Source organism: Apodemus sylvaticus, chromosome 4, assembly GCF_947179515.1.
Source record: "Apodemus sylvaticus chromosome 4, mApoSyl1.1, whole genome shotgun sequence".
Taxonomy (NCBI): domain Eukaryota; kingdom Metazoa; phylum Chordata; class Mammalia; order Rodentia; family Muridae; genus Apodemus; species Apodemus sylvaticus.
In genome coordinates this window covers 77,786,834-77,858,529 of record NC_067475.1, presented here as the reverse complement: position 1 = coordinate 77,858,529, position 71,696 = coordinate 77,786,834, and the positions used below count along the sequence as shown (strand labels likewise).

General features: G+C 47.8%; 1 protein-coding gene and 1 pseudogene across 1 annotated transcript; both read left to right on the top strand.

Moving 5' to 3' along the window:
* Nucleotides 1–35,475: 35,475 nt before the first annotated feature.
* Nucleotides 35,476–36,027, top strand: LOC127683091 (ferritin light chain 1-like; annotated as a pseudogene).
* Nucleotides 36,028–45,248: 9,221 nt separating this feature from the next.
* She (Src homology 2 domain containing E) lies at nucleotides 45,249–70,236 on the top strand. The gene is made up of 6 exons (XM_052180002.1): nucleotides 45,249–46,046; nucleotides 47,864–47,990; nucleotides 63,179–63,484; nucleotides 65,746–65,887; nucleotides 66,493–66,612; nucleotides 69,038–70,236. The coding sequence occupies exons 1-6, from the start codon at nucleotides 45,432–45,434 to the stop codon at nucleotides 69,219–69,221; spliced, it is 1,494 nt and encodes a 497-aa protein (XP_052035962.1). The 5' UTR covers nucleotides 45,249–45,431; the 3' UTR covers nucleotides 69,222–70,236.
* Nucleotides 70,237–71,696: the final 1,460 nt, after the last annotated feature.

Below are 71,696 nucleotides of genomic sequence, written 5' to 3'. Positions count from 1 at the left end.
AAAATATATTTACAAATACCTTGGCCGTGTAGCTAGACTCTTTCCTGACTAGGTACAACTTAAAATATCCCATTTATTTTAATCTGTGCTTAGGTACAGATGTCTGTCTTGTTACATCTTCCCCAGGCAAATCTGCGCACACCAGGCTCTATCCCAGAATTCTGCCTCCCAGATGTTCCATTTCCTATTTCCTGCCTACGCCATAGGCCTTAGGCTTTTTAGTTGAAGGGTGGTACAAACATACAATACACAAGATATTCTTTCTGCATCCCACCATGATGACAATGGTCTGAACCTCTGAAACTGTAAGCCATCCCCAATCAAATATTTTCTTTTATAGAGTTACCATGATCATGGTGTCTGTTTACAGCAATAGAGCAGTGACTAAGACACCAGTTAAAAACCTAGAAGACAATGAAGAATCCCAGGCAGGTGTGATCTGCCTGAAGTGGGTGCTGTCTTGGGCAGTCCTGAAGAAATCATATTTGAACAGAGACCTGAAGAAAGCGAGAAGACATATCTGGGAGCCATGAGAACACTGTATGGAGGACCTACAGTGGGGTGGGTATTCCAGGCATGTTAGGAACAACCATGACTGAGAGGCAAAAACACTATCGTCTCATACGGGGTCTACTGAGGCGTCTTCCTGCTTCCCGCCTGGTTTTAGAGGGTTTCTTCAAAACTTAAATCTGAAGCAGTGCATTTTTAAGTGGTGGCACATTCATGCGACAGAATACAGCAGAACAATAAAAAATAAAATAAAATAAACGCTAGTTGGGCATAGGATAGGAACTCAGGCCTTTAATCCCAGCACTTGGGGGGCAGAGGCAGGTATATCACTGTGAGTTCTAGGACAGCCAGGGCTGCATAGAGGGATCTGTCTCAAACAAACAAACAAACAAACAAACAAACAAACAAGCAAAGGGAACCGACAACAACAAGCCCTGCTGGTGGACCTGGGTGGTGCTGCTGACCCTGAGGCCTGCGCAGCCCCGGCCCCTCAGGGACTCAGGGAGGCCGAGCTCACTCACACTCAGGACTCGCCCACCCACAAGGTGCTGGCTGGCAAGAGAAAACTCAAATCTCTGGGGTGGCCATGTGAATGTATACCTTTGCCAAGAATTATCTAACTGTATGGTTTAAATGTGCTCACTTTAAGCAAACTATATTTTGAGAGCCTATTTAATACTTTAAAGTATTTTTTAAATATTCCTAAATATTCTCCTTTTTAGATTTATTTTTTATTATTTTCTGTGTGTATGTATGTGTGTGTGTGTCTGTCTGTCTGTCTGTCCGTGTTGTGTAGGTATGTGCACATATCTGTAGATGCTCACAGAGGCCAAAAGGGCCATAGCCCCCCCAGATTTCCAGATGCTGTGAGCTGACTGACCTGGGGCTGGGGAACAAACTCCAGCCCCCTGAAAGAGCCCATGCAGTTTCAGCCACCACGCTCCTCTCTCTGGACCCAGTAAAGTCTACTTTATCAAAAATAAAAAATAAAAAAAATGCAGATCGGTTAAATTCCTCCCTCCTCAAATCCTTCAGTGTTCTCAAGTGACTATAAAAAGTCATTACTGCAGAATCAAGTTGTGTGTTGCTTTTTGCTCTTTTATAACCCTTGTTCCCCACACACTTCTCTTTGACTAAAATTTCTGACATCAGTGTCCTCTTCGTTTGTTTGTTGAGACTCTGTGGCCCAGGCTGGCTTCAAGCTCCGTGTGTAGCCAGGGAAGGCACTCACCTCTGACCCCACCCTACCCCCATCCCCGCTCCACTGGGCCGCAGACGTGCACGCTCACACACACACACACACACACACACACACGCATGCACACACACATGCACATACACACACACACACACACACACGCACGCACACACACGCACACACACACACACACACACACACACACACACACACACACGGCTCTCCAACGGCTCTTCACAGCATTTATCCATTTATTTTGCTCAGCGTTCCACTTCTCTTCCTTCCAGCATCAACCTTGGCGCCTCCGACCTCCCACTGGGTCCTGACTGCTTAGCCCTGCAGCAAGGCACCAGGACGTCCCTGCTGCTGGCTTGCGGATCATCTTTTGAGAGCAGCCATCCCTAGCTTTCTGTGAACAAGTGCAGGAGCTGTACATTTCTTATAGATGTACCATCTGAAAGGGGATTTATTTAAGACCACCTAACTCTGTATGCTCAAGTGTGCATTTTCTTCCTGAAGCTGTACCATGCATCTACCTGGCATCTTGGAACTCATGATCCCCCTGCCTCAGTCCTCCAAGTTCTGAATTACAGACAGGCACCACCATGTCTGCCTTGACAATGTACCAGAAAATCTTTTCCTTTGATTTTTCACAACCATTTAAAACTGTACACTCCATTTTAAGGACCTCCGCCCTGGAATGGGATTGGCATGGGCCTTCCTGTTTTATGAGCTCAGTGAAGTAAATCCAGACTTCTGCATATGAAACGCATCTAAGATGACTCAGAAGTGACGAGAAGATGACAGCCCTTGGCACCCAGTGTACATTGTGATGGATTCTCTGGGATTTCTTTGTGCTGAGTGTATTCCAGACTCACAGACTGCAACCCCAGAATTCCAGCAGACATAGACAAACCTTCCTCCAGCCATGCCTGCTTCCTCCAGACAACGCACCAGAATGCAGCCTGGCAAGAGAGAAAACCTCCAGAGGACACAACACACACACACACACACACACACACACACACAAACACACCAACCAAAGTAGTGAACATAGCTCATACTTCCAGGTAAGTTGCCTCAATACCCTCCCTTGTTGATGGTATCACAGAGGTGTAAGCAGGCAGGCAGATGGTTCATCCTCCAGGAAGTTAAGAAGCCACTCGCACCTGTGCCCAGCCTGGACATCAATGGAGATCAATTGAGAAGTTCAGACATCAAGGCTTGCCCAGCAGGAATAAGCCCTCTCCCACCCGCCCCGCCTCTCTACCTACTGGTGTAGGTCAGAAGAAGCTGATGGAAGAGTCGCACTTCTGGAGAGGGGGATTGGCCATCCATGGGGCTCTTGGGAGTAGGGGAGAAGCAGCAGTAAGAGGAGCCATTGTCACCTTGAGACACTGGCCTTGTAATTCACCTTCTTCCCCTGTCACAGCAGTGTTGACAAGGGCAGGAACCACAAAGCCAGTCACAAGGCCAGAGAGCTGGCTCAGCATGGAAGAGCACTGGCTGTTCCTGCAGAGGACTCAGGTTCAGTTCCCAGCACCACATGACCATTCTCAGCTGTTCTTAACTCCAGTTCCAGGGGCTCTGACGCCCTCTCCAGCCTCTGCAGCTGCCAGTGCTGCAGGTGATGCCCAAACACTCATATGCAAAAACCAAATAACAACAAACAATTTCAAATCCAGTCACATAACTATAAGAAAGAAGAAAATATCCAGGTGTCCAAAATTCATCAAACCCAGAACCAAAAAAAAAAAAAATCTTAAAAAGAATAATAATTTTTAAAAAAATGACAGCCGTGCTCTGCCAACAGTAAGATGCCACCACAGACGTCACACTAGCTGACAAACATTTACAGCAGACATGAAAGAATGTGTCAGCACAAATTGCAAACATCCTTAAAGTGAATAAGAAATAGGAGTTCTTGTTAGAGGCAAGCCAAACTGCAGGGAAGTCGTACTTTAAATGAACATTTTAAAATAGAAAAAAATAATAATCAAAATCTCAGCAGATAAACTCAGCCACAGGATGGAGGGAAGACAGAAAGGATTTGAAAAGTAGAAGGTGGAATAATGGAAGTTAGACACAGAGAGAGAGGGGGAGAGGGAGAGGAAGAGGGACGGGGAGAGGGACAGGGACAGGGAGAGGGAGAGGGAGAGGGACAGGGAGAGGGACAGGGAGAGGGAGAGGGAGAGGGAAAGGGACAGGGAGAAGGAGAGGGAGAGGACAGGGACAGGGACAGGGAGAGGGAGAGGGACAGGGAGAGGGAGAGAGAGGGGGACAGGGAGAGGGACAGGGAGAGGGAGAGAGAGGGGGACAGGGAGAGGGAGGAGAGGAACAGGTATAGGGACAGGGAGAGGGAGAGGGACAGGGAGAGGGAGAGGGAAAGGGACAGGGAGAGGGACAGGGAGAGGGAGAGGGACAGGGAGAGGGACAGGGACAGGTAGAGGGACAGGGACAGGGACAGGGAGAGGGACAGGGACAGGGACAGGGAGAGGGACAGGGAGAGGGACAGGGAGAGGGACAGGGACAGGGAGAGGGACAGGGACAGGGACAAGGACAGGGACAGGGAGAGGGACAGGGAGAGGGACAGGGACAGGGAGAGGGACAGGGACAGGGACAGGGACAAGGACAGGGACAGGGACAGGGAGAGGGACAGGGACAGGGACAGCGAGAGGGACAGGGACAGGGAGAGGGACAGGGACAGGGACAGGGACAAGGAGAGGGACAGGGACAGGGACAGGGACAGGGAGAGGGACAGGGACAGGGAGAGGGACAGGGACAGGGAGAGGGACAGGGACAGGGAGAGGGACAGGGAGAGGAAGAGGGACAGGGAGAGGGACAGGGAGAGGGACAGGGACAGGGAGAGGGAGAGGGACAGGGACAGGGAGAGGAAGAGGGACAGGGAGAGGGACAGGGAGAGGGACAGGGACAGGGACAGGGACAGGGAGAGGGACAGGGAGAGGGAGAAGGACAGGGACAGGGAGAGGGACAGGGACAGGGAGAGGGACAGGGAGAGGGACAGGGACAGGGAGAGGGACAGGGAGAGGGACAGGGACAGGGACAGGGAGAGGGACAGGGAGAGGGACAGGGACAGGGAGAGGGACAGGGACAGGGAGAGGGACAGGGACAGGGACAGGGAGAGGGACAGGGACAGGGAGAGGGACAAGGAGAGGGACAGGGACAGGGAGAGGGACAGGGACAGGGAGAGGGACAGGGACAGGGAGAGGGACAGGGACAGGGACAGGGAGAGGGACAGGGGCAGGGAGAGAGAAGGCTGGCTGAAAAACTTGGGTTCAGAGCCCTGGCTGTGCCGGCCAGCAGAGGACCTGGGTTTGGTTCTAGCACCCATGGCATGGCTTATAACCCTCTGTAACTCCAGTTCCAGGGAACTCAGTGACCTTCTCTGACTTCCATGGGCACCAGGAATACATGTGGTGCACACACATACATGCAGGCAAAACACCCATACACAGAGAATTACATAAGGAAACCCTTAAAACTACAGGGCCAGGTATGGTGGCACATGCCTTCAATCCCAGCCCTCATGAGGCAGAGTCAGGTGGAGCTCTGGGAATTTGAGGGCAGCTTGGTCTATGTAGTGTGTTCCAGGCCTGCCAGGAGAGATCCTATCATCCATATATATGATATATGTATGTATATATATGTAAATGTATACATATATGTGTATATATACACACATATTATGATACTTATGTGTGTGGATGTATGTGTGGATATATATATATATGTGATATGTATATGTATATATATGTTTTTATGTATATATACATCTATTATGATATATGTGTGTAGATGTATGTGTGTATGTATATATATGTGTATGTGTGTATATATGTGTATGTATATATAAATATGTACATACACACATATATATGTGTGTGTGTATATATATGATATATGATATGATATGATATGATATGACAGTTGAAGGACTTTGTGGGGGAAGACCTAAAAGGCAGGATGGGGAGCAGAAAGGGGTAATGAAGAGAAAAAGATAAATGTCACATTTTCTCTCTAGAGAAATCTAGCAAAATCTAGATTTAACTACGTACACATTGCGATGTGTATATGCAACTACATACATGGTTAGTTTTATCAACTTGATACAAACTAGAGTCATTTGAGAAAAGGAGCCTTAAGTGAGAAAAGGCCCCCGTCAGACTGGCCAGGAGGGCATTTTCTTAGTGGTTGATCTGGGAGGGTCCAGCTCACAGTGGTCAGTGCCACTCGTGGGCAGGTGTCCTGTGTTGTGTAAAAAGCAAGCTGAATAGGCCATGGAGGGTGTGGTGGGTTGAATAAGAGAGGCCCCCACAGGTCATGGACTTGGGCCCCTGTGGAACAATGGTTTGGGAAGGATTAGGAGGTCTGGCCTTGTTGGAGGAGGTGTGGCTCCGGAGTAGGCTTTGAGGTTCAAAGCTCCCACATCATTCCCAGTTAGCTCTCTCTGCTTTCTGTTTGTGAGTCAAGACGTAAGCTCTCACTCAGCCACTGCCACAGTACCCATGCCTTCCTGCCTGCTGTCTTCCTGCCTGCCATGGCGGTCACGGCCCACCATCTAAACTGTAAGCCCCAATAGACTCTGTCTTCTGTAAGTTGCCTTGGTCCTGGTGTCTTTAGGGCACTAGAATAGTAGCTAAGACAGAGCGCAAGCCAGTAAGCATTCCTCCATGGCCTGTGCTTCAGTTCCCGACTCAGGTTCCTGCCCTGGCTGCCCTCAGAGATGGAGCACGGCCTGAGAGTTGAAGATGAAACGACCCCCTTACCTCCCCAAGCTGCTTTTGGGCATGCTTTACCTCAGCAATAGAAAACAAAGACAGAGAGTGTATGTGTGTGTGTGTGAGAGAGAGAGAGACAGACAGACAGACAGACAGACAGACAGAGAGAGAGCCTAGCAGTTCCTGGTATCTAGCTGCTGGCAGTGACCTATGGGTCTCTCTCCAGAGCCCGGGGATTGCAGGAGGCTCCTACTCATGCCAGGCTTCTGCATGGGTGCTAAGGATCTGAACCCCAGTGTCACACAGCAAACACTTCACTCGGCAAGCTCTCCCCTTGTCACAGGCCCTTCTATTAGCGTACAGATCGTTTCTTTTTCTTCTTTCTACATAAAGAAGCATCGGCTGGCGGGATGTCTTAGTGGGTAAGCGCATTTCACGCCCAGCCTGATGACCTGGGCTTGATTCCACAATTCAAATGGTAAAAGGAAAGAACTGCCTGTGCGTGCTATCCGTGACTCAGCATCAGCCTGGCACACACACCCTCACACCCTCTACTAGATAGTTCTGCCAACTTGACACAAGCTAACGTCATCTGAGAGCAGAGAACCGCAGTTAAGAAGCTGTGTCTATAAGGGCAACCAGTCAGGCAGTTTCTTTGGTTTTTTTGTTGGTTTGTTGGTTTGTTGGTTGGTTGGTTGGTTTTGTTTTGAGACTGTATCTCTCTGTGTAGCCCTGGCTGGCCTCAAACTCACAGAGATCCACCTGCCTCTGCCTTCCTAGTGCCGGGATTAAAGACATGTGCCACTACCACCCTAGCCAATAAGGCATTTCCTTAATAGTAATTGATGGGGAGGGCCCAGCCCATTGTGCCATCACTGGGCTGGTGATCCTGGGTGTTATAGGAAAGCAGCTCCCCTCCACAGCCTCTGCATCAGCTGCTGCCTCCAGGTTCCTGCCCTGTTGAGTTCCTGTCCTGCCTTTCCTCAATGGTGGACTATGATATAGAAGTCGAGGCCAAATAAACCATTTCCTCCCCAACTTGCTTTTTTGGTCATGGTGTTTCACCACAGCAATAGGTATCCTAAGACACACCCCATACACACACGATAAATAACGCAAAAAGAAGAAACATGATTACCCACAAACCTTTCCCTTCTAATAACATATGTCTTTTGTTTTGTTTTGTTTTGTTTTGTTTCTCGAGACAGGGTTTCTCTGTGTAGCCCTGGCTGTCCTGGAACTCCCTCTGTAGACCAGGCTGGCCTCGAACTCAGAAATCCGCCTGCCTCTGCCTCCCAAGTGCTGGGATTAAAGGCATGCGCCACCACTTCCCAGCTAACATATTGCTTTTATTTTTCATGTCTGACTGTACAAGCTGAAACCTCAAGAGTGCATTGAACAGAAATGGTGTCAGTGGACATTGTCGCTGCCGTAATCACACAGACAAGAATGCTTCGGGCTCTGGAATGTAGCTGGGTGACACTTTCTCCCCATGTGCTCGCTCATGGCCTGGGCTCCATCACCAGCACTGTCAAAATAAGGTGCTGTTCTAGAAATCAAGGAAGAGAATTCTAGAAGCACAGCCATGCCACCCAAGTTTCCAACACCATCCCCGTATTAGCCTCTGTCTTAATCTCCCTGGATTTTTAGAAGTGGCCTTTTTCATTGATGATAATCTGCGCCATTGCCCCCTCTTTCCTGAGATTTATCAGTTTTCTATTTTGTTTTGAGGCGAGGTCTTTCTCTTTGGCCCAGGCTGGCTGCAGAACTGTGACCCACCTATCTCATCCTTGTAAATGCTAAGAGTTCGGCATGTGCTGCCACACCCAGATCCAGAGATTTTTGTTTTATTAATTTTTTAAGAATAAAATTTTGGAGAAATGGCCTAGTGGTGAAGGGCATTTGCCACTCTTCCAGAGAACCTGGCTTTGGTTCCAGCACACACATCAGGTGGCTCACAACCACTTCTAAGTCCAGCTCCAGGGGATCTGACGCCCTCCTACCTCAGCAGTACACATGTGGCGGACACAGATAGCCAGGCAGGCCCACACACATACACATAAGTAAAAATGTTTTATTAAAAAAAATAGAACTTTGGCTCTAACAGTGTCTTTGACTATAGCATTAGTGTGTATGCATGTGCATGCATGCTTGTGTGTGTATGTGTGTGTGTGTAGCCCAGGGACTTCCCAGAACATTCCAAGGCAAAACTCAACCCCTGAGAGACACCCTCAGCCTTTTCCCGTGTTGAGATGAGATCTTACCAAGTGGTGCAGACTGACCTTGAACTCCTTCTGCAGCTAAAGCCACCCTTGAACTCGTGGTTCTCTTACCATAGCCTCTCAGGTAGCTAGTATTACAGTCCTACACCCAAGCTCAGCTTATAACACAATTTTTAAAAATTTTTCAACAAAACCATTTTCAATAGCATCATTTCTCTCTTTGGATTTATATTTTATTTGTTAACCTACTTTTCAATCAGCTCATTAACTTTCAAGCTTCCGTTGTTAAAACTGGACCTTGCCCCTCACGTCGGCTTTCATTATGTGTCAAAACTTCTCATAAGCTAGAGCCTTTTGTTGATCTGTTTTAAGGATTTTAACGGTTTTTGTTACATTTCCTTTTTAGCCCAGGAGTTGTTGCTCTAGGAATGTTAGATTCCCAAATGGGAGGTGGGATTCTGCACTCTTCTTCTGACCACTTGTTCCTAATTTAAAAGCATTAGGAACTCACATCTGACCAAGAGAAATCAAGGGGCGATCCGGGGCAGTTTCTGGACCCACTTGACAGACAGACTTTAGCTCCTCCCCCACACCACGCCGAAGGTTGTTGTCCAGATGGCAGAGGGCAGTTTCCACAGGAAAAGAAGGTTCTCCAGCCCCACCCTCATACTGACTTCTAGCCTGGGGACTTTCCAATCCATAGCACAGGCTGGTGGAGCCTATATCGACAACAGAGACTCTCGCAGGACAGCAAACACAGGTTCAGAAAAAAGGAATTTGTGGGGTAGTGTCCCAGAGAGGAGTGCCCCAGAGAGGTCCCAAGCATCTAGAAATGACCTCTGCTCGGGCCGCATTCTAAGCAATCCAAATACAGGACTCGTTCAAGAAGAACTTTATGCAGGAGGGACAAAGAGCCTGAGGCAGTGGGCAGCGCTGAGGAGTCTGTGTGTCCTGGGCTGTCCAGAGGAAACAGCACCCTGAGCTCCTCAGAGACGCCGGAGAAACCACGCTACGTGCTCAGACTGACCACAGGCATCCTAACAGCATGCGAGCCACCCAAACGGATGGAAAAGTCCGTCACTCAGTTTTCCCTTTTTCTTTTTCTTCCTTGCCTTTTTGGGGGCGTGGGCATGGGACGTGGGAGACAGGGTCTCACTATGTAGCTCTGGTTGGTCTGGAACTCACTTTGGTGGACCAGACTGGCCTTGAACCTCATAGAAAACCCCTGCCCCTGCCCCTGACCCTGCCCCTGACCACGCCCATGCCCCCTCAGCACTGAGATCCAAGGTGTGTGCCACCATTCCTGAGTTTGCTTTTCAGTCCTGGGAAATTAAACCCAGGGCATGCACAGCCAGGCAACTGTTCTACTGCTCCTCCGAATCCCCAACTGTTCTTTCACTTATTATATTGAAAGCAGCCTTCAGTGAGATGCCCAAGCTTCTGGTCTCGAACTCATTCTGTAATCCAGGTATTCTTTTAAAGAAACCCTTATATTAACATAATTATATAAAGTCTCGTCTATATAATCTAACATAAAAAATTTTATTACATTTGAGAACATTTTGAATTTTTTACCTATAATTTCAGGGTAAATAGCAATAAAATCAGATTCACAGATGACCAGATGTTGGTATTAACAAGAAATTGTTTCATAATCACTACCATCACTATGCTAAGAGGAAGCGAAGAGACATAGTGAACAGCAAGCTAGGATGAGCACCAGCTTAGCATACATGACCCCGCGTGCAAGTCATGCTCTAGCATTTAAGAAGGGGTGTGGGGGGCTGGAGAGATGGCTCAGGGGTTAAGAGCACTGGCTGCTCTTCTAGAGGTCCTGAGTTCAATTTCAGCAAACTTGGTGGCTCTGAACCATCTGTAATGGGGTCTGATGCCCTCTTCTGGTGTGCAGGTGTATGTGAAGACAGAGCACTAATACATAAAATAAATACGTCTTTAAAAGAAAAAATAGGGAGGTGGTGCACGGAGACGTGGCTCAGCAGCTAAGAGCCCCCTAATTCTGGTCCCGGCACCCACGCTACGCAGGCACCTCACAACCACCCATAGCTCCAGCTCCAAGAAAACACGCATCCAACACACACAGCCAACACACACATGTAATTGGCTTCCAGGTGCATCTGTACACACATGCACACACCCCACCACACACACAAACATACTACAGACCTAAACATAATAAAATAATACTTTATTAAAGGATAAAGGATGAAAGATTTTAGAAAGAAATGGGGAGGGGATAAGTACATCGAATTTGGAAAGCACATTATCTTAAAATGCAAATACCCATGCACGTGCTTAAGAGCGGATGGCACAAAGCCACGGGAAGTACAGAGGTGGAGTCAACCTGCAACCCCGAGGCCGGACACCTGCCTCACCACAGTATACCCACCATACTGTGGATTTCCATGTCGTTTTGAAATGTCAAAAGGTTACACACCCTGAAAATGTCAGTCTGGAAGTGTGGGAGCGCTTGTGGCTGCACGGACACTGCGCAGGCTGCCAGGTTGTGTGGATATTGCTATAACTCAGAGAACAGATGCTGAATGGGCTGGACTCGGTCCAACCAACACTGGGGTTTCACAAGACAGGATCCAGTGAGAACAGTGTGTTTTCGTCTAAGGTAACTTACAAACCATGGGATTTACGCTAAGGAGGAAAATGAAGGGACAAGGAGGATTGATTCGTTTTAGATTTTAAGACAACAGCTCTGTGCAGCCTTGACTGGACTAGAACTTGAAAGTCCGTGGAGGATGGTAGGCTCAGCGGACCAGTCATTATCAGGAACTCACCCAGGCAATGAGCAACCAGATGAAGCAATTTGTAATGAGCAAGCAACAGGCTGAAAGAAGACAGGGTGCCAACGAAGGGGCTGCAGAGATCAGCAATCAAGAAGGCAGCCCACAGTAGCAGAGCCGGCAGAGAACGGATGAGAAGCGGCCAGAGCCACCCTTGCGATGTAGACCTGGTCCATCCTGTAGGTCCACCCCACCTCCCTTCTCTCCAGCTTGTAGAGACTTCGGGAGCTGTCTGCAGACCTGCAGTCTCTCCTCCTTTGCTGACAGAACTGTAAGTGTAGCAACAACGTGCTCGTCTCTAAGGGCCACACCTCTGGCCTGTCTGCACAGAGAGGCCAGGTGCCACAGGACTTCCCCCTGAAGTGTCAGCAAAAGGAGTTTGGGGTTTTGGAAATGCAGCTATGAAGAGGACAAGGGTGTGAAGTAGAGGTTTCTGGATATGTCAGGTGATACGGAGTCACTCGGGGGTTTGCTGAGAGGACGTGATGTTTGGAGAGAGTGTAGCTAGGACTCAGTGGTCAGTGACAGCGTGCTTGCATAGCTAGCTTTGCAATGGCTCATCAGTCTCGAGTCTTCATCTTCAGTGGTCCTCACTTCATTGAGAGAGATGTGGCAGAGAACTTCTGGCGTCTCAGCTGGTCCCGTTCCCAAGGAACTACTTCTAAGCAGGTCCACGTCCCCTTGTCCTATTTACTATCTTTTCTCCCCTACCTGTGGATGGTGGGCTAGAAGTGAGGTCGAAGCATTTGAGAACCCTTATTAAAAGTAGATTTTTTTTTTTAAAAAAATCTAAGCCTACAAGGGACCTTTGCCCTTGCTTCATGCATGGAACCTTGTAGGCATAAATTTTTCTAAACCTGTTTTAATTAGGGCTCAACCTCTCCTTTAGCCCACCACCCACCAGAGGTATCAGAAAAGAAAATTAGGACACCGGCAAAGTGGACATTTTTAGAAATAGTTCTTTGGGGGTGATTCTAATCTTCATTGTCAGGATATCAGCAGTCCACTCCAGTAGCAAATACCATACACGAGTCATCAGCAACAGACCAGTCCACTCAGAAGACACCATCCAGGAATCAGCAACTGCAGTTCAATCCAGAAGACACCAGGAAGCTCGCCAACCAGTTCATAGAATCATCAAGAAGCCGCACGAGAAGTTCTTTGGTGAGTTTCTATGATGTCACCACAAGTGAAGCTCAGCAAGGCAGCGTAAGGCGAACCAAAACATGCATGCTGTTAGTGAAGAATGACGAGGCAGAGCAAAGTGAACCATTGCTTGAGCTCCCACTGTCGGTAGGGTCATATTTATTATAATCCTTTTAAACATCATTCCCTTTCACATGTCTGCTATAGCAAAATATCCTTTCACTCCGGTCTGCTTCAGAAAAGCATTCTTTCATGTGTCTGTTTTAGCAAAACATTTTTTTCACCTGTGTGCCCCAGCAAAACATTATTGACATAAGTGACTTTTCAAAGAAACCAGAAGTGTCCACTTCAGAACACTGATAAGCAAGATGGACTTCCAGAGAAGCCTTTGACAACCTATGGAGACAGGGAACTGACAGGTGTAAGCCACTGAGTGCATACTTCAATGCGTGCAGCCAACCCTGACATTCAGGCTCAAAAACAGGATTCACCCTTCTACACTAAGCATGTTCCCCCAACAGAGGCAACCTCCTGGGACCTCCTCCTCTGCCCACAGAGGCACTGCTGCGGATCAGCCTCTTCCCATACCTCAGATTGGCAATGTTTGCCATCCTGCCAAGAGGACCCAAATTTCAATCACCACACACCAGCAGCCAGAGCCAGGCTGTGCGGATAACAAGCAACTAATGTTTGCCACAGTAAACAAATAGAAACAGGAATTTCAGTATTCCAAGTGGGAAAGAGCTAGCTGGACTGTCACATGACTCCTGCCCCTGCCAAGAAACAGAGTCACCTATATTTAAAAACACATATTTTCTGTGCCTGGACAGTCTGCTGACGGTCAAAGGTAGGTAGAGGTTACGAAGGTTCCTAAGTTCATATGGTCCGGACTCACTGGGTAGGCAACCCTAAAGCAACCCTAAAGCCTCCCACTGGGGGAGTAACCAGAACAGAGGCCTTAAGATTTACCAGAAGCCTCTGGGTAGCTGGGCCATTGTCTTAGTCAGGGTTTCTATTCCTGCACAAACATCATGACCAAGAAGCAAGTTGGGGAGGAAAGGGTTTATTCTGCTTACACTTCCACACAGCTGTTCATCACCAAAGAAGTCAGGACTGGAACTCAAGCAGGTCAGGAAGCAGGAGCTGATGCAGAGGCCATGGAGGGATGTTTCTTACTGGCTTGCTTCCCCTGGCTTGCTCAGCCTGCTCTCTTATAGAACCCAAGAATACCAGCCCAGGGATGGCACCACCCACAAGGGGCCCTCCCCACTTGATCACTAATTGAGAAAATGCCTCACAGTTGAATCTCATGGAGGCACTTCCCCAACTGAAACTCCTTTCTCTGTGATAACTCCAGTCTGTGTCAAGTTGACACACAAAACCAGCCAGTACAATTAACCCCTTGTCAACTTGACACACAAACATCACTATTAAGCCTCAACCCTTACTTTCTTAGTCATCCCCAAGATCTAAATTACTTTAAAAGTCCCACAGTCTTTACACATTAAAAGTTCAATCACTTCAAAATGTCCAATATTTTTAAAATTCAAAGTCTTTTAAAAATTCAAAGTCTCTCAACTCTGGGCTCCACTAAAATGCTTTCTTCCTTCAAGAGGGAAACATATCAGGGCACAGTCACAACCAAAAGCAAAACTCAAACTCCAATGGTTCAATGTCTGGGATCCAACTCACGATCTTCTGGGTTCCTCCAAGGGCTTGGGTCACTTCTGCAGCTCTGCCCTTTGTAGCACACAGCTTGTCTTCTAGGCACCAGCTGCCTGTACTCCACTGCTGCTGCTGTTCTTGGTGGTCATCTCATGGCACCGGCATCTCCAAAACGCTGCTATCTTCCACTGTAATTAGGCTTCACCAATAGCCTCTCATAGGCTCTCTTCATGGTGACAAGCCTCTGCTCCCATGCATGACCCCTTCAAGTCCTGGGCCATCAATTGCAACTGAGGCTGCACCTTCACCAATGGCTTTCCGTGGCCTCTCACTGTGCCAAGAGCCTCAGCTGCTCTTCATGACCCCTTCATGCCTTCAAAACCAGTACCATCTGGGTGACTCTTACACAGTACCAAGTCCAGCCACAGCACAAAATACAACTGTGGCTATCTCTGGAACACACTCTCTGTGCGCTCAGAAAACACTTCAAAGAAGATTTCATCTCAGTGATGTTGGTCTCTTCTTAATCACCACTAATTTCTTAGCTCCAGCTAACCAGTATCAATAGTCCCAGTAACACAAAGGTTTGCTTTAGTGGTTCTGGTATCTTGTTACTCACAGCTGATTCTTCAGCCCCAGCTAACCAAAACCACAGAATCTTCACAATCAAAACATGGCCACTGTAAGAGTCTTTAATCTTCCCTCTGAAATTTCAGAAGCCAGGCCTCCATCTTTTGCACTGTTCTTAACATTGTCTTCCAAGCTCCTACAGAACTTTCAACCAAGCTCTTAATATTCTAATGGCTTTTCTAGCTCAAAGTTCCAAAGTCCTTCCACAGTCCTCCCCAAAACATGGTCAGGTTGACACAGGAATACCCCCTACGTTGGTACCAATTTGTCTTAGTCAGGGTTTCTATTCCTGCACAAACATGACCAAGAAACAAGTTGGGGAGGAAAGGGTTTATTCTGCTTACACTTCCACACAGCTGTTCATCACCAAAGAAGTCAGGATTGGAGCTCAAGCAGGTCAGGAAGCAGGAGCTGATGCAGAGGCCATGGAGGGATGTTTCTTACTGGCTTGCTTCCCCTGGCTTGCTCAGCCTGCTTTCTTATAGAACCCAAGAATACCAGCCCAGGGATGGTACCACCCACAAGGGGCCCTCCCCCTTGATCACTAATTGAGAAAATGCCTCACAGTTGGATCTCATGGAGGCACTTCCCCAACTGAAACTCCTTTCTCTGTGATAACTCCAGCCTGTGTCAAGTTGACACACGAAACCAGCCAGTACAGCCACCTAGGTGTGCTCCAGAGCCTTCTGTCTGCAATCACAAATTCTGCTCTTACAAAACTTGCCATTCGATTGGTCCACAAGTGCCACCTGCTTCAGGGAGCCCAGATCTGCCATCACAGAGCTGAGAAGGAAGGCAAGAAAGCAGGTGTAAGCCAGTGACAGCCACACTGAGCTGGTCCTGGTAGCGCAGGCCTGTGAGTTTCACTCCTGAGGGGCCTGGAGTAAGCTCACGGCTAGTCTGGGTAACTTAGTGAGACCCTGCCTCAAAGCATACAAAGAAGGATGAAGATATTACTCGGAAGTAGAGAGCACGCTGAAAGACCTGATAAACATGACCCCGGGTTCCACGCCCAGGACTGAGTAAAGAAAACGCAGACCAGGCTGCCATGTGGCACCAGATCTGTAGAGCCGGCTCCGGTCCCTTTTCGGGCGCCATAGGAGAGAGATCACAGGCTCCAGGCAGGTCAGGCTCAGGAGGGGCTGTGCCTCAGGAACTAGAAGTAAATATTTTTTCACCATAAATAGCATATTTGTGACTTTGTGTTCCTTAAATACACACCACTCTCAAAACTCAAAGAACGTTTATGACTTAGAAATAAAAATGAGGCTAGGTGTAGTGGTGTGTGTGAAATTCCAGCAGTGGGGAGACTGAAATAGGAGGACCCTGAGTCCAGGGCCAGTTTGGATTATACAGTGAGTCCCTGTCCCAGGGGCAGCTAAGGCTGAGAATGGTCCATCACCTATCTCAGGTTAGAAAACAGCACAAGAACAGATGCCTCTGGCCACAGACACTAGCACCAGGACCCGATGGAGCTGGCAGCCTTGGCTGCGGAGCCAGCGGGTTAAAGGTGGAATGGGCGTTCTGAGATGACACTTTGCCAAGTGTCTCACCTACAACATCTACATATCGGCAGAGTGGATGGGGAGGAGCAGCTTTCCAACCCAGACAAGGAAGCAGTCACTGCCGCATCAGCTCGTCAGCTATTTCGGACTCTGCAGACACGAAGAGGACTGTGCAGTCCTTTAGAAGGGGGAGAATCTCCTTCCCCTGCAGCAGCGGTGGGAGAGAGAGAGCAAGAGGTATTGCTCACAGTGAGCTCCTGAGGCCTCTGACCCAGCCAGCTAACCCGAGCTCAGCTGACCACACCTAGTGGGAATCTGCTATGTGGGGTGGGTACCAGGCTTCCTGCCAGTGCTGAGGACGCAGGCAGGAGGGAGGCAGACGGCCTTCACGGAGCCCAGCAGCCGAATGGGAGGGATGGGAGGACAAGGAGCAATACCACAAATTCCATAGTGAGCACACAGGACCAGTGTCGCATCTAGGTTTGGAGGCAAAAAGGCAGAAAGTCCCCGGGAGGAAGTGACTTTCGTATCTCTGCTGACCCTTCCGCTGCTCTTGACAATAGCCAGGCCTCCTCCACTATCCTGAGATGTGGCCACTTGACCCATACATCCCAATCCTCTCTCTTCCCTCACATTACCCTCCACAAGGGAGCCCCCACCTCCAGTCCCAGCCTACCATGGCACCCTCCTCTGCTCTGAGACAGCACCCCTGCCACCTGGTGTCCCTTCCAGCTACACTCAATTGTTATCATGGAAAGGCCCCCATATGCACACGCGCGCGCGCACACACACACACACACACACACATCTTCCTACAGATTAGTAAACGTCCAACCCACAGGTCACAGATTCTGGTGCCACTGTGATGGCTTTCCTTGGCGTGTGATGGCTTCCAGTGGACTGTGACGGGCGGCTCCGCCCAAGCCTTGGCTTACCTGCACACCCACCACCATGCTGCCCACTTCCTTGCCCCAGTAGCACGATATGCTGTAAAATAACCAACCACGATGAAAAGTCCTATTCTGGAAAAAATTCTGGTTGTTTATGCCACCATTTATAAAAGCACATTACACCAGCCTAAAGTCGGCATGTCAGTGAGGAGAACAAACACCGCGTTGTGTATAATTCCTGCTTCCCTGGCTTCATGTTTATACTGCATTTAAATTCTCATTTTTTTAATTTGCTTTACTATTAAATATTTAATGTTTATTACACTTGAATCTATGAGATGCAGAGCTACAAGCAGTCTGCAAGAACAACTGCGCTCTCCACATAGGAAGAGCTTGCATGTTCTCCGCTCTGCAGTCAGCGTAGCCGCGCTGGGATGGGTACCAGTACTGTGACTTTCATCACACTCATGATAAAAACAAGGATTCGAGCTTAGACGGCCTCCCTCACATACACAGCCATGCCACAACCAGGATGTGCTCCCCAGGGCTTCTAAGTCTTTTCTTTCTATTTTACCATGAAACCCGAGCGTGACCTGCCTGATACAACATTGACCATCCCACAAGCCTGTGGCAGGATTACAAATCTGAGGCCAGCCTGGGCTACACAGTGAGTTGCTGTCTCAAATAACAAAGGGATTTATTTAATTTATTAAGAATTATTTATTTATTTTATGTATACAAGTACACTGTAACAAGAGGGCACTGGATCCCATTACAGATGGTCGTGAGCCACCATGTAGTTGCTGGGATTTGAACTCAGGACCTCTGGAAAAGCAGTCATCAGTGTGCTTAACTGCTGAGTCATCTCTCCAGCTCCTAAAAAAAATAAAATCTTTAGTTTTGTCTCATATTTCAGCAGTATTAAAATAAAATGGAAGAGGATTCAATGTTTTTGTATCTTTTATATCGGGTGGCAAGAAACCCAGTCTTGAGCCAAATCCAGGGCACTACCTTTTTGTCTTGCAAATAAAGTTTTATTGGAACAGAGCCACCCACAATCATCATTTGTCTTTGGCTCCTTTCTCTCCAGTTCTACACCCACAACAGAAGCAGGTGGCATCAAAAGCATAAAATTAAAATAGTCACTACCTGGCCGTTACAGAGAGATTGTCAACACGTATTCTATAGTAATGATTCTCTTTTTTTTTCAAATGTACTTATTTATTTTTAAAAGCTAAAACACAATTACACCATTTACCCCTCCTTTTCCTCCCTCAATCCCTTCTTATATACATCCCTGCTTGTTCTGTACAACTTGAGCCACACACGATGGGAAGTCTGACAGACACACACACGGAGAGCTGGGCCTGGGCGGACTGTGCTCGCTCTGATGGAGGGTATCTACTATATGACCTGGAGACTCCGAGGGACTGTTGCATACAGCTACTACTTACAGCTATGAAGGAGACATTAGCTGGTCCCTTTGGGGAGCAGTCTCAGGTTACAGTACTCCTGGAGAGGGTAGCCCTGGAGAGGAGCTCCAGTTGCTAATGTCTGCATACACTGTATGTACACTGTCGCATTCTCAGCCACACCAGAGGAAGACTTTGCCATTTCCCCAAGCCTGACCCTTGGGGAAGGCTTTGCCATTCCCATGAGTCTGAGGCATCAGGGTCCTTGACATGATTGTGCCTTTGTCAGCAGCACACATTCACTCAGAACTTCATCCACTCCCCACACCCCTCCTTAGCTTTTTCTCTCAAACTCATGGTATCTATATCTATATATCTATATGTGTATATATATATATATATATATATATATATATATATAGAGAGAGAGAGAGAGAGAGAGAAGTGTGTGTGTGTGTGTGTGTGTGTGTGTGTGTGTGTGTGTTCAGGGCTGATCACTGTTGTTGGGAAACGATGTGGTATGCTTTTTCGATTAGACTGTTTCTCCTGCTCCCACCATTCCTTCCGGAACTAGGGTTGAGGATCTATGAGGTTCCCTTCCCACTCTCTCTTTCCTATCTGTGTCATCCTTGTTCTGACAGCTATGTTGCTAGGACTCAAGCAAACTTTTTGTTCCTCACTCTTACAACCCCCCACCCCAACATACAGACTGTTCTGCTATGGTCCCTGAACCTTGGGTGCAGGAGCTGTGCTGTAGACACATCGGTTGGAACCGGGCACCATATGGTCACTTTTTCTCAGCATTTATCTGTTGTAGTTGTTTTAAAATGACATCTGTTGCAAAGAGAGATTTCTGTGATGAGGAATGAAAACTATATTTGTCTATGGGTGTAAGAATAAATATTTAGAATGTAGTTAAACATTTTGCTGATTTACTAAAGTGGCCATTGAAGGCTCTCCTCCAAGATCCATGACTTCACTAGCCCTAGCTTGTTGGCTAGGTTTCTAGTACCAGACATGATTTTCCTCTTATTGAATGAGCTTTAAGTCCTAATTAGAGAGCTGTTGGTTACTGCTAAGATACATGTGCCACTATTTCATGTGGGGACAGAATGCCGTGTTGTGTAGTTCATAGACACCATAGGTGGATTGGTTGCATGATACTTTCTAGTACCATGAAAGCTAGTCCTCAGGGAGAAAGGCTTTCCGGTCAGATCCAGCTGGGATCCTGTGTCTGAAGTACATGGTGTCTTCCTCAGTAAGGACTTACCTTCAGCCTCTGGGAGGCAACCAAGGGAAACAGAAGTAGCTTGTATTGTTCTGGAAATCTCTCAAACAATTCTAACAACAAAAAGGGGGTGTTTTAATGCCTGGTATTAGGGGTTTTTCCGTTAGCCTATAGTTCTTAAGGGAAGTATTGTCAGCCCAAATGGGAATATTTCATTTAAACCGTATATGTATATATACACACATTCACAAACATATTTGTATTATGTGTGATTTTATGTAAATAGACAATGATATGATTCCTTATAACGTTTCAGACAAAATTATTTTTTTCTTTCTTTTTTTATGTATGTGGGTGTTTTGGCTGCATGTTGTCTATGCACCACACATATGCACTGCCCAAGAAGACCAGAAGAGGGCATCAGACCCCCTGTGGCTGGAGCTACTGTGCAAGCTGCTGTCTGGGAGCTGGGAATCCTACTGCCATCCTCTGCAAGAGCAGTCAGTGCTTTCAATGCTGAGTCATCTCTCCAGTGCCTGGTGATGGCTATTAATGCTGACCACCGACAAGATGCAGATGGGAAAATCACTACTGTTCTCCTTTTAAACAGTCAATGAAATGCCTAGCCCATGCCAGATAAACAGACTCAGAACTGGAGATGGGACTAAAGTATTAATTCCTTTAAAATGTCTCCACCTGTACATGGTAAGGGTTTTGGTTAGCACATCAGTGAGGGAAGTCAGGGCAGGAACCTGGAAGCAGAACCGGAAACAGAGTCCGCAGAGGGGAGCTGCTTTTGGCCTGCTCCTCATGATGTGACTTGCTCAGCAAGCCGGCCCTCCCTTATCAATCATAAGCCAGTGTCCACAGGCTTGTGTGTGGCCAGTCTGATAGAGAAACCCTGTCTTCATCCAATCTTTTCAATTGAAGTTCTTTTATCCAGGTGATTTTGCTTATGCCAAGCTGACAAAAACTCCCTGGAACACACACTGACATTTTCTTCTGATACTACTTAATAATCTCCTAATTTGTGTAGTTAATTTTTTCATGGTTACAGATTTGACAGAAGGCTGGGTATATTAAGCTAAAATTATCCATAGGGATTTATTTATATCTCTTCCCCCCCCTCCCCAGTTTTTTTTTTTCTGAGACGGGGTTTCTCTGTGTAGCCCTGGCTGTCCTGGAACTCACTCTGTAGACCAGGCTGGCCTCAAACTCAGAAATCTGCCTGCCTCTGCCTCCCAAGTGCTGGGATTACAGGCATGTGCCACCACTGCCTGGCTTTATATCTCATTTTAAATAATGAAAACAACCTATTGGGTTTTTAAAATTACAGACATAAATGTTTATTGGAAGCCGGGCGGTGGTGGCGCACGCCTGTAATCCCAGCACTCTGGGAGGCAGAGGCAGGCGGATTTCTGAGTTCGAGGCCAGCCTGGTCTACAGAGTGAGTTCCAGGACATCCAGGGCTATACAGAGAAACCCTGTCTGGAAAAAACCAAATCCAAAAAAAACCTGTTTATTGGAGAAATATTAAAAGATGAAGATACACAAAAGTATCTACCATCCTCCCAACAAAATCTGAGCACAGCACATTTACTGATGGGTGAGCTGGTTCTGCGCCTCACTCAGCGAGGCCCTCCGCTGGCCACTTTCACCAGCTGCACTGGTCAAGCGATGTGCACCTGGCTCCTCACCACAGCATCAGCACCTGGTGCCAGACAGGTAGGCGGTCACATCGGTCATTGCATGTACTATGCTCTCACACTCAATGGGCCAGCAGTCACTCACAGCTGGACAGCCGTGAGTGTGTGACGATAGATCACAGGAGCTGAGCTCAGGCCACGCCCTCGCCTGCTTAAGCTGTGTGCAGTGTGCACTGTGTGGCTCTGAGGTCCCACACCCAGGCGGGCACAAGCCCTAAGCACATACATGTGCCGGACTTGCATATAAGAAAGTTCACCAAGACTGTTGGAGGCAAGAAAACCTGGGGAGGTATTGGATCTAACCAAGTAAAATTAATACTTTTGCAGACAAAATAATAATGATGATGATGATGATGATGATAATAATAATAATAATAATACAGCAGCAGACATGCTGACTGGGCTACACGTGCCAGTGTTGTGAAATGATTTTTAAGATGAGCCAGACTAGAAGTCAGAGAGTGGAAGCTGCCTGCCCATCTTCTCAGTGCCTGACTGAGCACGGGGCACCTGTCCCTCCACCCCCAGTGCTAACTCAGAGCCCTGCTTCTTTGACCCCCTATGATCTACCAGCTCATACCTCTAGCTTGCCAGGCCTGTTCCTGGGGCTAGGACTCTGCAGACCCCACCACACGACCACCCTCCTGCACCCCTCAGTTCTGCTCCCTACTCTGTCCTGCCAGCCCCACACGATGCCCTTGCTGTCCTCTGCCACCTTTCAGGCCGTCCCTTCCTCTTGAGACGACTTCTCAGCAGCCCTATGGCCCATCACTCACTGGCAGGCTCCCACTTTCCCGAGACAAACCCACACGCTGGCCACGCCCCCTCTCTGCCCATCGATAACCCTCATGTCTTTTCAAGCCCTCTGCTCCTCAGAGGTCTTCTCGGCTAGAGGAGCTCTTCTCTGCCCTTCTCAGTGCAGCCTGGGCCCGCCCTCCCTGGGCCCGCCCTCCCTGGGCCCGCCCTCCCTCTGCTCCCTCAGTCCTTCCCCCACAACACCATAGTGCTAAGGTGAGGCCTGCCCTGTTCTCTCACTGGCTCTGCTTGGTCTCTGAAACAAGTATTTATTTAAAAGCTATAGGTTTGGGTCAAAAAGCACAGAATATTCTTTTTCTCAGTCCAGATGGCTAGATATACAGATTGAACAGAGATGTTTTTCAAAACTCCATTGATCTATGTTAAAATTCTGAACTTTGAAATCTTAGTATAACAATAGCCCAGAGGGGAGAAGTATGAAACATTCCCTGTTTTATATGTATCTTAATCATTTTCTTATCCCTCTATAACTTGTCCTTACATATCTTAAACACCTTCATAGACCCTACAATCTTAAACATCTTAGGTTCTCCAACATTTATAACTTGCATTTACCAACTTTAAACATCTTTCATCCGAAATATCTTTTATTTCTAAATCATTTTTCTGCCATCATCCAAGTTTTTTACACTTGCTAACCTTTATCACTTGCAAGTGTAATCTATTAGTCTGAAACATTTTCCCAGACCCACAAACATATTTTTCTCAGACCTCAGATAAATTTACATTTTATATTTTTATCCAATTATTCATTATGAGTCAGAGGCAGTTAGTTGAGTATTGAGAGCAGTCATTTAACATGAAGCCTGTGAGCACAGTGACCATGTTTGCCCTTTTTAATAAGAGACCTGGTAGCTTTAACTAACTAATGAATCGACTAGTGAACGAACACAGTGGTGGATTACCTGGGGTAAGGAGTATGTGCCTTGGAGTTGGTTTTTAGCTGTTAAGTTATAATTAGCTTAGCCAACAATATGATCAGAGACCTGAGATATAATCTAAATGGCCCATGTATCAATTAAATTTACCGAGACTAGTCTATATTTTATTACCTATACAGTTAGCCCAGGTTCCTGTGTCTCTATGGCACCGAGGGCAGAGGCAGCCCAGGCTCAGGGATGAAGAAGCCTTTTCCTGTGGAGGAGGAACATGGGAGAGACTGACCTCTCCTTGTCTTATGCAATGTGTGGCAGTAAGTTCTCCAGTTGTTCTCTGTTTGTCCACAGCTCAGACTGAGAGGGATTAGGGCAATTATACCTAGTGATTATCTATCACAATCCAGGTGGTGTCCTTTGTCACTGTGCCCATATCTTCTTGGAGACTTTGGAGGATTCAATGCTAGGATTTGGGAGTCTCTGTCATGGTAAGTTAAAACACATTAAATGAGTTAGTCCTTGTCTGTTCTTGAGGTGTTTGTTTTTTTACTCTAAATGTACCTTACAAACATAAAACAGGAGACTAAATAAAACATTAACCTTGGAATTAACTGCATCACTTCTTATCATGACTTAAAATATATTTCTGAACATATTAAAGTTTTAGATTATTTTTAAGGTAAGTGACTGTCAGTCCCTGTTAGGTTTGAGCCTTAAAAATTACAGGTTTGAATTGAAGATCTTCTAGTATCAAAATAAACCATTTTTAACCCATAAACATAGTCCATAAAGAGTAGGGACTTTTCTGACCTTTATATGGTATATCATTATATAACATAACAGTTTTCTATATGATTAAGTTTGAGCCAAAGCCAGTGTCAGAACAGAAAAAGGTTAAGAAGTTCGGGAAAATGGCAGGACATTGGCTAAGAGAGCTCTGATCTGCTCAGCTTGTTGGGTTGAAAGGAGGGGGCTGCTGGAGCCCTGTCAGAGCTCAGGCAAACTGAAAGAAAGGGGGGGGGGGATTTCAAGAGCCAGAGGGTTTTGTTTTGTTTTTGTTTTTGAAGTTTGCTTCTTTTTTTCTCTTTTTTTAAAATTCGATTTATTTTTTATTTACATTTCAAATGATTTCCCCTTTCCTGGCTCCCCACTCCCTGAAAGTCCCATAAGCCCTCTTTCCTCCACCTGTTCCCCCATCTACCCCTTCCCACTTCCCTGTTCTGGTATTGCCCTATACTGCTGCACTGAGCCTTTCCAAAACCAGGGGCCACTCCTCCATTCTTCTTGGACATCATTTAATATGTGGATTATGTCTTGGGTATTCCAAGTTTCTAGGCTAATATCCGCTTATCAGTGAGTGCATACTGTGATTGATCTTTACATGGTATGCACTCATAGAGATTGTTTTTTAAAAAAATTTTTATTTCTTTATTATGTATACAGTTACAGTGTTATGCCTGCATGTAAGCCTGCAGGCCAGAAGAGAGCACCAGATCCCATTGCAGATGGTTGTGAGCCACCATGTAGTTACTGGGAATTGAACTCAGGACCTCTGGAAGAACAGATAGTATTCTTAGCTTCTGAGCCATCTCTCCAGTCTGAGCCAGTGATTTTTTTTAACCTTTTTAATAATGTAAACCTCTAAAATCTGTTTTTAAATTAAAAATTCCTTAATTTTATTACTGGTATCATTACCTTAATTTACAGAGCAATATACTTGATATAATGAAAAACTTAAAGACAAAGCTACAACAGATTAAATTACCTCAGGAATGTATATCTAATTGACATTATACTGCTTTAATCAATAGCTGTAATTTTTTAATGAAAACTTTCTGTTATCATATTCATTATTTACATCATTGGATTGCCTGAACATTTTTAAAATCATAATTGTCCCCCTTCAAGGGTCTGTAATTTTATTTCTGTTGTCTATTATAATTTCTGAAGTCATTATAGTTTCCATCATCATTGTAGTTATTTTCATTAAAATTTCCTCCTTTATTGTAACCATCATATATTAATAAAGAAATTATAATAAAATATTTAATAAATTTTAAAGTGTTCCATAGCTTTATATATTTAAATAACTTTTAAAAGTTACTTTTCCAATATAAAAATAAATATCTTTTAAAAGAGTAAAGTCAGAGAGCATAATCATAATTTTGGAATACAAAACCAATTTTTTGGGTTATTTTGTTATTGTTGTTGTTGTTTGGTTTTTTTTTTTTCCGAGACAGGCTTTCTCTATGTAGCCCTTGCTGTCCTGGAACTCACTTTGTAGTGGCTTCAAACTCAGAAATCTGCCTGCCTCTGCCTCCCAAGTGCTGGGATTAAAGGCCTGCGCACCACCACCCAGCACAAAACCAATTTTTTAACAGTCTAAACAATACAGTGTTTCTAAAATCAATATCAAGTGCATTATTTTGTTGTTACAAAGTTTGGCTGCCGACAAAAAGTTCTTATATAGAAACACATGAAGGTGCATCTTTAATACCTCCCTAGAGAAACATTGTTTTAAATTCTGTCTTTTATAAGTCTGATTTTAGGACAGGAATTGTAAACAAATCTCATCCCAACTTAAAAGTATCTTTAGAGACCTGTTTCTTTGGTTGGCTCATGCCCAGAGTGGCTTTAAACTTGGGTTACAAGTTTTAAGCTAACTTTTTATTACACATATTTTTTTAAAACCATTTGAAACCATACCCAATAACTTAAAAGTCAATAATCTATAACCAAGATATGTAGAACATAGCAAATGTATACATTTAAGACCAGTCAGGAACAAAGATGTAGTGGCCACACAATGCTTATACATTTGGAATAGACAGATAAGATTTCTCTAATTCTGTAATGTCAGGAGAGGAGCACCTTGCTGACACCTGCTGACTGCAATTCTCAAGGGCATAGAGATTGATTTTGTAGCAGAAGCAGTCGCCAGCTTCCTCACCAGAGGCGGAGACGCTGCTGGCGCCCCTTTAAGAGTGGCTTGTGTGGATCAAGCAGTGCCCTCGGTGGGCTTCTCCTGCCCTGCCAGACTCCCAGCTGCAGGTGCGGGGCGCCAAGGGCAGCACCAGTTTATCAGTTTTTGATGTCCCAATTCAGCTGCTTTTTCCCCTAAAAATTCTTGAAATGAGTTAAAGCTAAGTCCAGGGGTGAACACCCAGCAGTCGAAGGGGTGAACATCCGGCAGTCGAAGGGGTGAACATCCGGCAGTCGAAGGGGTGAACATCCAGCAGTCGAAGGGGTGAACATCCGGCAGTCGGAGTTTCAACCGTTTCACCTCTGAATACGAAACACGGAGCAACAATCAAGCCACTAAACAAAACAACAGACATAAACTGACAACCATGGACAGACCAGCGCACCAAAGACAACCAATAGAGTTGGAGAGGAGAGGGGAGGGACCCAGATGTCCCAGCAAAGGGACCCAGATGTCCCATAGTAATAAAGTTAAAGACAGGAGTGAGGTGCCAAAATAAAAAATGTTTAAAAAAAAGTGGAAGACAGAGAACAAAACCAAGTTTCAAAGATAGCACTGCACATTTGGGCTCCTGGAGGAGAGTCCCGACCACGTCCATGTCCCAAGGGATGGGTTGTACTCCACCCTCCTAGCTGAGAGGAGATTCTGAGTGCCCTCCCTCCATGCCGTGCCCCCAAGAGCATTACTGAGTCCAGCTGCCGTCACTTGAGTCACCAAAAGGTACCAGAAACAAGACCAAACCAAGAAAAAGAACTTCACAGGTAAAAATAAATAATTAATTAATTTTAAAAACCTTAGCTCCTCACAGAGGGCCCAACTGGCTTGGTGGCATTCGCTGTCAGTAACTGAGGGGACCTTCCCAACCAATGCACCAAACGCTGGGGTGGTGTCCAAAAGATGCCCCACTAACCACACACACCCATCTCGGTCAGACAGGGATGGTTTATTGAATGGCATCTCTTGGACTCCAACAAAGAACGCACACTCACATATACACGCATGATGTACGCTTCACATATACACGCATGATGTACGCTTCACATATACACACATGATGTATGCACATGCACACTCAAAATACATAAAATAGGGGTAGGGGAAGAGATAAGTAAAGCGCGTGGTCAGTGTGCGGTGATGTCCCGAACACCGATCCTGAGCAGGAAGAGGCCTGCAGAGCAGAGGCTGGGCCCTCTGGGAAGGCGAGCACAGGCGCAGGGTGTACTAACAGAGCACACAGAACCCCGGTGGCAGGCTGGTGTCCAGCATGGCTACAGAGCTGGCAGAGTAGAGAGTGGGGATGGGCTGACGGAGCAGCTCCTGATTGCTTAGGAGTGGAAGCTGCCGGAGGCTCTAAACAGAAAGGTGCGGGGGTTCTACATGGTTCAGGATTATGTCAGCTGCCCCAATTAACCAGGACAGGATGGGGACGAGGGGGAGGAGCTAAGCCACCATTGTTGACTCAGGTGAGGCACGCCATGGCCGAGCTGGCCAGCCCTCGAGCCCGCGAGCAGAGCATGTGATGGAAAGGGGACTGATGTGGCTAATGGCTTGTTATGAAGCAGTCTACACACACAGGAGGACGCTGCGCACACGGCATGTCCCCAAACCCCACAATCCGCAACATTTTGCCATAACTGCTTCATGTCCCTCTGCACCCACACTCTCTGGAGATCTTGAAGTGACCTCCAAATACTGTGTCAACCCTCACACGTTTCAGTGTGTACTTTGGCTTCATACAGTGTCCTGCCTCCCCGCTGGGTACCTGAGTGCCAGGTCCAGCGGAGTTCCTACACCACTAGGAGAAGGCAGGGCAAGCTTTGAAATGGGGTGGAGAGGAGAGGTGGAGCCTGGGACAGACAGAACAGGATCTGACTGGGAGCACCGGCCCAGAATACCTGAGGGGATGGAGAGGAGAAAGCCTTCATCAGGAGTCTTGGGCGCTGCTCCTTAGCGGATGGCTTTCCCCGCAGCGATCCTCGATGAAGCAGCTCGCTGACACGATCCTTGCTCGTTCATACTGGCTTATTTGATGGTGGATGTAAATGCATACACTTTATTTGGGGTGAACCAGGGATTAAATACCTTTTGCGGGAAGGAATGCCCAGGAAGGGAAGCTCATTGGCTGAAGGCTCAGGGCTATCTTTCTGGACACCTCATTAGCATGGGGAAGAACTCCAGGTATTACGACAGGTGACTCAGTGCCCGCAGTCCTGAGGTGTCTTGGTTACATGTTCCAGAACAAGTTCATAAGCAGACAGGGAGCGGCTCCACTCCTAATCTCTGAGATTCCTGGGGTCGGAACTCACCCATCCTTGCCCATTTCTTATGTCTGTCTGGTAACTCTGGTAACTGGTATACATACCCTATACCTTGGAAATCCCATTTCGTATGTTGACACATGTCCTTGTCAAACTAAGAAAGTGAACAATAATTTCTTGCCAATAGGCAAATTTCAATAATTGTCTCAAAATATCTTATGCTCGTTTTGTCCAAACCAGAATCAAAACAGGGACCGCATATGTGACTGAATACATGGCCAAGATAGCTACTAGGACAGTGACATCTACCACGAGAAACCTGTACCTGCAGCGGCAGCCTGTCCCCACGTTAATGCTGCCACTGATGCATCTGCCTGAGACAGAATGCGAAGAGACAGGAGCATCTGTTCACATAATCTAACAGTTAACAGCCACAATCTAGCAAACGACACTGACGTCCGTTCTGTGCCCACCTCCCCATCTCCCCACCTCCCACCCGACCTCCCACCCGACCTCCCACCCGACCTCCCACCCGACCTCCCACCCGACCTCCCACCCCACCTGCCACTAGTACTCACCTATGGAAAGAGCTGCCCCTGGTAGCTGGCTTCTTTGGAAGACCTTGCTGTGAAAGCCATAATTTTCTTTCTTTACAAATTCTGCAAATCTGTAGAATTTACCACAGTCTGTAAAAATAAATAAATAAATAAATAAATAAATAAATAAATATTTTAAAAAACTGTTAAATTAATGGCGATCCATTGGTGTAACTAACTAAAAACAAAGCTCTTTGAAGGAATGAGTCCCACATGGAGGATAGGCCAGATTCTCTCATTTCCAAGGGAGGCCGTGCGATGACTCTGTGGTAAAGGTGCTTGTCGCCAAGCCTGACAGTTTGAGTTTGGAGTCCAATCTCCAGGACCCACAAGGTGGTAGGAGAAAACTGACTTACATATACACATACACGGGGGAGCAGGGGAGGGGAAGGGAGGGAGAGAGGGCGGGCTGGAGGGACAGAAGAAGAGAGGGAGAAATTTAAAATTTAAAAATTAATGTTAATTGTCCAAAGGATCATAGGGTATTCTAGAACATCTGAGAATTCAGTAATATCATTGATCTCAGTGGGAACAGTTGAAATATTCCCCATGAGTCCTGAGGTCATCTTTATTTGGCTCTTCCTTGAGTGGCAAATGTAATCTTCTCTGAGTGGTGGAAGTTTTTGCTTTGCTCAGAATTGTTCTGGCTCTTTGGCAGTTTAACTGCAGGCATAGTCTGGGGAGATGGCGATGGTCAGAGTGCCTAGTGTAGCCCACCTGTAAAGAGCTTCCCCAGAAGGTGGAGGCCGGGTCCTGAGAAGGTGGAGGCGGGGTCCTGAGAAGGTGGAGGCGGGGTCCTGAGAAGGTGGAGGCGGGGTCCTGAGAAGGTGGAGGCGGGGTCCTGAGAAGGTGGAGGCGGGGTCCTGAGAAGGTGGAGGCGGGGTCCTGGGAGCGAGATGGACAGCTAGCCTGGCTATTGTTTCAGTGAGCTCTACGTCGAACTGAGAGACGCTATCTCAAAAGCAAGCAAGCAAGACCGCTGCAGTAGACCTCAGCATGCACATGCAGGCATGCACTTGTACATACACATACCCCACACACATGTGACCACACATGCACGTGAACACACACCATACACATCCCAACTTTTAAAAAATGGAGTCATCTTAATACCTGAACTATTCATTCTTTTCATCCTAGCTCAAGATGGACCTTAGTGAGCAGAATTGAAAGGAATACGGCAAATGAGATCAATAAAGGGAAATTTAGTTTATCATTTCAAAAGTAGAGTAAGTCTGCCCATTTAGAATTAAGCTGTATCCTTGGAGTAAAAGTTTGAATGTGCTAAGTTATTTTTCTACATTAGAAATTAGATACCACACAGGTATCTAAGTTCTGTATTCTGTATTTCTGACTTAAGGAAATGGATGGAGGGAATATATAGCATGGTTACTTACAGGATGGAGGGAATATATAGCATGTTTACTTACAGGATGGAGGGAATATATAGCATGGTTACTTACAGGTTGCTGGTTCATCCTCACACAGCATCTCACTCTGGAAAATATGCAGTGGTGCACTGCAGTGGTGCATTGCAGTGGTGCAGTGGTGCATTGCAGTGGTGCAGTGGTGCATTGCAGTGGTGCATTGCAGGACAGGCTGGAAGGAAGGCAGGAACAGAGGCCACGGTAGCTCTGGAGACAAGCTCAGCCTGAGGCCACCATGCTGACAGCAGGGGATGTGGGAAGGTCCTAATCATGGAGGGGGAGGGAGGTAAGTAGAGAGAAGAGGCTAAGGGAGAGAAATGAAATCAACCATTCCACTTCCCACGTACAAGGACGGAGCCTCTCACACCGTCGTCTGTAAAGGGAACCTATATTCACCTGTTGTAATTGTCCTCCCGGAGGCTCACTGCCTCCGTCTGCTAACCTAGGCCTACTACTCCTGGAAGTTTCTAGCCGCCATAAATCTAATCTAGGCCTAGAATGGTTTCAACCTCCAGGACTTGCTACTGAATAAGCTTACCCTTTCTAGCTGTTTCTGAACACTGCCTGGCTGCTTCTCAGTCTCTGGCTTGTTCTGTCTTTAAGCTGTGTCTCGCTTGTTCTGAAGCCTATTTCTGTAAAACTCTCCCAGTAAAACTGCCTTCTCTCTGCCTCACGCCCTAGGTAGCCTCCCTTTCCTCTCTTCTCGTGGGAGTTGGGCGTATCCTATTCTGTCTAATCTTTCTCTGATTTGTCACTTTGCCACTCAATTGGACATCACTTTCAAACATGGGTGCATCCTTCTACAAATCAACTTTACCTTCATTGTTTGGGAGTAAAGGCATGTGCTAAAAGTGTGTCTGTATTCCAGCCAGAGGGATTAAAGGTGTATGCTAAGGCTGAGCCACATCACAAGTAGAAACAGGTTTTTCAGGTAAACGCAATCTTGGGGTTCACAGTGTGATCAAACCATTGTCCTTTGGAAGGATTCCTACCTAGATTTCCTGGGAAGTAAGTTTTTTATCTGAGACAAAAAGAAAACACCGTTTATAATAATAATAGTAGCAGTAATGTTGTCAGGAGCAGGTTTGGGTGAAGAAGAAGTCTCACCAGTTGTGGCTGTACATTTAGAAAACATGGGTTTTCACACAGTTAAGCATGGACTCTCCATGTGATCCAGAAAGTCTGTCCTTAGTTATATACCCAAGAGAAGATGTATTTACATAGCAAAAAGCTATATGGTGGAGCTAGAGAAGTGGTTCAGAGGTTAAGAGCACTGGCTGCTCTTGCAGAGGACCCAGCACCCACATGGTGGCTCACAACAACATATAGCTCCAGTTTCAGAAGATCTTTGCCCTTTTGTGGCCTCTGAGGGCACCAGGCACACGTGTGCTACAAACTAAGCACATGCAGGCAAGATACTCACACACATAAAATCCTTTTAAGTGTTTGAGGCTATACACTAATGTTCATATGCACATAATTCATAATCAACAAGATGTAGAAATGGCTTGCAAGTCTGCCTGACAGGCTAACAAGGACATACAGGCTAACACATCCACACAATGAAGTGCTGCTCACCATAAGAAGGAATGCCGTATGGGATACACTACTCCACACACGACCCTTCATGTACCACAGAAAGAAAAGAAAACAGATCTGCACATCATCTGAGCCTATTTCTGTGAAGACTACAGAATAAGCAAAACTCATAAACACACATAAAAGTCTAGGGGCTGGGAGGAAGAAGGAGGAGGAGGAGGAGGAGAAGAAGGCTGTTGATAGTTCATGTTTTTTCTTTCTTTCTCTCTTTCTCTCTTTCTTTCTTTCTTCCTTCCTTCCTTCCTTCCTTCCTTTCTTTCTTTCTTTCTTTCTTTCTTTCTTTCTTTCTTTCTTTCTTTCTTTCTTTCTTTCTTTCTTTCTTTTTGGATTTGGTTTTTTCGAGACAGGGTTTCTCTGTGTAGCCCTGGCTGTCCTGGAACTTACTCTGTAGACCAGGCTGGCCTCAAATTCAGAAATCCACCTGCCTCTGCCTCCCAAGTGCTGGGATTAAAGGCGTGCACCACCACCGCCTGGCTTACTGCTTATTTTTTGATAATGTGCTTTGATGATGCTTATGAATATATTATTTCTTTTACATTTTTCAAAAACACTGAATTGCACATTTAAAAAATATTTTGTTATATTTCTAATTATGTGTGTGCATATCTGTGCGGGCATGTGTGTGTGTGTGTGTGTGTGTGTGTGTGTGTGTGTGTGTGGTAGTGGTGGTGGTGGTTTGAATGGGATGTCTCCATAAGTCTCAGGCATTTAACCATGGGGTCCCCAGCTGAGATGTTGGGAGGTGTTGACTCGCTGGAGGAGGTGTGTCTCGGGGGTTGGCTTTGAGGGTTCAAACCTCCGGGCAACCCCAGTGCTCTCTCTGCCTGCTGCTTGTGGATCCTGGTGTGAGCGGTCAGCTGCTGCTTCATTTCATCACCATGCCTGCCTGCTGCATGCCAAGCTCTCCACCATGGTGGCAATGAGCATCTATCTTTGTGGAACTGTAAGTCCTTCATAAGCCCTTCTGTCTATAACTTATTGTGATCATGGTGTTTTATCCAGCAATAGAAAAGTAACTAAGACAGTACATGTGAGTGCAGTACCCTCAGACGCCAGAAGAGGGCATTGGCTCCCCTGGAGCTGGAGTTACAGGCTGCCTGACCTAGGAGCTGAGAACTGATTTAGAGTCCTCCGCAAAAGCCGCATATACTTAATCACTGAGCCATCTCCCCAGCCTCCAAATGGTACATTTTAAAAGGTGAATTTTATGGAATACAAATTATACCATGACTTAAAAAAAAGAAGGCTAGTAGGTGGAGTCAGGCATGGTGGCACATGCTTTTTATCCTAGCATTTGAGAGGCAGAGGCAGGTGGATTTCTGTGAATTCGAGGCCAGCCTGGCATACTGAGTGAGTTCCAGGCCAGCCAGGGCTATATGAAGAGAGACTCTGTCTGGAAAGCAAACCAACCAACTAAATAAAATGTTGGTATATTAAAAGTGTTATAAAAATAGGAAGAGACCTAGGAGTAGTAGCTATGTTACTGTTGTAAGCCATAACGCATTCTTCAGCTCTGATCTGAAAGCCGGATACTGGGGTGGCCTCAGTGGGTGACGTGTTTGTGACCTGAGCTCAATCCCAGGCCCACAGTGGAAGGAGAGAGCCAACTCCTGAAAGTTGTTTTACAGACACAAGCCACAGCACGCACATGCATAACATACACACAAACACACACATGTAGACATGCTTAGCATACACACCAACACACATATATAAACATGCTATTTAAAAAAAAAAAAAAACCTCAAAGTTCTTGTGTCTTCCATGAGGCATAAGTCTCCAAGAGAGCCGGGCAGTACCACAAGCAGTCCCACATCTGGACAAACTCAGCTACGGCAGGAACGGAGCCCAAGGCCTTCTCTGTGAGTGAGCCAGCCTTCCCAAGATGAACAGGGTGAGCGGCTTCTGTCAGGTGCTAGGGGCACCAACTCTTTAATTGTGATTTAATAGTTCAAAGTGAATCATTTAATTCTCAGGGTGCCAAAGCCATTTTCTTCTCTCTTTAAAAAAAATATTCTTTTACGGGTATGTGTTGTCTGCAGGTATGTCTGCGCGCCACATGCATGTCTGTGGCCAGAAAAGGCCAAAAGAGGGCAATGGATCCCCTGGACCTGGAGTTGCAGATGGTAGTGAGCTGACATGTGAGCCTCTGGGCATTAAACCCGAGTCCTGTGGAGGAACAGCCAATGCTCGTAACCTCTGGGCCAACTCTCCAGCTCTACCTGTTTTCTACTTTGTCAAATAAAACACTGGAGAGTCCTCTGCTGTGGTATGTGACATATTTTGGTATGTCATCTCCGTGTCTAATCAATTTTGTGTTTGACACAAGGCAAAGAACCTGGGATGAGGGACAACTGGACCGAGGGTCAACTTTTAGTTGGCTACTCTCATGGTTGTTGTCCTTAGTGGAGAGATTTCAGTTCTGGGGACTTTGGCTGCCTCATCCAGGGGTCTGGGACATCCCCCTTCCCACCTGCGTTACACTAACACTAAAGCCATGCCCGTGAAGTATTTGTATCTATATGTATTGTGTCTTTGTGAGTACGTGCCAGGTGTGGGCAGGTTCCCATAGAGGCCAGAAAAGGCCATTGGATCCACTGGAGATGGAGTTACAAGCAGTTGTGAGCTGTACAGTGTAGGTGCTAGAAACCAAACTCTGGTCCTCTGCAAGAGCAGCAAGTGGGGAGCCGCCTCTCCAGTCTTCCAAAGGTGATGCTTAAGTACCAGGCTTTGTGAGAAGGGTGGAGATGGGCTGGCAAAGACAAGGGACTTGCGGCGTGTGATAGCTGCTTTACAACAAGCTTCTGTAAAGCAAGGCAGCCAGGCTGGAGAGGCCAGGGGAAATGAGGGAGCAGCCCCTGGTCCTCCACATCCTGGTCCATAGGACCCAGAAATATGTAAACCTTGGAAGGCAGCACTAAGCAATTTACATTAAAATAAATTCTCTATGTGGACCCTGTGTAATCACATGGTCCTTGAAAATGGAAGAGGGAGGCAGAAAAGAGGTTTAAACAAACCAACAAACAAACAAACAAAGATGGAAGCAGCACCAGCAGCACCAGCAGCTCCCTTGGAGGTCCTGTGGATCTGTATCTTGCTTCAACAGTGTTTGGACAGAACAGACCCAGGAACTCCCTCTTCACTGGCTTCCAGCCACCTTATAGTCTCTCCAGACAAAGCTTTTCCAGGATGGTCCCCTTCGGCTCCAAGGACCGGCCAGCACCTCTTCCCAGTTGGTTCCATACACCAGGTCAGCCATGACTTCTCAGATTTGTCAGAATTATTCCATCGAAGTGGAAACTGCTGTGAACCGCCAGGTACACTCACACCTGCAGGCCTCCTACACCAACCTCTCTCTGGGCTACAATTTTGATTAGTTTAACGTGGCTTTGGAGGGTGTAGGCTATTTTTTCCATGAATTGGCCAAGGAGAAGCACGGAGACCAAGTGTCTCCTCAAGTTGCAGAAAGAACCTGGGGGCTGGAACGAGGTCCCAGGGTGTACAGGAGCCATCTCAAGATGAGTGGGGTAAAACCCAGGAGGCCATGGCAGCTGCCTTGGCCCTGGAGAGGAACCTGACGCAGGCCCCCTTGAGTCTGCATGCCTTGGGTTCTGCCCGCACAGACCTCATCTCTGTGACTTCTTGGATAAAAACCACTCCCTGGATGAAGAGGCGAAGCTCATCAAAGAGATGGGCAACCGCATGAACAACCTCTGTAGGCTGGTTGGGCCACAGCCAGCACGACTGGTGCGCCCCAGCCTCCTCTGGGCGAGCATCCCTTTGGGCAGCTCACTCCCAAGCTTAACTAGGAGCCCTCCACACCTTCCAAGGGCTCCCTCCCTCCCCTGCTCTGCAGAAGACTAAGATTAAAGGAATCTGAAGTGAGAAACAGCCATGGCTGCCGTGGAGAGAGGAGGGTCCACCAGTCAAGGAGTGGGCGAGCCTGCAGAAACTTGGAAAGGCGAGGACCAGCAGTCTCCAGTCCTGGCCCTTATGGCAGCCCTGCTGACAGCCTGGCTGTAGCCCAGCAGGGAGCGCATCAGAAGTGTAACCTGCAGAACTATAAGACAATGTGTTTTGTTTAAGACACTAAGTTTGCTGTGATGTCAAGAGCAACAGAGTAACACAGATTCTGTGAACAACTTTAATGGGGAAAAAAGATGTATTTATTTTTATTTCATGTGTACAGGTGAGTTGCCTCCAGGTGTTTCTGGGTACTGCATGCGTACAACCCCTGCAGAGGTCAGAAGAGAGCATTGAATCATGGAACTGGAGTTTGCAGAGAGTTGTGAGCTGCCATGTGTGTGCTGAGCACTGACCCTGCAACAGCAGCCAGTGCTCTTAACCGCTGAATCATCTCTTCATCCCCCCACCACCCCCCAAACCACGAACTACCTCATAGACTTACACACAGACCAATTTGGTGAGGGCATTTTTTTTGAGGGTTCCTCTTCCAAATGATTCCTAACTTGTGTCAAGTTAACATAAACTAAGCAGCACAAATGCCTATGTAAAGGAGGTATATAAATCAAAGACTTAGCTGGGAGGAGGTGGTATGTATACACCTTTAATCCCAGCCCCTGGGAGCCAGAAACAGGAGGATCTTGTGAGTTTGAGGCCAGCTTGGTCTACAGAGTGAGTTCCAGGACAGCCAGGGCAACACACAGAGACCCTTGTCAGAAAGAAAGAAAGAAAGAAAGAAAGAAAGAAAGAAAGAAAAGAAAGAAAGAAAGAAAGAAAGAAAGAAAGAAAGAAAGAAAGAAAGAAAGAAAGGAAGGAAGGAAGGAAGGAAGGAAGGAAGGAAGGAAGGAAGGAAGGAAGGAAGGAAAGAAAGGAAAGAGAGAAAAGAGAGAAAAGAAAGAAAAGAAAGAAAAGAAAGAAAGAAAAGGAAAGGAAAAAAAGAAAGGAAAGAAAGAAAGAAAGAAAGAAAGAAAGAAAGAAAGAAAGAAAGAAAGAAAGAAAGAAAGAAAGAAAGAGAAAGGAGGGAGGGAGGGAGGGAGGAAAGAAAAAAAAGAATGATTTGCTTACTGATAGCAAATCATAAAGAAGTTTATTTAGAAGCAATTCTCAACACACACATAGTTTTATTATTTATATTTTCTAAAACATTTTTGTTTGTTTGTTTTGTTTTTTGAGACAGGGTTTCTCTGTGTAGCCCTGGCTGTCCTTGAACTTACTCTGTAGACCAGGCTGGCCTCGAACTCAGAAATCTGCCTGCCTCTGCCTCCCAAGTGCTGAGATTAAAGGCGTGCACCACCACCGCCCAGCACATTTTTATTTGATTATTGGTTCATAATGAGTGCAGATGTGTTCTTGCTACTGCACACATGTGGAAGTCTGAAGACGGGCTTTGGGAGCCAGTTCTCTCCTGCCATGGGTTCTGGAGACCAAATTCACGTTGTTGGATTTGCAGGCAGGCACCTCCATCCACGGAGTGCAGGCCTGGGTCAGCTTCACCATGTATGTATTAAAGATGCAAGCCAGGCTTTCATGGAGACGGCTCAGCAGGCAAGGGCACTGACTGCCAAGTTTTGCAACCTGAGTTCCAGGTCCAGAAAGAAAACTGTGGAAGAAAACTCAGTCCCACAATCGTCCTCTGTCCTTTATGCAACCGCCATGGCACATGTACAATGTATACATGCAGCAACCCCGGGATTATACACTGGAAAAAATCCTGTCTCGAGTTGTGGTGTGGTTCAGCCCTAGCATACACCTTTAATCCAAGAACTTTCTGTTTATTGTGAACAAGATTAAATAAAGTCAACCATAGGTCAAGAGGCAGGGCAAGCAACCAGTTGACAGGGAGTGAACATAGGGAAAAAACCATAGAGAGTGACAGGAAGTCAGGAGGACGGATAGAGAGACACACATGAAGTAGAAAGGAAGTAGAAACCCATTCAGTTGGAAGGGTTTTTAAGACATTGTGGAGGAGAATAACTTCTAGGACGCCGCTGAGGAGGGTCAGCTGGTGCATTCTCTCTGGGCTTGGCAGGCTTTCACCCCAGCGTCTGGCTCTTGAGATTTCATTTGGTAAAACTGAATGATTGGGATTTTGTTTTGAAAGCAACATGCACCCACACCCATACACAAAATAAATGAACAAATTTAAAAAAAAAAAACACCCAAACTGATTAAAGCAAATTTGCATAGTAATGGGATAGATGTGCTTGGTTTTGCATAAAGAATTAAATCTGGGATGAATATTTAGTACCAAATGGATACAGCATCTTCAATGCTTTTTCAAAGTTGATCAATATTTTGATTTTATAGTCATCAATGCTGAGAATAACACTTTACATAACACAAACCCTCTTGTCAGGAGTAAGTTATAGAGATGTTAGGAAGTGAAACTCACATTGGCAACCCGACGTGATCTTGTTTCTGTGCTACAGAAGTTTAAACATAGAACCTCTTACATACTGTTCAGGTGCCCCACCACCAGGCTTCATCCCCCAATGGTATAAAAATGAAACATTCTAGCACAATGTGACCCAACGCTGAAGTAATCTGAGACTCAGCACGCTGAGGAGTGGCAGTGGGAAACAGTACATTCTGTTTTCCAGAACTAAACCATTGTGTTTCTCTGAATAGAAGACTCGGGGCAAATGGTCGTGTTGAGTCTGAGCTGCCGTGTTCCAGGCTGTGCTCCCTGACACAGCATTGCCTGACATGACAGCATTCTTCATGCCACGTGTGCATGCTGTGTCCAGAACCAGGATTCAATGAAGTCATATGTGTGAAGCAACACAACCTTGGACTTTGATTTTAATTAATTTGTGATTTGCCAAGAAACTTTTAGTTGTTTCCAACTTTGTTTTATAACCTCCCTGTGAGTTATGCCACACAGTGTCTGTGGAGTCGGAGGACACCTGCTGGGACTGAATTCTTGCTGTCCACCTTGCTGAGGCAGAGACATTTTGTTTCTGCTTCTGTGCTGTGCGCCTCAGACCACCGCACCAGCTTTTCTGATGGTTCCGGGGAACAAACGTAGTCATCAGTCTTGCGTAGTGCTTTGACACACTGAGCCACTTCTCTGGCGCATCGTAACCCTGGTTAAAAAGCTTTGCCACAGGACTTGTTGGATGGCTCAGTGGATAAAGACACCTGCCACCAAGCCTGACACACCTGAGATCAATACTCAGGGCTCGCTTTGTGGAAAGAGAACATTCCCTAAGTTGTCCTCTGACCCCAATATGTGCACCAGGACATGTGTGTACATTTGCGTGCCCAAACACACACACACATTTTTAAAGATGTATTTATTTTTGTGTGCAGTTTTTAAAACCTGTATATGTATATGCATGCTGTGTTCATGCCTGATGCTTTTAGAGTCCAGAAGAGGGTGCTGGATTCCCCGGAATTGGAGGGAGTTCTGGACAGTTGTAAGCTGTTATATGGGTGCTGGGAACCTAGCTCAGACCTTCTGCAAGACCAGCAAGTGCGCTTAACCACTGAGTTATCTCTCCAGCACCATAATTAACCTGTGTAGTAATTAACCTAAATCAAAGGTCTCAACCCGCCTTGGATCATTTAGTTCCCAGATAAAAGACACAAAGCCAAAAAGAAAAAAAGAAAAAAGAAAGACACAAAGCCTTTATACTTATGATAAGCCTTTAAAGCACTACGGCTGGGCAGATATCTAGCCTATACGCTATTAGTATCTACTTCCTTATCAATAACTGAGTTATAACTTGCCATGTTCTGTCTCCCTGCTCTTACTCCAAATGGCCAGCACTCATGGCCATGTTTTCATGATTCTCTTACCCAGGGAGGCTTCTCTCTCCCACTTCTCTCTCTCTCTCCCACTTCTCTCTCTCTCTCTCTCTCTCTCTCTCTCTCTCTCTCTCTCTCTCTCTCTCTCTCTCTCTCTCTCTCTCTCCTCCTGGTTTCCTGCCTCAGACCCGCAGCCTGGGAGCTGAATCCCCCTTTATCTCTCCTCTGTCTAACTGTAGGCTGCAGCCATCTTTTTGGAGGGCTCAGGATTGACTTTGGGGGCAAGGTTACATAGTATCATATGGTCTAAGTGAGGCTCCCCTGTCCTCTAAGGCAACCAGGATCAGTTACCATTACAACACATAGCTACCCACCAACCTCAACCATTTTAAATCCAGGAGCAAGGTTTACACAACTACTGCTTGTAAATAAAATAATTCATTCATTTGTAGGCCTAGACCTTCAGGTGCAGAATTTAGCATTTTATTAAAAGCAAGAGGCCACACCTCAGCAATTGATTTGTTTCTCTTTCTTTTCTTTTCTTTTCTTTCCTTTTCTTTTCTTTTCTTTTCTTTTCTTGCCTTGCCTTGCCTTGCCTTGCCTTGCCTTTTCTTTTCTTTTCTTTTCTTTTCTTGTCTTGTCTTGTCTTGTCTTGTCTTGTCTTTTCTTTTCTTTTCTTTTTTTTTTTTTAGGCAAGGTCTCATGCAGCCCAGGAAAACCTTGAGTTCAGTAGGTAGTCAGAGATGGCCTTAAACACTTAATAGTCCAGCCTTTACCTCCAAATTCTGGGATTACTTGCTAGCACCACCAGGCCCAGCTACAATGTTACATATTAAAAGAGCAACACTTTCCTTTAAAATGTTCCCAGCTATAGGCAGAAACAACTGCTTTAGCTGCAGATACTCTGAATAGAGCTAAAAGTAGCTAATAAAATACTTAAGAATGAATGAAGAAGTTTATGGGAAAAACTGGACGCAGGCTGTTCATCCAAACTTCCTGTCGATCCATGGATATATATGAATATTCTTTTGGACTAGGACAGGCACCAAGACCTCATAAGCACAGACCAGCCAAAACCTTCAAAGATGCCTCACTGGCCTCCTGGTATCATGATGTGTAGCTCCTTCACAACCTATAAAAGCCACAACAAAACCCAGAGAAGGAGGCACAAAAGTTCAGAACCAGTCATTTCTCTATGATCCTCTAGGGCTTTGGTCCTCAAACTATGGGTTGAAATCTCTTTGGGTCACCTAAGACCATTGGAAAACACAGACATTCACATTACAGTTCATTAACCATAGCAAATTGCTACTTTAGTTATGAACTATGGAGTGTGCTAGGTGTAAGAGGTCCAGGGGTCACGACCCACATCTTGAGAACTATTTCCCTAGGGTTTCCTCTCAGAAACCTTTAATAGCCTTGCTGTCTTTGTTTCTTTTGTTTCTGGCAGTCTATAATCTCACTGACTTCAAGCCCCAAACTCCCTCCACTTCTAATACTGGTTCAGAAGACATTTCTTATGTTTCATTTGTTTCTCCTTTTTGTTGTTTATTAATTCTTTGACTTATTTATTTATCTATTTAGTGTGTGTGTGTGTGTGTGTGTGTGTGTGTGTGTGTGTGTGAAGTCAAAGAACTTGCAGGAATCATTTCTCTCCTTCTCCTGTGTGGGTGAATCTCAGGAATAGAACTGAGGTTGTCAGATATGGTAGCAAGTACCTTTTTATCTACTGAGCCATCACTCTGGTCCTTGCTTGTTTTCTAAATGTAAGAATATGTGAAGAACTTTCCAAGTCAATAATTAGGCAAACCAAAAGTCAGTAAGCAACCTGATAAATCTTTCCCCAAAAATGTACGAGTAGCAAAGGATCTCCCTTCCTTCTTTTCTTTCTTTTTTTCTTTCTAATTTCTGAATGAGAATGACCCAACAGGTTCTTCTATTTGACTGCTTGGCCACCAGTTTGAGGAACTGTTTGGTAAGGATTAGGAAGTGTGTCCTTGTCGGGGGAGGTGTGTCATTGGGTGTGGACTTTGAGGGCTTCAAAAGCCAATGCCCAGCCCAGGCTCCCAGCTACTGCTCCAGCATCATGCCTGCCTGTCTGCCTGCCTGCCTGCCACACTCCTCACCCTGACAATGATGGACTAACCCTCTGACACTGTAAGAAAACTCACAATTAAATGCTTTATTTTTTTTAAATTGTCTTAAGTCATTGTGTCTTCACAGCAAGAGGACCATAACTAGGACAGACTCTTAGGTGGCTGGTTTTGAACTCCTGGCCCTCCTGCCTCCATCTCTTGAGTTCTAGGTTTCAGACATGCGCTCTACACTTAGCTAATGCTCCACAGCTCTAGCTATTAGAGATGTGCAAAATAGAACCACTTCAAGAGGACAGCCATATACCTAAGCACCAGACTCCAGTTAAGTGTCCAGGTGTGGAAAATCCTGGCATGCTACTCATGTAATAAAAATGCAGAGAGTCTGAAAAGGTTAACCGTTTCTCAAAACGTTAAAACAGTGAATTACCATGTGACTCAGCCATTCAAGGCTTGAGAAATTACATATATCCACGAAAGGACTCATTTATGAATATTCATCATTTGTTTTGTTTTGTTTTGTTTTTCCAAAACAGGCTTTCTCTGTGTGGCTCTGGCTGTTTTAGAATTTGCTCTGTAGTCCAGGCTGGCCTCGAACTCAGAGATTCACCTGCCTCTTCCTTCCCGGTGCTGGGATTAAAAGTGTGTGCCACCACCATTTGGCTTTCATAAGGTTTTTCTAACAGCCAAAAAAGTAGGAATGAGCCAGTTGTTATCAGCTGACACGTGGGTGCCGTGCAATGGAACATCACTGGACAATAGAAAATGAGTGAGACACACACGTGTTCAGTGCACATGGATTCCAAAGAGAGCACTCAGAGAGGGCAGACAGAAGAGGTCACGTGTGTGATCCCAGTAACATAAAACTTCTAGAACAGTCAAACATGTAAAAACGGAACAGATGGTGAGGGCAGACTCAGTTGGGACCTTGACTGGCTCTGGAGCCAACGCACCCCTATGAGGGACTGATTCTCTTAATGGTGCTAAATGTGGATGTACATACTAGTGGCAGCCCGGGTACAAACGGCGCGGAAGAGGGGGCTGGCCTTTGGCCTGCTTGCCTTCGCTCTGTGCACAAGTTCACCTAGCCTTTGCTAGGATTAGAACCAGCTTCTCCCAGCTTCCAACACAGATTCGAACCCAAAGATCTCTTGGAATCCACCAGGCCTCCCAGGCCAGGCTGGGATGGTGAGACATTCAGCTTAGTAGATTGGGCAGCTGCCAGGTTCCTGGCCTCTCTGACATGAGACAGCCACTCAGATTTGGGCTAGCCAGACTCTACTATGTAAGCTAACGTGTGTGTGTGTGTGTGTGTGTATTCTGTCCCTCTAGACTAGAGAAACACGGATATAATACACTGCCCATGGGGGGGGGAGCATGAGAAGTAGCTGCTAATAAACACAAGTGGTTTTTGTTTCTTTTCTTTTCCTTTTTTTTAGGGTATAGGTATGGATATTCGAGATTCAAGTGTGGTGGTACACATGCTTGCACATGTATGCGGGCCAGAAGTCGGCCTTGAATGTCCTTCCTCATCAACGTCCACTTTGTTTTTTGAGAGGTTTCTTAGCGGGCGTGGGCTGGCCCTGGAGTCTAGGCTGCAGCAGTCCTGGGCTCTGTTCTTCTCTGTTTCCCCAGTACTGAGATTGAAAGAAATGGCGGGGCTCCCAGGGCTTTTCTTTGCGGGTGCAGGGGTTCATAGTTTCCCATGCTTACATGCCAAGCACATTATCTAACTCCCCACCTATTGGGTGGATGCCTGAAAATCAGACTCCGAGTGAGACTTCAATGTATTAAAAATTCCATATTAAACAGCTGAAATTCATGGCATCTAAATTATCCCCCCATTTAAGCTAAGATGCATTTCTAGCATCTGAATGGTCAAGGCGAGCCTACATTTCCTCCACCTGCACCATCCCCAAGCTAAGGTGGCTGGTGCTATCCAGTCCCCGCACCCCCCCCACCCCACCCCCACCCCCCACAGCTGGTGGTTTGGGTTTTCAAACCTGCTGCATAAAGGCTCTGTACCACACTCAGGGCTGTTGTTGTTATTGTTTTATCTTTTACTTTGAGGTTAGAAGACAATTTTATTAGAGTTTGAGTGAAAAGGGGCAGAGCAGACTAACTGTAATCTCTTGGTAGTTGAAAAAAGGATGGATAGGAGGGATGGAGAGAATTACACCTGAGGCCAGTAATCAGTCTATCAAAAGCTGCATGGGGCTGAAGATGGTACTTCAGTTGGGAGAGTGCTTGTCTAAAATGCACCACGTCCTGGCTGCCATCCTCAGCACCACATGAAACTCACAGCGGTGACACCCTGTGACATCCCGTAGAAATTCAAAGTTGTCCTCTAATTCACAGAATCGGAGGCAAGTTTGGATTACATAGGATGCTATTGGAGGAGCGAGTAGGAGGAAAAGAGAGGGAGAAGGGAGAGAGGGGGAGGAGGAGGAGAGGGAGGAGGAGGAGGAAGAGGAGGAGGAGGAGGAGGAGGAGGAAGAAGAAGAAGAAGAACAGCAACACCATAAGAGAGAACCAGGTCAAGCTAGCTTAGGGCTTTCGGGTTGTATCCGGAAAGAGAAAAAGATACATTTTCTGTCTCAAAAGCACTCAGGTCAACCAGCGAAGACTTGTAAGCAACTGCCGGCGATTGGTATCTGAAACGAAAAGATTTCGTTTCACGTTCATATTTAATCTTTTTTCATATTTAATTTTTTCAACAACACTAATAACACAAAACTTTGAAATTGCTTTGAGGAAAGAGAAAAAAGGAGAGAACCTAGTACTGCGAGCGCGCGCTGGGGCGCCTTTGCAGGAGAGAGCAAGTCGGAGCCACCAAGTTCTTCTCCCAAGAGTGCCTGGAGTGGGGGGACCCCCCTCTCTGGTCCCGCAGTCAGAGCGATACCTTCGCCCGCGGCCGGCACCGGGTTCCACGCGCCCAGGGAAGACCGCTCCCCGGACGACCGTGCGGAACCGGAGAGCAAGGGAAGCCACACGGGCGCCCCCGACCATTTTCCCTGAGCGCGACTGCTGGCCACGATCCCCGCACACGTCCCGACTGCAAAGCGGGGCTCGGTGCGCACGCGGGGGCCCCGGCGCCGGCGAGGGAGGGGCGCGTCCGTCCTCCGTCCGGTGCGTCCGTGGGGCGGGCACCGTGGCACTGCGGCCGCTGTCGTCCCTGGGAGGGTGGGCAGGGCTGCCGGGGGCTTCCGTGGGCTCGGCCTCGCCCACCTCGGGAGGAAAAGCAGGGGAAGCCCCGGCGCCCGGCGGCCCCAGGCGGTGGAGCGCAGAGGACACGGCCGTCCGGTCACCGCGCCCGTCCAGCTTCGGGCCGAGTGGGTCCCACCCTGCCGAGCGCGCGTCTAGCGGCCGGGAGCCTCGCGGCGGCCTCCAGCGCCCAGCCCCGGGGAATGCGGCGGCCCTCGGCCCCTGGTGCCCCTCGGTGTCTCGGCTGGGCCTCCTCACTCCTCTGTTCCGCCGCCTCGACGCTCCCGGGCCCCCTGATGGCGGCGAAGTGGTTCAAGGAGTTCCCGCTTACTCTGAAGACCGCGTCGGAGCGCGCCCGGCCCGGGGGCACCGGCGGCAAGCCGCGCAAGAACTCGGAGACCGGCGGCGCGGCGCCCACCCCGGGCAAGGGCCGCAAGAACTCAGCGGCCGAGCTGGGGAGCAGCAGAGCGGGCAGCGGACCCCCGAAGGACAGTCGGCTGTCCCGGGACAGCCTGCAGGGTCTGATCCAGGCCGCTGCTGGCAAAGGCCGTAAGAACTCACGGGTCACGGCCACCACCACAGTCACCGCCACCGAGGAGGAGCCCCACAGGGGCGCGGTGGCCAAGAGCGCGGGCTGCAGCACCTACATCAGCAGGCTCATCAAGGTGGACACGCAGGAGAAGAACAACGGTAAGAGCGCCTACTCGGGCGGTGGCAGCACCAGCAGCTCCAGCAGCTCCTCTTCCTCTGCGTCCTCTTCGCCGTCCTCCCTGGGCCCCGAGCTGGACAAGGCCAAGATAATGAGGCAGCAAGACACGGTAAGGATACACCATCTCTACCCACCTCTCATTTGGGGAACTGGCTGAGGGGGAGGACTCACGGGAACCCGATGAACCCCAATATTCATCATGCATAAGTGAAGCTGAAGATGTTTTCTAAGGTCCTCCCCTGTATCCATTCTGACTCCCAAGTGACTCTTCAAAAATCGCTGGAGACCTTGACAGAAAGGTTTGTTGTGGTTGGTTTTTGTTAGTTGTTTCAAAGAGCAATTGAAGGGAAGGGAAAGAAATGGACCTTTTTTATGGGTGTGGTGTACTTTGGTTCTTGTTTTCATGTTTGACATCAAAGGGTCTATCAAGCTAGACGTCTGTAAGGCTTACACCGCCTGAGCGTGCAAAATATCGGTAGCCTGTAAACTGTGAAGCTCGAGTTCCAGCCACTCAGAGTTTCAGCACTGCCAAGTCATTCCCATTCATTCTGTGGCCATGGCTGTACTGTAGCCATAAAGTAAGTGCACGGACACTAAGGGGTGGGGCGGGGGAGAGTCCACAGCAAGGAAATGTCTTTAAGGAAATTACAGATCAGGAGAGAAGAAGGTGTTTCCTGCATGTTCGTCACCAGAGGGCTTCTGGGTACTGTCCAGTGTGGGAAAGGTGAACCTTTCTCTCCATCCTTATAGAGCAGAGCTGGGTTTCTCTCTCTCCTGTGAGAAATGGCAGAGAGAAGAGCTCCCAGCCAGATCTCAGGCTTCAGCCCGAGCAAGCCCTTCCTGGTGAGGGCCATTACTTTGCTCTGGAAACAAGCTGCCTTGATGGACAGCCAGGATGTTGTGGTCTCTGTAAGGCGGCATATACCTCTGTTCATTTTTTCATTCAGGCGTTTGCAGAGATGCTTAGTGTGTCTATCCTGTGGCAGGCAGAGTCATAGGGAGATGGCTGTGGAAACAGCTCACATATAACTGGGTGGTATACCTCACTGCACCTTAAAGCCAAGGACTGTGTGAGTGTCACAGCCTGGCTCCCTGGCTGTGTCTGAGCTGTAGCACATGCAGCAGCTGACAAGGAGACCTGGGTGGAGTGCGTGCTAATCACCGTCATCCAGTCTGTCCCTGTCTTCACTTCTCCCTTAACTGTCTGAATTCTTTTCTTGAGCTCTGGTAGTGCTTCACGAGCTTTTAAGAGACCATTCTGCCAGACTGTGGAGCAGGCCTCCAGCTTCCTCCCTGAGAAGGGTTCCCAGCCAGCCTCCACAGAACAGAAGGGCTATGCACACAGTGCTACTCCCAGGGCACCCTATGATTTTGGGATGGTGGACACCAATGTCATCAAAATTCTGTCTGTTCTATAGCCACTGAATCACTCTCTCCCTGAAAATTACAGAAGTCGGAACTTTTGCAGTACTACTGTTCAGTGCTAAGTTGTGAACCCTGTCTCTTTGGAGCTTGTAAAAAATTCCCTGAGGCCAAGAAGTAGGTCTTAGGTACTCTTTGACTCAACTCAGTACTGTGAGGTGACTGGTTCACTGCGACTGTGATGCGTAGCTGCGAGGAGATGGGAAGACTGGAGCTGACAGCGAGTGGCAGATCTTTATGCACTGCCGCCACAGATACTGCCCACCCCCCCTCCCCACCTGCCATCCTCTAACTCACAAGCAAGCCTTTAGGTAAATTGTCTAAAGTCAAGTACCATAAAAAAAGTTTGTCTGACAGAGACATATGATCAAGTACTAAAATTGTGAGAACTGAAGAGAGATGTTGACTCCTTGAGCCTGTAGGAGATTTCAGCAGCCATTTCAATGCAGTTGCTATTTTTCCGAGTCTGGAAATCCTTAGCAACTGTCCTTTCTTATTGGTCAGGTCATCATTTTAGAGGACTACGCTGACCCATATGACGCCAAACGGACCAAAGGTCAAAGGGATGCCGAGAGAGTGGGTGAGAACGACGGCTACATGGAACCGTACGATGCCCAGCAGATGATAACAGGTGCGTGAGGGTGGGACCAGCAGCCTCATTCTGAGTGTTAGAGAATGGTAACCACGGTTAGGCGTGGTGACACATGCCTTTAATACCAGCATTTGGGAGGCAGAGGCAGGAGGATCTGTATGAATTCAAAGCCAACCTGGTCTACATAGTGAGTTCCAGAACATCCAGGGCTATGTAGAGAGACCTGTCTTAAAAAATAAAAGAAACCAGCCAAACAACAACAAAACCAAGAGAGATGAAGATAGAGACAAACAGACAGACAGACAGACAGACAGATGGATAGATCTGGTTAAGAGAGCAATTTAACTAGGTCCTGCTGACTGGAAGAAACAGAAGCTAGATCCAAATCTTAAAGGGAAACTTTCGGAATGTCCTTAGTGTCTTTCAGAGTTTTAAGAATTTGACGTTTTGTTTCTCTAATTTTGTGCAAGCGGGCATCTGAGAGTCTATCAGGATGCAGCTTCCGTCTTCTAAAATCGTTTATTACGTTTGATTTGGGCGTGCACGTGCCATGAGTGAGGACAGGTCAGAAGACAACTTGTGGGATGCAGTTCTCTCCCATCTTGTGGGTCCCGGGAGCAAACTTCAGTTGTCAGGTCAGGCTCTGTGGCAGATGCCCTCACCCGCTGAGCTGCCCCTCTGCTCATGGTCTTCAGCTTTAAGCAGCTGAGTTACAATTCTTAGCCACATTCAAAAGTATTAGTATTCCTAATGGGAGTCAAAAGTCAGTACACATATATACCTAAGGGATTCAATTAATAAACATTTGCAGGCGTAATTTAATTTTTTTATATCATGGTAGAAGATTTATCTCAAGTTCTTTAATATTAAAACAAAACAATTAATTCCTGGGGAATAATTAATTAACAATCACTGTCGGCCATTCAGAGCAAATCACACGAAACCAAGCTGATCTCGTCGCTTTTCAAGCCCAAGCCATGCCAGCCTGTGGGCTAAGCCAACGCTGTCATAAGTGGTTGGTTCTCAAGCAAAACATCAAACCACTTGTTCAGATTTCCTTGGGAATTTTAAAGTAAAATGATTGTTTAAGGGACAATCATTCCTTAAACACCCATAAGCAAACTGCGGTTGCGGAGTGTGACTGTGGCGCATCCTCTCACACATGGAAGACTTTCTCACGGTGAAGCACATGGGAGAGCTGCCCAGCTGCAGCAGGGCAAGCCAGGCCCTGCAGAGGGGTGACTGTCACACCCTGGAAAGCCAAGACAGGCTGTAGCGAGCGACAGGAAAGCCCTGCTCTGTTTCCTGCTTCCCTGCTCACAGAGATAAGGCACCACTCTGGGGAGGGTGTGCCCTGGCCAGGCTGTGACCCTGCAGGTCACTGGACTGTGGCCCCTAATGAAATCTGTGAATGAAAGGAAGTGAAAACGAAATTAGTCACTTTTACAAAATATCAGCGACTTAGAAGGACTGAGGGAAAGGATTGGCTTTTACATATGACCAAGGAAAAGTGTTTTCTTTCCTTTTTATTCTTTTACTTTTTATTTATTTTTAGAATATCATACGTAAGTGTGATTATGGTCACACCCGCCTCTCCCTTGTGTCCACACCCCACTCCTCTCAAATGCATGACCTCTTTTTCTATTACAATATAGAATAGGTTACATATATGTACAACTATAAATAAATATTATATACATAAAACCTACTGCATCTGATTAGTGTTCTCCCACGCACGTGGGTGTAAGGCTGACTGGGCACGGGCACCATGCCTAGGGCTTGCCCCCGATTGCAACTGACTCTTCCTCTTTCAGCAGCGATGGATTTCCTGTAGCTTCTCAACCTGTGGGGCCATGGATAACTTGTAAGCCCTTCCCCTGCCACGCTGATGTGTTTCCTGGTGTGGTGCTGAGCGGGCAGCCACAGTTGCTGAGAGTTCAGGAGTGCAGCATCCCTGCCAGGCCCACTCTCACACAGCAGTCCTCCAGTCTCTCCCAACAGTCCTCCACTCTCTCACAGCAGTCCTCCAGTCTTCCCAACAGTCCTCCACTCTCTCCCAGCAGTCCTCCAGTCTCTCCCAGCAGTCCTCCACTCTCACACAACAGTCCTCCAGTCTCTCCCAACAGTCCTCCACTCTCTCACAGCAGTCCTCCAGTCTCTCACAGCAGTCCTCCAGTCTCTCCCAGCAGTCCTCCACTCTCACACAACAGTCCTCCAGTCTCTCCCAGCAGTCCTCCACTCTCACACAGCAGTCCTCCAGTCTCTCCCAGCAGTCCTCCACTCTCACACAACAGTCCTCCAGTCTCTCCCAGCAGTCCTCCACTCTCACACAGCTGTCCTCCACTCTCACACAACAGTCCTCCACTCTCACACAGCAGTCCTCCACTCTCACACAGCAGTCCTCCACTCTCACACAGCAGTCCTCCACTCTCACACAGCAGTCCTCCACTCACAGCAGTCCTCCACTCTCACACAGCAGTCCTCCACTCTCTCCCAGCAGTCCTCCACTCTCACACATCAGTCCTCCAGTCTCACACAGCAGTCCTCCACTCTCTCCCAGCAGTCCTCCACTCTCACACAGCAGTCCTCCTGGCCCCTGACCCTTACAGTCTTTCCTCCCCTTCTCTGTGTCCCGAGCCTTGGGTGAGCAGTTGTGTTAGCGAGGCCCCTTTGGGTGTCAGCACCCCTCAGACATTTGTTCTTTCTTTGAACCAGGAGTGTGATAACCTCTGACCACTACAAAAAGTATCTCTATGGGGCCTTGGTGGTGCCAGCACCAGGAAGGCAGAGGCAGGCGGTCTCTGAGTTCAGGCAAGGCCCGTCTAGAGTTATTCTAGGTCAGCCAGGGCTACACAGAGAAACCCTGCCTTGAAACACAGAACCCCACCAAATAAAAACAAAAGAAAGGAAAAGAAAGGAAAAATAGCTTCTTTGAAGGGCTGGGAAGTGCCCAGAAGAGCAGCTGCCTCTTTAATGCCCCCCTTCCCCCTGTGCTTGGGTTTGAACCCACAACTTTGAGCACAGGAAAACCAGTGTTTTGCGACTGAACAGCAGTCCCAGTTCCACTTTCTTTTCTATTTTTCTTTTTCTATTTTTCTTTCTTTCTCTCTTTCTTTCTTTCTTTCTTTCTTTTTTTTATTTGGTTTTTTTGAGACAGGGTTTCTCTGTGTAGCCCTGGCTGTCCTGCAACTCACTCTGTAGACAAAGCTGGTCTCGAACTCAGAAGTCTGCCTGCCTCTGCCTCCCAAGTGCTGGGATTAAAGAGTGCGCCACCACTGCCCCACCACTTTCTTTCTTGACCCCAAAAGCTCTCTCTAAAAGGACTGTAACCATATCCATGCTGTTACTAGGTGAGAAACAAGCTCAGAGAACTTCATGCGAGACTATTTCATAGATGGGTCGGGTGCCTGCCACAGTTCCTGTGTGGACGTCAGAGGGCAACCTGGAGGAGTCTGTTCTCTCCTACCATGTGGGAGAAGGAATTGAACCTGGGTCAACTAGAAGCATACCTTTTTACCTGCCAAGCCATCTCCCCCATTTCTCCCCCCCACCTCTCTCTCTCTCTCTCTCTCTCTCTCTCACACACACACACACACACATACACACACAGACACACACAAACACACACTTTTTCCCCCAAGAGACAAGATCTGCTCACTATGATTTTTTAATTAATTAATTAATTTATTCATTTATTTTTTGCACTCCATATTTTATTCTCCCCCCCCCGCCCCCCGTACCATCTACCCTCTGACAGCTCCACATCCTATACCTCCTCCCCAGCCCCTGTCTCCACATGGATGTCCCCACCCCTCACCTCACCTGACTTCTAAAGTCCCTGGGGCCTCCAGTCTCTTGCGGGTTAGGTGCATCTTCTCCCAGCAGTCCTCTGCTGTATGTGTGTTGGGGGCCTCATATCAGCACCAGCTGTATGTTGCCCCTGTTTGGTGGTCCAGTGTTTGAGATCTCGGGGGTCCTGATTAAATGAGACTGCTGGTTCTCCTACAGGGTCGCCCTTCTCTTCAGCTTCTTCCAGTTTTTCCCTAATTCACCACAGGAGTCAGCTGCTTCTGTCTTTGTTGGGTGCAAATATTTGCACTGACACTTTCAGGTGCTTGTTGGGTCTTTTGGAGTGCGGCCATGCTAGGTCCCTTTTATGAGCGCTCCATAGCCTCAGTAATAGTACCAGGCCTTGGCACCTCTCCTTGAGCTGGATCCCACTTTGGTCCTGTTGCTGGACTTTCTTTTCCTCAGGCTCCTCTCCATTTCCATCCCTGTAGTTCTTTCAGAGAGGAACGATTACGGGTCAGAGTTGTGACTGTGGGATGCCCTCACTCACTTGATGCCCTGTCTTCCTGCTGGAGGTGGGCTCTATAAGTTCCCTCTCCCTACTGTCAGTCATTTCATCTAAGGTCCCTCCCTTTGAGTCCTGAGAGTCTCTCACCTCCCAGGTCTCTGGTGCATTCTGGAGGGTCCCCCACCTCCTACCTCCTAAGGTGGCCTGTTTCCATGCTTTCCGCTGGCCCTCAGGGCTTCGGTCCTTTTCCCTCACCCAGTACCAGATCAGGTTCCCCTCCCCCACTCCCTCCCGCCCTGTCCACTTTCCCTCCCCCACTCCCCCCCACCCTGTCCACTTTCCCTCCCCCACTCCCTCCCGCCCTGTCCACTTTCCCTTCCTCACTCCCTCCCGCCCTGTCCACTTTCCCTCCCCCACTCCCTCCCGCCCTGTCCACTTTCCCTCCCTCCCTCCCTCCCTCCCCCATGGGTGATTGCTTTCTTCTCCCTCCCAAGTGGGACTCACTGATTTTTAAACATGTTTTTGTTTGTTTTTCAAGACAGGGTTTCTCTGTGTAGCCCTGGCTGTTCTGGAACTCACCTGGAACACTGTAGACCAGGCTGGCTTCAAACCCAAAGATGCACCTGCCTCTGCCTCCTGAGTTCTGGGCTTAAAGGCACGGGCCACCACACTTAGCAAGGTGTGCTCTCTCTGTGACCCAGACCAGTCTTGAATTTAAAGCCATTCTTGTGCTCCGGCCTCTCCAGTCCTGCCGTTACCGTTACCGTTACCGGCACGAGCCTCTAAGCCTGCTCTTTGGGTTGTGATTTGGTTGGCTTTGCGCTGCGTTCATTTTGAGAGATCGGCTCACATGCACCGCTGCCGCCCTGAACTCACTGCTGCCTGCCTTCTTCAGTCTCTCAAGGGCTAAGATTACAGGCTTGTGGGATTGCGATCTCCCACCTGATTTCATGAGATGTTTTTCAGAGACAGGTGAAGAATTTGAGTTGAAACCTGCCACTCAAAATTGTGTGTTCTATTCCCAGTGCCACAGGCTCTGAAAGACATATTTAAAATAATCCCTGCAAAGGCACTGCAAACTTGGCCCGAAGCAGGCCTGCTCTCTGCTCAGATTCCTGTGATAAACCAAAGTAAAAACTGAGCCTGGGGTAGCAGCATGTACCATAGATCCCAAGACTTGAGAGTCTGAGACAGGAGGATATTGAACTCAGGGCCAGCCTTGGCTACACACTGAGTTCTTACTCCCCCACTCACCTACCAAACTTGAAAATGCCCAATATAGGCCTGGGGCAGTGGTGGTGTACACCTTTAATCCCAGCACTCTGGGAGGCCGAGGCAGGTGGATCTCTGAGTTTGAGGCCAGCCTGGTCTACAGAGTGAATTCCAGGACAGTCAGGACTACACAGAGAAACCCTGTCTGAAAAAACTAACTAAATAAATAAATCCAATATGAGATTGAATATAATAAGCTGTCCATGGCGGCACACATCTGTAATTCAAGCACTTGACAGACAAAGCCAAATTGATCTCTGTGAGTTCAGGGACAGCCTGGTGTACAAAGCAAGTTCTAGGCTAGCCAGGGGCACATAATGAGACCCTATCTTCAAAAAAAAAAAAAAAAGAAAAAGATAAATGTAAGAATATTTAGTGAGCTAGGCATGGTGGCTCGTGCCACGTGCCACCACCAGCAGCACTTGGGAGGCAGAGGGGCAGATCTCTGAGTTCGAGGCCAGCCTGGTCTACAGAGCAAGTTCCAGGACAGCCGGGGCTACACAGAGAAAGCCTATTTCAAAAAAAGAAATTAGTGTTTAATATTTGAGTGTTTATTAAATTCTTTTCTTTGTTTCTAAATAGTATGGATATATCAAATTAAAAATATAAGATTAACTTGTTCAATTGTTAGTTCAAATGTATTAATAATATAAATTACTTCAAACAAGGTGTGGTTCTGCAGGCCTACATTCCAGCACACAGAAGGCAAAGCAGGGTTAGGGTTAAGTTAACAACCACCCTGTATTATATTCAGAGCTCTGGTCCAGATAGTGCAACCCTGTCTCAAAAGAAAGATAAAGTTTAAAATTACTAATTTTTAAATCAGTAGTCTAAAAACACAATGCTTTTCTCTTTAGTTTGAGTTAACATCTTCTCCTCCTCTTCCTCCTCTTCTTCCTCTCTCTTCTCCTCCTCGTTTCCTTCTTCCTCTTCTCTTTTGTTTTTGGGTTTTTCTGAGACAGAGACTCTCTGTGTAGCCTCTAGCTGTCGTGGGCTTGCTTTGTAGGCCTCAGACTCACAGAGATCCACCTGCCTCCCAGGTGCTGGGATGAAAGGCGTGTGCCATCACACCCCATACATTTCTTCTTTAAATATGCATAGCAATATACTATACACATATATGTATATGCATGCATCACAAAGATAGGGTCTCACCCTGTAACTTGGACTAGCCTGGAACTCATAATGTAGACCAGTCTGGCCCTCCACCTCACAGAAATCCTCTTGTCTCTGCCTCCTGGGAGCTGGGGTGAGAGGCCCAGTTTCGCCTTTCACCCTTTAAGATCTGGTTTGTCCTTTGCAGCCAGCTTGACAAGCCTAAGGCCAGAAGTTTCCCACCTTTCTGTTTTGTGGGTTTGTGCATTCATGCGGAGATGAGATCTAGCCAGAGCTTCAGCACACACTAGACAAATGCTCTGCCTCTGTTTTCCCTAAACCCAGAAATATGCCACCTATCCCAGGAAAGACTGGGAGCTTTGGTTTGTTTGGGTTTTGGAAATGTGCTGAGGCGATGAGTTGTGCTGTGACCTGTGTGCCGGCCTGTACGCTTCATTCCCAACCTGTGGAGTGGAAGCAACATGTGGCTTTAACGGCGTCTTGGAGATTCATATTTAGCTCAGGGGTAGCACACTTACCTAGCATGCATAAGGTCGTGGGTTCAATTCCCGACACTGAAGAAAGACGTCAGTACCTTGGGCATAAAGCATGCTGTCCATGCCGGTACCCTATAATGCTCCACAAATAGTCCTTAGCATTTATTTACTATGAACTCGGCTCAGTGCGGACTGTGCAGGCATAGGAAACAGGACCCCATGTTCCCTGCCCCATCGAAACATGAGAAAACATATTTAACACCAGGAAGGAAGAAAATACATTGATGAAAAATGTAATAACTAACTAGGTGTTGTGACTTGCATTTATAATCTCACTTCTTGGGAGGCTGAAGCAGGAGGATCACTGGGTACAGAAGTTCCAGGTTAGCCTGGCCTAAATACAGAGCAAGACCCTGTCAAAACCGGGCGGTGGGGCCTGGGGAGAGTGCATATGGAAGGATAGCTCAGCGGTTAAGGGTATTCACGGCCTTTGAGCCTCACACCTGTAAGTCAGCGTCGGGCATCCAGCACCTTCTGGCCTCTGCTGGCACACACACATATATATATACAAATAAATAAAAACAAATGTTCTTTTAAGAAGATATAAAAACAGGGAGAGAGAAATGTGATAAGTTCCTCTGGAAACTTTTAACTTGCAGAACTTAAGAATTTACAAGTACATTCTTCTTGGGATTTATCTAAAGGATTGTTAATGAGAACCCGTGACAGGGCAGGGTAAGTATGATTACCATAAACCTGCTGCTTTTCTGCTAAGTTACAAGAGTATTTTCCCTGAGCAACTGATACATTTATTGGGTGTAATATAGCAGTGAGAGGCTTTTAGCCTCGTAAATTGAACCTTCCACAGCAGGCAGGTCCTCAGGAGTTTCTCAGGCTGTCTCACTGTCAGTTAGCGGAAGGATTCTCCCCGCAGGAGCTGTTACCTACACTTCTACTCAAGGCTTCCAGCTACCGAACTGCCTGCGGAATAACCAACTCCTCCGGCACTGGTGTAGCAGCAGGTCCTGCTAAGCAGTCAGGGAAATCTAGGTCCAGAAGAATGAATAAGTTGTCCAGATCACTGGGTGGAAAGGAGAGACCCCGGGGCATGTGGCAGCCTGTCGCTTTGACTATTCAACTCCTGACAAAAATTGTTTTTAAAATTTTGTTTTCCCTCCAAGTGATGTTATTGGTTTGTTTAAATAGTCAGGTCTGAAGGACAACCTCAAGGTGTGGGTCCGCATGTTAAAAACTATTGTAGAAGAAATCCATGTGAATTCTTGGATTTTTCTTGATGTTGGAGATTGAAGCCAGGGCCTCACAGCTGTCCAGAGCACTCTGCTGTTGACCACACCCCAGCCCAAACTTTGATCTGTCTCTCCTCCTCGGGAAATGTCAGTGCATCTGAACTGTATCTGCCTTTGTTGAGTATCTTGAGTTAGCTGTTAGGAGCTTGAGCCCTGGTAGAAAATCCAAGTCAGACAGGTGTGTAGCAGCCTGGTTCCTGACTCCAAGAGGAAAAGAGAGCTTCGTGAGGCTGCATGTTTAGTGATTTTGGAAACATAAAAGGGACTGTGGGAAAGATGTTATTTAGAATCATAATTAAATGACTACTTCTATGGCTGGGAAGATGGCGCAGTGATTTAGAGCACTCGCTGTGCTGTCTGTAACTTATTCGGCCATAGCATCTGACGCCCTCTTCTGGCTGCCATAGGCACTGCACACTCATGGTGCACAACTGTGTAGGCAAAACATTCAGACACATAAAATAAAAATAAATCCAATTTTTTTAATTAAAAAAAATGTCAAGAAATCTTTTTTCATAAAGATACACATGAAGTAAGGTACAGTAAATGACCTTGGGCTCTCCTCCACACAGTGCCCTGCAGGGCAGAGGCCCAACAACCAGAATCAGGGACACCAAGGCGTCTGTGAGGCTCCGGGCATGATACACTGGTGATACGCCCGCCCAGAAAACATAGTCAGTTTGACTGTTGAAAGAGAATCCTATTTTTTAAAGAGAAGTCTGGATAATACAGGGTGATAATAGCAGTAAAATTTGTTGCCAGGTGTGCTTATACATACACTCCGGTAGTCCTAGTCTCTGGGAAGCTGAGGCAGGAGGATCACTGCAACTTAGAAGTCAACCTGGACCCTGCAAAAATCAAATTTGTTAATTAAGAAACATTGGCCTTCTGCCTTGTACGTAAATGGCTTCATACGGTTGGAAAGGGAAATTTTCCAGCCCCCGTTAGGCTTCGTACCAATCAGCGGCCGTTTTCCCGGGTTTGGGGCAGCCCCGTCTCAGAGAGGCTGCCCAGGGGTGTTTATCTGCTGCCCAACCACAGCACCCCGATGTCTGCCGCAGTAAATGGCCTCTATCGGCAGCCAGGGTGTAGCTTCCTCTTGCCGTTTCCTGCTTCCTTCTCGGGCTCATTTCCTCTTGGCGCCAGCTCTGCACATGGGGGCTGTTCTCCCCGGGACGGACGGGTCGGCTTGCAGCCCTGTGATTGTTTCTGTTTCTATGGCGCCTCAGGTTGGGGACAGCCAGGTGTTGGAATGGACTGAAGGTTAATGCCCTGGAAGGGGGAGGTGTCTAGCCTCTTTTCCGCCCAATTAAACATTGTTTCAAACGATGTTTTACCAATATCTCCAATCCTGGGCCAGGCAAGGAAGGAGTGCTTTCAGCGCTGTGCTTTTCAGTTGGCTCGGTTTCAAATGGAGGGATCAGGAGGACCCCACGTAAACAAACACTGCACACATAACTGAAGATGCCAATCTCTGTACCTTATTCCAATGCACTGTACCTCGACTGAAATTTCCTTGTGAGCAGGACCTCTACCCTAAGGGAGCACTCAGGTCATCTACCCTAAGGGAGGACTCAGGTCATCTACCCTAAGGGAGGACTCAGGTCATCTACCCTAAGGGAGGACTCAGGACCTCTACCCTAAGGGAGGACTCAGGACCTCTACCCTAAAGGAGGACTCAGGACCTCTACCCTAAGGGAGGACTCAGGTCATCTACCCTAAGGGAGGACTCAGGACCTCTACCCTAAGGGAGGACTCAGGACCTCTACCCTAAAGGAGGACTCAGGACCTCTACCCTAAGGGAGGACTCAGGACCTCTACCCTAAGGGAGGACTCAGGACCTCTACCCTAAAGGAGGACTCAGGACCTCTACCCTAAGGGAGGACTCAGGACCTCTACCCTAAGGGAGGACTCAGGACCTCTACCCTAAGGGAGGACTCAGGACCTCTACCCTAAGGGAGGACTCAGGACCTCTACCCTAAGGGAGGACTCAGGACCTCTACCCTAAGGGAGGACTCAGGACCTCTACCCTAAAGGAGGACTCAGGACCTCTACCCTAAGGGAGGACTCAGGACCTCTACCCTAAGGGAGGACTCAAGACCTCTACCCTAAGGGAGGACTCAGGACCTCTACCCTAAGGGAGGACTCAGGACCTCTACCCTAAGGGAGGACTCAGGTCCTCTACCCTAAGGATGGACTGGGGTTACTTACCCTAAGGATGGACTCAGTCTTCCTGATTTGGTTCATACACCTCATTCCGGGCTGAGTTCAAGCCAGGACTTTCTTCTCTTTGCTTTTATTTTATGAGTGTGGCCTGTGTGTGTGTAAGGACATCACATGTACCTGAGGAGTTCAGAAGACGGTGTCAGGAACTGGAGTCACAGATGGTGTGAGACTCCATATGGGTGCTGGGAACCAAACCCAAGTGCTCTGAGCTGTTTCTCCAGTCCTGAAGCCAGGATCTTGAGAAGAACTTTCTAAACTGGGCATAAATAAGTTCTGATTAGAAACCTAAAAATTCTAAATCTATCCCCTGGGTTCCTTTGTGTGTTGAGTTTCCTTTTTTTAAGTTCTTGAGAAAGGATCTTTTACTTTTTTTTAAATGCCAGCCTTATCTCAGCTGAACCAAGAACTGAGAGTGTTTTTGTTTCTTGTTTTTCATAGCTATGTCTAGAATAGGCAATGAAGCAGAAGCCGTGGGGTTGAAAGTCAAGAGGCTAGGACAAAAGACACAGCTCTGGCTCAGACGGCCTGGGGCCCCTGACCTGGCGTCAGGTGAGCAGGGAGGGTCCTACCAGCTAGATTCACTGTGTGCAGTGATGAGTCCTTTGTTCAGGGATGAGGTCAGGAGAGATTAGCCCCAGGGACTGAGCAGAAGTGGGTAAGAGATAGCTCAAGTTTAGCTGTCTTTTAGACTATCTTAATGGTTTGTACCCATCTGACTGCCAGACTGCATCCCACCATTGAAGTCAGGTCGTGTGGAGGTGAGGAGTGCCCAGGTATAGACCAGGCAATTAACAACTAAACAACTAGCCACTATAGGACAGAGTCAGCAGTGTCTGGTGACTGACCAGCCTGGGCCTAGGGGCCTTACCAGGTCACTCTCACCAGAGGGAACCTCTGAAGATCCTGTATATTATTCTTATGTCTATTAGCGTGGAACTGGAGGCAGAGGTAGTTGCTGACAGAGTCCTGAATCCCACAGATCCAAAACCTCACCCTAGAAATAAGTGATCACTCCCACCGGCCCCACCCCTCACACCCCACCCTCCCACACACTTTGAGACAAGGTCTCAGTATATAGCTCTCACTGGCCTAGAACTCACTGTCAGCCATGCCGGCTCAGGACACACGGAAGTCAGCCTGCCTCTGTCTCCTGAGAGACTGAAGGCAAGCAGCTCCATGCCTGGTTAAAGTTTGCCCTCTTGAATTTAGTGGCTTTCTTTAAAAAACTTTCTCCATTCATTGTCCTTTGTTACAGAACTCTTACTGAGCCAGTAGCCCTCCAGGGAGCATCACTTTGCCGATTTGTTTTAATTTGTAGACGGTCCCTCCTGGCACCCTCCCACAGCGCTGCGGGCGTGGCGGTCCTGTGCTCCATCTTGCTTGCCCATTTCTTCCCATCCTCCCTTGCTTCTGCCGGCCATCCGTCCCTGGACCTGCCCTCAACTCTGTCCTTCCAATCCGCTGCCCTCTCCTCTCAAGTCGCTTTTATTCTCACAGTATTGACAGCCACACGTGGCCAGAGTGTCCTTGACACATACGTTGTCCTCTGCTGGACATTGTCCTCTGCCATCCCACCTCTACACACCTGTGTGTCCTGCCAACATACGCAAGGCACAGTGGTCCCTGCCCCAGCCATCTCTGCCAAGTTGGAAACGTGTGTCAAAACTAAGTCCCCAGTGGTACACGCGCAAGGCGTGAATGGGAGGGGGACGCCCAGGGCAGCTGTGAGCTCTGGCGGCCATCAGCGGACCAGGAGGGAAGAGAGGCTTCCCGAGGAGAAGGTGTCAGCTAGATTTCAATGGAACAGACATTCCATAGATGCTAACAGACATAAGAGTTATATGCAAGATCTTCAGAGGTTCTGTTTGGTCCTGGTGACCCGGTAAGGCCTCTAGGCCCAGGCTGGTCAGTCACCAGACACTGCTGACTCTGTCCTATAGTGGCTAGTTGTTTAGCTGTTAATTGTCTGGTTTATATCTTGGTTTATCTGTACACTACAATGCCAGGCAGATCTCTCTCTCACTTCCTCTATCCTACACAATGATGTTAGAGCTATCATAAAGTGACTCACAGATATATTATTCCCCCTTTTTAAGATTTTTTTTAATGCCAGGAGTGGTGGCATGCACCTTTTATCCCAGCCCCGAGGAAGCAGAGTCAGGCAGATCTCTGTGAGCTTGAGGCCATCCTGGTCTACAAAGTGAGTTCCAGGACAGCTAGGGCTATGTGGAGGAACCAAATTTTTGAAATGGTTTTGCACTGTACACAGCACAATCCAAATTTTTTTGTTATTGCTTTTAAAAGAAACCTCACTTCCAGATGAGTTACATATACCTGTAATCCTAGCACTTGGAAGGCTGAGACAGGAAAGTCCTAGAGTTCAAAGCCATCTTTCTCTACATAGCAATCTCCAGGCCAGCCTAGGCTACATGATACCCTGATATCTTAAAAAGCACCAAAGCTGGGGCTGGAGAGATAGCTCAGCAGTTAAGAACACTGACTGCTTTGGCAGAGGACCATAGTTTGATTCTCAGAACCCTAGTCCATTGACTCAGAACTGTCTGTAATTGGTGCTCTGGGGAATCTGCCCTCTTCTGGTTTCTGTAGAAACACACACATAATTAAAAACACAGAAATCTGAAACATATATATATATATATACATATATATGTGTGTGTGTGTGTGTGTGTGTGTTTGTGTGTGTGTGATAACATATATATGTATATATATGTTATGAAACATATTTCAAAATTTTAAAATTCAAAATATAATTAAAAAAACACACACACATATATATATATGTTATGAAACAGGCTAGAGAGATAGGTCAGCAGTTAAGAACACTGGCTGCTCTTCCAGAGGTCCTCCTGAGTTCAATTCCAGCAACCACATGGTGGCTCACGATTCAGTGCCCTCTTCTGGTATGCAAGCATACAGGCAGACAAATCACTTGTATACATAAATAAATAAATCTTTTTATTTTTTTGATTTGTTTTTTTCAAGACAGGGTTTCTGTGTGTAGCCCTAGCTGTCCTAGAACTCACTCTGTAGACCAGGCTGGCCTCGAACTCAGAAATCCACCTGCCTCTGCCTCCCGGAGTGCTGGGATTACAGGTGTGCGCCACCACCGCCCGGCTAATAAATAAATCTTTTAAGAAAGAGAGACAGAGACAGAGACAGACAGACAGACACAGAGAGAGACAGAGACAGAGAGACAGAGACAGAGAGACAGAGACAGAGAGAGACAGACAGACAGAGAGAGACAGACAGACAGACACAGAGAGAGACAGAGACAGAGAGACAGAGACAGAGAGACAGACCCCCAGAGCTTGCTTCTCAGGGCTTCTCCCTCCTTCAGCTAAGGTCTTCGCCCAATGCCTTCCTCTGGCTTCTGTCTCTGAAACGTCCCTGTCGCCCCCTGGATGGCAATGCACCCCATGTCCCCCGCTTCCCTGTCTTCACTCACGTGGCTTTCCCCACTGGAAGTGGCCTTGCCCTCCAGAGGCAGCTCTTCTTCCAGCAGCTTCCTCCCACTTGGAGCCCATCCACGCGTGGTGTCAGAGCAAGGCTCGCAGCGCGGCTCCCTGCTGTGCTCTCCAGCCCTGAGGCACACTGGTCCTTAGCCCTGTGCGCTTCCGTCCCCTTTAACACGGGACACAGGAGTGTTTTCCTCACAGAACGGCTTTGAGCATTACAGTCCCAGCACAGGGCTTGCCTCCAGGGGCAATAGAGAGGACATTTTATTCCCTACCTTGGCACTTTTATTTGGATTTCTCCTTCGATTGTTAGCCCAAGTAGATGTTGTGAATGTGTCTGGCTCCCATACTTACACACGTCCAAATCTGAAGAACCCCAGTGGTGGCGCACACCTTTCACCCTGAACTCAGGAGGCAGAGGCAGGCAGATTTGTGAGTTGGAAGGCCAGCCTGGTCTACATGGTGAATTCCAGGCTAGCTGGGGCTACATAGTGAGACCTTGTCTCAAAACAAACCCAAGCCTGACGGGTGCTTTCCTGGTGTGTTGTGAACAATGCCTTCAATACCGTACACAGCTGGTTTTCTCTAAAATACTGTCATCTGGGCTTCCAGAAGTGTTAGAAGAACTGAAAAACTATACTCAAGAGTAGACACTAGACACTGCCACCCAGAGGCCACTTCTCCACTACCCTCAAAAGGGCCCTTCAGACCCTTCAGACCCTTCAGTCTTAGGCTTGGTCCATCTGCCTTGCTGAGAGGTGTTTTCTTCTCAAACGTGCCTTTTTAAATTGATACGCGGTAACTGCACAGACCGTCCGGGGACAGTGTGATATTTCGGTTTGTGTGCATGTTGTGCAGTAGCCAAGAACACTGGTATCTCCCCTTTGCTTCTGCAGCATGGACGAAGAGTAGTCAGCCCAGCCCAGCCCACACCAGTCTTGGAGCATTCAGCTGGCTCAGCCAAGGGTAACTGGGTTGCCCATGGGTCACCCGTGGGCCGCACGACACCTGTCCATGTCCATTTGAGCGGTATGTGACCCATATGCCTGATTTTCAGAAATCAGACGCCGTGGTTCCAAAGATCCGCTGGTGAAGGCCCTCCAGCTGCTTGACGGCCCGTGTGAGCCAGGGGAGACCATGAAGGCGGAGGCCACAGCCAAGAGACGCGGCTCCAAGGACCTGCTGGGGAAGCCGCCACAACTCTACGACACCCCCTACGAGCCCTCGGAGGGTGGCCAACGCGCAGCAGAGGTGAAGGCGCGGCCAGCCGACAGCAGGCTGCCAGAGGCGGACGATCGGCCCGCTGCTGAGTACGAGCAGCCCTGGGAGTGGAAGAAGGAGCAGATCGCTCGAGCTCTGTCAGGTGAGGGTGCGGCACCTGCTGCTCGCCCTAACACTGCTCTCTGGGCGGAGCTACGCGCTCTTTGGGAGGAGCTACGCGCTCTCTGGGCGGAGCTACGCGCTCTCTGGGCGGAGCTACGCGCTCCCTGGGCGGTGTTATGCGCTCCCTGGGCGGTGTTACGCGCTCCCTGGGCAGTGTGGCTTTCAGGGCTGAGTGTGTTGAATAGCTGTCAAGGGGCGAACATACCCATCACCTAGCGTGAGCTCACTCAGGTGGATACCCAGAAAAAGTCCTCAGAAATCCGGAGCAGAGTACTAGTTACCAGAGGCTCAGAGAGGGGAGCAGGAAGAGAGAGAGGCTGGCAGCCATGGCCAGCTCCAGGGGGGGGCTTTGACCCTGATAACCCATTGCAGAGCTGGTACTGAGGGCGATTTCACAGTCGCCAAGTCCATTTCCTTTATGCTCCTCGCTTCGTCTCGATTTTATTACGTTCGTTTGTTTGTTTGTTGAGTGTTGGTGGCAATGAGTGTAACATGGTGGACTAGAAGACAACCTGTGAGGGTCGGTTCTCTCCTTCCACCATGTGGCCCCTGGGATTTGAACCCAGGCTGTCAGGCTTGGCGGCAGGTACCTTTACCCACTGAGCTACCTGGCCATCCTACGAGGCTCTTTTTTAACAAGGTGTTTGAGGTAGAGAACTAAGAAACTAGGTATGGATGGGCGCGGATTGTGCCTGTACTGCCAGGATCTGGGAGGAGGGAAGGTCAGGAGTTCAGGGCTGCACCCAGCCTCCCGTCCTCTGTGTCTGGCTGTGTCTGGCGCGGATGCCTTCAGAACTGTCGGAAAAGCCGCCTTGATTGCTTTACATTTTTTCCTCACCACTGAAACTGAGGAATCGGAAACGGCCTTCCTCACTCCTCCTGGCCTCACTTGCTCTTCAAGACTGTAAGGTGCTCACTGTGAAACAGGCTCGGGTGAGGTAGATTGATGGGCCACGGTGGCTGCGAGTGAAAGTGAGGCTAGATCAGTTTTGTTGTCTTTGAGACAGGATCTCACTATGTAGCCCAGGCTAGCCTCAACCTTGCAAATTTTTTTTTTTTTTGCTTCAATTTTCTTAGGTTGTTTGAAGCTTATGTTACAGTTCCTGGCCATAAATGGATTCCTTTAGAAAGTGAAACCTAAATTGAAGGTAGAGTCCCATCTTCAAATGCCGCCCTTTTGTTGAGGGGCCAGGGAAGCTGTCTCTTATTTAGTTAGCTCAGGCTAGCCTCAAGCTCCCTGAGTTCATCCTCACTAGCAGCGGGGATACAGGTGCTAACCCTGATCATGTGAAAGTTTTTAAGTAATTTAAGGGAGAGTTGTTAAACAGACTTACAGAAAGAAAGAAAAGAAAAGAGAATGGAGGTGGGGATATGCTGGAGAGATCTTACAGAGGGCCTGGTTCAGTTCCCAGCACCCACATAAGGCTCACAACCATCTCTAACTGCTGCTGCCAAGGCATAGTTTGGCTTTAACAGAATTGGTTTTGCCTTTGATTTAGAATTTCCAAGGTGTCTTTCCCCCTTAACAGCCAATCCAATTAAAAGCAGGATGAGTGTGCTGGTTGGTGGTGCATGCCTGTAACCCCAGCACTTCTTACATAGTAGTCGCAGGAGGAGGATGGCGTGTTCCAGGCCACCCTCGGTTGCCTCGGCCTGGCCTGGGGCTCGGCAGTGCTAACACGCCATCCGTGTTTTGTTCTGTCTCTGCCTGTGCTGAGAGTTTGTACGGCGTGAGCTTGTGCAGGTCTTGTGTGTGCTGTTGAGGTCTGTGAGTTCATGTCTGTGGGGCCTGCCTTGTCTGCCAATGCTATTTCATTAAAATCATCTCTACAGGAGGCTCTTACAGTCTTTCTGTCCCCTTCCTCACGGATCCCTGAGCCTTGAGGAGAGAATGTGATAGAGGTACCCGTTCAGGGCTGAGAGCACCAGAGTCACACTCTGGATGTATGTGTAGCCTTTTCAAAAACGTATTCTAAGTGTTTTTAGAATAAAGTCCACGCTAAAACACGAGTCTCCTCTTCTGTTCACAAACTGTTTCTACTGATGAGTAATTGCAAGAGGAGCGGTCGTATGAAGACTCTAGCCACACAGTCGGGTGTTCATGACAGCAGCCATCAGTCCAGGGACACTGCTTGTCACTGGAAGACATGTTCTTCTCTGAGCTGAGGCGGGCGCGAGCTTTTCCTTTGAGGGTTGCATGGCCTCCGTGCTCTCCAGGGTTAAGTGATGGCTTCCTTCCAGTCCAGTTTGAGGGATCTGATCGACCTCCGGGCAGAGAGGAGGCCGGGAGACCGCACCACTGGCAGAAGACCTTGAGGCCGACCCTGTCAGACCACGGTGATGGCGAGAAGGTGGACCCAGGTCTGGCCCTGGAAAAGCAACCGTAAGTCTCCCCTGTTGACTTTGCCACAGCCTTTGTAGGGTCCCCTAGCCCATTTTGGTTGATCCCTTTGGTTTATGAATTCTTGCCCAGGTGGAGCTTCTAAACACAGTGGGTTTGTTCAGGATAGAAGGCCTTATAGCTCAAGAAGCAGGTTTAAGCCTCCTTCCACACTGAAGGGAAGCTTGTTTCTTTATAAATGATGGATCTGTTTTTATTTTATGAGTGTCTGATACCCTAAGAGGCCAGAAGACGGCACTGAGTCCCCTGGAAATGGAGATGTGGGTGGCTGTGAGCCACCGGGTGAATGCTAGAACTGGACCCGGGTCCTCTCTAAGAGGAGCAGGTGCTCCTAACAACTGAGCCATCTCTCCAGGCCCCAGAGGGAAACGTTTCAAACACACTCCCCGTCTTGATTGGCTGGGCCTGATGGAAAGGCTTTGTAAATGGGGACCACAGGAATGTGTGCGGTGTCCGTTCTGAGCATGAATCTAGTCCGCCTGCTGAGCACCGTCCAGAAACCCTGTGCAAGCCTTGCTGCAGCAGGGTGATGCTACGTCTGGATCCCCACCGTGACACTCACGGCCTTGTCTCTCCTCCCCGTTCAGTTGGTATCACGGCTCCATCAGCCGAGCTGAGGCTGAGAGCCGACTACAGCCCTGCAGAGAAGCTGCTTACCTGGTGCGGAACAGTGAGTCGGGCAACAGCAAGTATTCCATCGCGCTCAAGTAAGTGCTCCGCCCCGTGGCTCCACCCCGTGGCTCCACCCCGTGGCCATCCTGTGGCTACTTCCTTGGCTCCCTTGTCCGAGGCAATTTGAGGGCGGGTCTCAGGGGTGTGGTTGGCAACCAAAGGCATTTACTTGGCCAGCAGAGGGTGAGACTCTGTGATCAGAATGCAGACTTGATGCTGGATAACGACCCAGCATCGGTCACAGGTCACAGTCGTGGTCTTGTTTCCATACCATCGTACATTAGTACGCATTACCAAATCTAAGGCCTCGTAGAAGAGAAATACTTCCTGATAAAAAAGGAAAGTGTAGGGCTGGAGAGATGGCTCAGCGGTTAAGAGTGCTGGCTGCTCTTCCAGAGGAATGGGTTCGATTCCCAGCACCCAGATGGTGGCTCACAACCATCTGTAGCTCCAGTTCTGCTGCCCTCTTCCAGCCTCTGTAAGAGCTGCACACACATGTACACAGACGGATATGGCGACCCATAACATGTAAGACAAATAAAATTTTTTAAAGTGTCTGGAGTTGGAGTGGTAGAGTACTTGTCTAGCACACACAAACCCTAAGTTTGTCTCCCACAGTGCAAAAAAAAAAAAAAAAAGACAGGCTGGGCGGTGGTGGCGCACGCCTGTAATCCCAGCACTCTGGGAGGCAGAGGCAGGCGGATTTCTGAGTTCGAGGCCAGCCTGGTCTACAGAGTGAGTTCCAGGACAGCCAGGGCTACACAGAGAAACGCTGTCTCCAAAAAAAAAAAAAAAAAAAAAAAAAAAAAAAAAAAAAATGTAAAAGACAGTAAGACAGTACAACTTAATTTTTTTAAGAATTATTATTTATTTTACGTACATGAGCACACTGTCACTGTCTTCAAACACACCAGAAGAGGGCATCAGATCCCATTACATGGTTGTGAGCCACCATGTGGGTGCTGGGAATTGAACTCAGGACCTCGGGAAGAGCAGTCAGTGCTCTTAACCACTGAGCTATCTCTCCAGCCCTAAAAGGTTTTCTAAAATGTTTTGTTAATGAGCATTTGCCCCCATGTACATATATGTGCCACAGGCATGCCTGGCACCTATGGAGATCAGAAGAGGACACCAGACCGCCTGGAACTAGAGTTACAGATGTTGTGAGCCTCTGTGTGGGCGCCAAGAGCTGAGCCACTGACCACAGCTCCTGCACCATCCCCACACCACAATTCTTTTGTTTTGTTTTGTTTTGTCTTGGGGGGCGGGGGTGGACATATAGTGTCTCTCTATGTAGTCCTAGCTGTCGTGGAACTTAATCTGTAGACCATACTGGCCTCAAACTCACTGCAATCCTCCTGCCTCTGCCTCCTGAGAGCTGGGATTAAAGGCGTGCGCCATCAATCCTTTTGTACCTTTTCTTTTTCGAGTCACAGTCTTGCTTGTAGCCCTGATTGATGCAGAATGTGATCTCCCTGTCTCTGCCTCCCCACTGAGAGGATTACAGGCATGCGCCACACACACACACACACACACACACACACACAGAGAGAGAGAGAGAGAGAGAGAGAGAGAGAGAGAGAGAGAGAAAACTTCAGGCTTTTTTCTTTATTCCCCAGTAAGCATGAGGGACCTTAGTGAATGCTGGACCCTTGACTCAGAAGCCAGCTGTGTTTGACACTGGTCTCTTCTGGAGAAGGAGGCCGGCTGAGCTGCCCCGTTGCTCTCTGTCTAATTGTGCACAGAGAACTCACTTTGCCTGGCGGGCTGGGCAGACCGTGTCTCATGGAAATTCTCCTAGCTCGGTGAGTTCGGCGGCTCTGTGTTGGAGGATCATTGTCGAGAGCCCGAGCGCACTTCCTTCCTGAGGAAGCTGAGCCCCTGCCGCTGAAACAATCGGACTGGAAGGGAACGGAGGGGGAGGGGCGCAAGAGAAATAGGGCTCAAAAACTGGGCCGGGCCGCATAGACAATGCCAGGAACGGCCACCGTGCTCCCTCCTGGAAGCGGTGTTTGGGGTTCTGTCTTTGAGCCGTCAGCGCCAGCTGTCACTGTACACAGCCAGGCCTGGGCTTCCCTCCTGAGGGCACGGCCAGCGGACAGTTCCTGCTGTCATTATTGTGTTCCTTTTGGGAAGAATAAAGGAGGAGAAACCGCACACATCCTTTACAGAGGAGAGGGTTGGTGTGTGCTGTACAGGGGCCGCAGGCTTGGACTCGTGCACTGGGGCTTCCATTTGGGCAGCAGAAGACATTTATTCGGCTTTTCCCAGTCCTGACCACTCCTGTGTAATAAGGATAAACGAGGAGTTGGGGCGCCATGCATTTGGCCTCCACCAGAGTCTTGAATGCTTATTTAGAGGAATTGCAGGACAGGAAGAGGAACCGTCCACCCCTGGCGAATCCGGCCCCCGGGTGGATGCTCTGCTCACTCATTCATGTCTTCTTGTTTTTGTCTCCAGGACTAGTCAAGGGTGTGTCCACATCATAGTGGCTCAGACAAAAGACAACAAATACACACTGAACCAGACAAGCGCTGTGTTTGACAGCATCCCTGAAGTGGTACACTATTACTCCAATGCAAAGCTGCCCTTCAAAGGGGCGGAGCACATGACCCTTCTCCACCCAGTGCACAAGCTGCACTAAGGTCCCAGCAAGGGCCCAGGCTCCCTCGAGGCCGGCATCAGCACCCGCCAGCATCACGTGCTCAGGACTCCTGCTGCTGCAGACCAGGAGTTGGCGCCTAGAAGTCAGGCAGTCTGTGGTCTGAAGCCCAGGACACAGTGGTTTCCGATCTGTTCCTTCTCTCCCTGCCAAGTAGCTCTACCATGAGGAAGTCCTGCCTGCCTGCCGCCTTCTCCCTTGGACCAGGAGTTCTGTTTGGAGTGTGACCCTTAGGAAAGGCAGATCTAGAGCCCGGGAGCTCTGAACTTGTCCCTTGGTGCTGTCTGGAGTGCCTGGCCTCTGCACAACGGAGAACCCTGAGGCCTTTATGAGCGACCACATGGGCTGGAAGATCCTTCAGTCTGAGCTCCTTGGGAGGAGGTGGATGGACGGTGGGAAATAAGAAGGAGGGACAGAAAAGCTGTCTCTCTCCGTGTCCTAATGCAGCTGTGGCCGTCTCACATCATTCACAACCTGAGGGCTTCACAGACTGTTACCTGGCTGGTCGGCTTTCTAAGTGTTTGCTCTCTTGATTTCTCTGCACATTCCGGCCTTCCGCAGGAAATCAGTACCACGAGCAGAAATTGGACGGAGGCCCCCAGGTTAAAGTTACCGATATAATCAAGCAGTGTGTCCTTCCTATAATTCTGATTGTTAGTAAGTGTACTCTGATTTGGTTTCTGATTTAAAAAAAAATTCTACAGAGGTCAGCACCTGTTTTGTTATTGGATATTATATAACACTTCAGACAGCTTTTCTTTTTGTGTATTTTTGTTGCATAAAATCATCTTTAAGATTTCTTCTGAAATTAGATTTGCTTTGTATTTTTGGCAAAAAAAAATTTTACAACAAAATTGGGATCCAATTGTATGAACTGAGTCACTGGTCTGAAAAGATTACCCCGATGTACTACAGAACAAACAAATATGTACCCTACAGAAACATTTTGAAAGATATTATAGACTGAGGCAGTCTCTGCTGCTCTCTAAGTCACTAATCATTGTATGTTTTCCTGTGATCTGGGTACTGTGGGAAATCCCACAGGAGGGGCACGCTGTGTGCAGGTGCTATTGGGAAGGAGCTGGACCAGAACTGGAGGAACATTTCTTGCTCAGGTTTGTAAATTGGATCTCAGACTGTTCCCAGGGCTGAGCACCCTCAGTGGAAGCTGAATATTTGTAGCTTCTCAGATACACAAAAAATATTAACCATGAGTTGGGTGTGGTGGCATACACCTTTAATCCCAGCACTCAGAAGGCAAAGGTAGGTGGGTGTTTGTGTGTTTGAGGTCAGCCTGGTCTACAGAGTGAGTTCCAGGACAGCCAGGCCTACACAGAGAACCCTATCTTGAAAATCCGAAACAACAACAACAAAACAACAACAATCTGGTCAGATTTCTTAGGAAAGCCCGGCTCCGTACTTAGTGTCCTCGCTCGCTCGGCTGTCCTGACTGAAACGTACGCAGGCGGTTGCTCCTGTTTCAGTGGATCCCAAAGAGTTGTGTGACATTTCGTTTTACAAGATTGAAAGGGGCTTCTCCTCAGTGGAGCACAACGACCCTCACAGTACTGTGTGTAGTGCACGGCTCTTCATTTAAGATTTCAGTGGCCACAATTCTGCCCAGCAAATGTTAACCATCATTTATTATCTTGTATATGTGTGTCGTCCACTGTGTTAAACCTGTTTTAGCTCGTCGTTCTAGCCATAAAGCCTTATCTTTTGCTTAGCCTGCCTTACTCTTCAAAGGCAATGGAGCTGTTGTCTTCAATGGTAAGTGTATCGTAAAATGTTTCTGGGTGAGGAAGATTTGGGCGCATGCCTAGCAGCTCTGATGAACACCAGCCTGACAGGTCGTGTCACCCGGCCTCTGCAGCACACCTGGGCGTGCTCCCTCCATATCTCCTTTACATGACTGAAAGTGGAGGACACAGAGTTTATATATAGTCCAGTCTTCATGGTAGAGGAACGGGGGCTATAAAAAGCAAAAATACTGTAGAGGAAGGCCAGTGAGGAGAATGTTAAAGCTGCTATTTTCTTCTTAGGTTGTGACACAAGCTGACAGAAGCCAGGGGACTCACAGCTGGGTGGTGGCATAAAGTACCCTACCCTACTGTTCTAAAAACAATTAGGCCCAGCAGGGTGTCCTAACCGCTCCTGTGAGCCTGCACAGCTGATCTGAAGCTCTAGGCTTGACCTCCAAATGATTGGGCTTTGTGTCCTTTTTCTCCTGATAAGAAGTATTTTCCTGGTATCTTTATTCCTCTGAATCAATTCTGTCTCTGGGGTGGGGGCAGGGATTATTTTTTCTAGAAAGATTGTCTTTTGGTGAACCCTCAAGATGCTGTGAACATCTAGAGCATCTCGAGAGCTGCCTGCTTTTTCTCCCTTAGCAAAATTTATTTGTAAAAACTGCGTTGTTCCAGGGCATCGACTTAGAGAGGGACTCCTGAAAACAGA

Bases quoted from the DNA above. Each gene is read 5' to 3' on its own strand.
- She (XM_052180002.1), top strand. From the start codon at position 45,432: ATGCGGCGGCCCTCGGCCCCTGGTGCCCCTCGGTGTCTCGGCTGGGCC. The intron at 65,888-66,492 runs GTAAGTCTCCCC...CTCCCCGTTCAG, and splicing joins CTGGCCCTGGAAAAGCAACC to TTGGTATCACGGCTCCATCA. The intron at 66,613-69,037 runs GTAAGTGCTCCG...TTTTGTCTCCAG, and splicing joins AAGTATTCCATCGCGCTCAA to GACTAGTCAAGGGTGTGTCC.